The sequence below is a fragment of the Oryzias latipes genome, chromosome 16 (genome assembly GCF_053564925.1).
Source record: "Oryzias latipes strain Hd-rR chromosome 16, Olatipes_Hd-rR_3.1".
In the NCBI taxonomy this organism is placed as follows: Eukaryota; Metazoa; Chordata; class Actinopteri; order Beloniformes; family Adrianichthyidae; genus Oryzias; species Oryzias latipes.
This window is the reverse complement of record NC_136252.1, coordinates 12,326,290-12,381,971: the sequence shown is the minus strand read 5'-3', so window position 1 is coordinate 12,381,971 and position 55,682 is coordinate 12,326,290. Positions and strand designations below refer to the sequence as shown.

Below are 55,682 nucleotides of genomic sequence, written 5' to 3'. Positions count from 1 at the left end.
TTTAAGTTTAACCCTGATGCTTTGGAAAAGTGTTTAACTTTTTCAATAGCTGCTGTAATTTGATGCTCATCTTTTAAAAACAGTGTTGTGTCATCTTCTAGCTGACTAATAATGATCTCTGTGCCCAAGACATTTAACTTTTTTATGTCAGTACAATTCTTAATATAAATGGCCAACATTTCAGTAGCTAATAAGAACAGATATGGGGAGATGAGACAACGTTGAGGGATTCCTACATCAGCTTTGAAACTTGGGGTGGTGCCATTAGAAATGATAATACAACTGTTGATACTCTGATATAGACCACAGACATGGTTATTAAATTTAGTGCCAAAACCCAAATTTTCCAGTGCTGCTATTATAAACGGATGCTCTGCTGAGTCAAATGCCTTGTAAAAATCCAGAAAGAGAACACAACCAATATCATCTATAAGATGTCAGTATTCAATAATGTCCATAACCATTTATTCATTCATTCATCTTCTAATCCGTTTTTCCCTTTCGGGGTCACGGGGCTGCTGGAGCCTATCCCGGCTACTTGTGGGCGAAGGCAGGGGACACCCTGGACAGGTTGCCAGTCTGTCCCAGTGTCCATAACCAGTCTTATATTAATATGAATTGACTGGCTCTTTAAAAAGCCAGATTGTGTTTCTGCAATAAGTCCTGAGAGTCCAGTCTGGAGACGAGAGGCAAAGATATGTTAATAATTTGTAGTCTGAATTTCTTAAGGTGATGGGTCTTCTGTTTTCTATAAGTCTGGGATCTTTGTTAGGTTTTGGGATGGAAAACTATAGCCCTATGTTTCATTGTTGCTGGGAGTGTGCAGGTCTCAGAAATTTCCAGGAAGACTTGATACAGTAAATTTCTGATATCTTCCCAAAAGTGTCTATGAAAGTCCCCTGTGAGCCCATCTGATCCAGGAGATTTATTAAGAGAGAGTCGACTCATCACAGCATCAAGCGCAGATATTAAAAGTTGATTATTGCATGTTTGTTTAAAATCGTTGTCTATTTGGTTGAATGCTGTAAAGCATTCAACCCTTTGTTTTCCTGTTTCTCTTTATTTATTATTGGTTGAATGCTGTAAAGCATTCAACCCTTTGTTTTCCTGTTTCTCTTTATTTTTATTATTATAGTATCTTCCGCCGTTTTTTGGCGTTTAACTACTTCTACAATTTTTAACCTATTTTAACCATTCAACTTTTAAAATGTTCAGCTCTTTTACCTTTTTTCTGCTATGACTTTTGGTTTTTCTAGTCCTTATACTTTTTAAGATATTCCAGGTTTTCCGTGAATTTTTGCCCTATTAAAATACATTGGAAAGTTATGGTGCAAGAGGTACCCGGTTCGACACCCGGTTCGGACGCTTGAAATTTTTTTACCATTCAACTAATAACATTTTTAACTCTTTCAACTTATTACAGTTATTACTTTTAGACCTTCAAATCATTGATTTTTTTAAGATATTCCAGGATTTTCCAGGATTTTTGCTCCATTAAAATACATAGGGAATTCTTGTGCTTAACCTTTTTTACAGGTTTTCACCTTTTTTAACCATTTTACTTTTAAAATGTTGAGCTTTTTCAGCTCAGTTCAGCCATTTCTTTTACAAATTAAGCTTTCTTTCAGCAATACAGCATTCAACCCTGCATTTTCTTCTGGAAATGCAGCTCCTTCTAGTTTAGGGATGTGTTGCGCAATCTCTTTTATAAAATTGTCACAGTCTGTTCTTGAAAATTTAGAGCTGTGGAGTTGGCAATGAAATCTATAAATTTCTGAGGACATAGCTTTTTCATCTGTAATTTCTATATCATTCATAAGAAGAGACTTTCGGCTGTTCCTTTTTTGTCTTCTCTGTTCCAGCCTGCAAAAATATGCTGAATTCCCCCCCTCTTCTATCCATGTTGCTCTGGATCGGATATATTCTCCTTGGGATCTCTGAGTATAAAGCTCATCTAATTTTAATGGTAGATTCAATATCTGTTGCCTTTCACCCTAAGACGGGTTAGTAATCATTCAGGTTTTTTACTAGTAATTGTTTTCATAGGAGCATAGATAGTCCCGCACCATATGGTTTTGTTTTTGGTGTTAAAACGTACGGTTAGGATTTGGTAATAGCCATGATATCGGTCTTTAAGGGCATCCTTTTTTATTTAATTGTTTTGTATTTCCACTGCACTTTTTGGTCAATAAAAAAGTTGAAAATAAAAAGGACGTAGCAGCCCAACTGTGGCTTTTTTAAACTATCTGGGTAATGTAGTCTTACAGCTCTCACTCAAAACCACGATGGCAGTCCATCTAACTACATTGCCCAGAGTCCTTAGCGAAAACATCGTCCATTGACATTCGCCGGCAAACTTCCTACAACACGTCTGCTCGTGATTTTCTAGCTATTCATGCTTTACCTGCACAGGTATGTGAATTGACCTTCTACGTTGCCCACAGCGAATGGAGAAGGCCAATCCTGATTAAGGCCCGGCTCGGAAATTCCGCTGTTTGGCTAGCTAGCAGGTGCTGAGTATTTGGCAGACTGAGGCGTTAGCCTTGAGTCAGTCAGTGTGATTGTAGTTAAGTTTGTAGTTTTCTGTTGTTTTTCTTTTAAAATACAAACTGGCATTAGAGTTTTATGTTTCTAAACTAGTATTTAGAGTTTTACATGTCTAAAGTAGTGTTTAGTGTATGAAATGTCTTACTTAGCGTGGGAAAACTCTACTACAGAGAGTAACAGACAGCTCACAGGCTCAGCGCATCAAGGCTATGGCGGTTTGCAGTGTTTGTTTTTCATCAGGCCATCAGAACTACAGTCATTTCCAGTCTAAATCCCTGCGTTCAGCCCCGTAAAGCTCTGACCCCTTATCTGGTGTCCTCCAGCGTCCTGCATGTTTGTGTTAACCCCCCGCATGCCTGCTGCTCATCATCGTGGATGATTCAGGATGTCAGCGGGTCCTGAAGCTGCTCAGACCAGTGTACGTTAGTCCGCTGTTCTTTTTCCTGACCTCAGACCCCAACCAGTTGTCCCCTTCAGCTGATGCTCAGTTCAGAGATGACTCAGAATTACCATCCATCTATCCATTAGCTGACCCCGCTCAATCCCTTTGGGGGTCATGGGGCTGCTGGAGGGAGGCGGGGTACACCTTGTACAAGTAGCCAGTCCGCCATGCAACTACACACTCACATTCACACCTTGGGACAATTGAGAATCATCAGTTAACCTATGAATTGTGTTTTCGGACTGTGGGCAGAACCATAGTGCCCAGAGAAAACCCCTGCTAAGAGACGAGAGTGCTGACCACTACACCACCGTGCAACTCCATGTCATCTGTCTGCCGCTTACATAGGCCGTTATTACGGAATGAAAATAATTTGAATATTGCAACAATTTAAACTGGACTGATTAGTTACACTTACCAATATTTGTTATTTTTGTGTAGCGCTCTGAGTGTACCTGATCACTTTTATTGAATAAAGTGATCATGTGTGAGTGTCCTTCGATGGAGTGGCAATCTGTCTTGGGTGTAGCTCACCTTCAACCTTCGGTGGGTTGGTAGACACCAGCCTCCCTGTGACCTCAAATAAGGAATACATTTGTTTTGGACTGATGGATGTTTTGTGGCTTTGCTGAAAGCTAAAACAATATCCAAACCTTTGCTCACAGAAGCCTGTTTTTTTTCCTGATGTTGACATGTAGAATTTTGTTCTGAGTCATTAGCTTGTTAAAGACACATGATACATTGAGTTGATTGAATCTTGTTCTCTTTTTTTCCCAGTAAGGACAGCAGTAATCATTGTCAAAAGGAGAGTGACGGAAAACCATGTCGCCTCCTCGACTCACAGGAGCTCTTCGCTCTTTCTCCAACGTCAGCAGGAAGGAGGATCTTTCTGAGCAGCTCTTTGATTTAAAGGTGACACCTCACACCTGACTCACTCAATTGGCAAACATTTTCTTCTTTGATAAAATAATGTTTAATAATTTGATTAATAAATCTCATGCATTTGATTCCAAAATATGGATAAAATCTACATTACGCCAAGATAATTTCTTTTACAACTAAAAGCAATATTCATCTGAGTTGAGTCTTTAAATTCTCTTAGTCAGCAGAGTGAAACTTTTTCTTATGTATTAAGAGAGTTGACCCACACACTGATGCCATTTCATGTCCCTGAAGGAACCAAGCTACACTCTTATCATCATTCTAAAATGCTAAGAAAGGTTTTATTGTTCAGTATGGCTTTCTTTCTAATGTAGTTGCATTTCTGTGTGGCCCATTGTAGGATAAGCGTCTGAAGAAACAGCTACTGTTTGCCAAAGAAGGCCTAAGTTGGCAGAAGATTTCCCGGTTCTGCACAGAGCATCAGGACAAATCCAAAGTGCAAGCTGCCAGGCAAGAACTGAAAAATCTCCTTCATGCTGCCAGCCTGGTCGGTAAGGAACTCTTCAGCCTTAAAGCCGTTCTTTTGACGTTCAATTTTTTTATGAAGCTACCTGAAATATTAAAAATACAGCGGAGTTTGCAGAAGTGTGTTTGTTGTAGTACAAACACACAAATGGACTCAAATGGATCTGTAGAACAGGTATGGATGCAAAACAACCGAAAATGTTCAAAATGTAATAAAATTACAGTCTGTTGAACAAAGACGTCAAATTCTGCTAGAGAAGCTGAGGCTTTTGGGGTGCTACCATAATTTTGCATGTAAAGAGTGGGACTGATGAATGTTTGTGATTTTCTATGCCCTTTGACTGGTTGAGGGTTCAAATCCTAAGCTTATATCAAACTTTATTTTTACATTAATAAGAGGTTTCTCTGGAAAAAAGTGTCTGCTTAGTGACCTAATGTAAAGACGGTTGTTTTATTTCTGTAAATACAGCATTAGATCCAGACATAAATGTGGATGACATGGATCATCGTGGTGTTGCGCTCTTTCTCCACAGAGGGGAAGTCCTCTACACCCCCAACCCCCCTTCTTTCAGTTAACTGTGAGAGCCCGTACTTTAAGAGCTTAATTGTGCTTGGAGACCAGTTTTAGTTTTTTTTTTGTTTTTCTTGTGCAGGAAAACAGAAATGTTTGCTTTTAACTAGGGCTGCACGATATGAGGAAAACGCGCAATATGCGATATTAGTGATCAATATTTCGATGACAATATAACTTGCGATAGATGAACAAATGGCAAAAACAACAAAAATATTTCCATTTCACTGCAAAAGTTTAATTTAAGTAAAAGTCAAAATACCTTAAATTAATCTCAAAATGATCCTCATCTAATTCGGAGAGCAACATCTAACATTAAAGGTCCACCCGATTGGTCAAGAACGGGAAGGGCTCCATCTGATTGGTCAAATAAATAAAGGAATTTATTCAATTCATTAAATAGTTCAAGATGCCATAAGATTGGTTTAGCACATTTAAGGTTTAACAGTTATTGCGATTTTCGCTGACTTTTGCGATATGGATATTGCACAGCTTGAAATCGCAATAATGATAAATTTGCGATTTATTGTGCAGGCCTACTTTTAACAATGTTTCACCATATTCCACCAACATCTTGTTATCTAAGTGGACATGCAGTTACAGGCCTCCTGACAGAAAGCTGTCTTCTCTGTGGTACAGTAGGAGCTGGACACGACCAAGAAGCTGTGGAAAGTGCCGCTGTCTTCCTGTTTGAGACCTTCCATAACAAAGACCATGTGGGCACAGAGGAGACTCGGGCCATCAAGCAGATGTTTGGTCCTTTTCCATCTTCTGCGGCTGAGACCTCCTGTGCTTGTGTAGCTCGCCTGGTGGCTCCTTTCCCTGAATCCAGAGTCCAGGACTTCATCAGGAACCAAAACCGGTGTCTCCGTCACCAGCGCACTACTTTTGGACACAATATTACCTTCTCATACGATTGTTACACCCTTGAACCGTTGGTGGAACTACCCAGCTCTGGTCTACATCATGACGCTTTGAGAGGAGACTTACTAAACTTTTTCAGCAACCAGCACAGTTGGAAGAAGGATTCTGATGGAGAATCCTCAGAGAAATCTTCAATCTCTGAAGATGCATCAGTCCTTCGTAGTGAAGTGGAAAAGTATTTAAAAAGAGGCAACATGATCTCATCCAGTCTGGAGGAGCTTTGCTCCTCCCTTTTTGAAATGCTGACTTCCCCGAGGAGTGATGACGAGCTGCAGAATGAGGTAGGTCAGAGAGGACAACTAAAGTGCTGGTTTGTATTTGTTAAAATTGTGAGTTACCTGGCCTTTTGATGTAAGTTTCCCCCAACATTCCCGTTTGACCCCCCCAGTGCTGAAGTGACTCAACACTCATAAAACTTTACAGCAGCCTTCTCTTTATGTAGAAGAAAACACCAGAGGTGGCGGAAAAGGGAGAGTTGACTGTTTAACCTTTGTGCTATCCTAGGCACTTTACCATTGGGTGTGGGGTCCTCTGGACCCCACTAGACAGTGCACTAAACCTTTTTTCTTCAATGATTTGTGATCTTCATTGGTGTCCATGGATTACATGAAATCGTCTTCACTTTTATCCACCTGTGTCATGGTAGGGATAACATGTCAATGTAAGGATCGGGTCATCTGGACCCCATTGGATAGCACAAGGGTTAAAGGGTCGGCTGCTCTGTTAAAGAACTGCATTTTCTGAGTGGGGCTTTTGCAGTTCATTGCAGCCTCCATCATTTTCCACAAACCGTTAAAAAACAGAGTAAACCAAAAACTTCTGAAGTTTCTTATATATCAGAGAGCCTTGGATCACAGATTCAGTCTTAAATTCTAGCTCTCACATTTAAAAAAGAGGAAACCTGAATCTTCGGTCAATGTCACCCATCAAACTGGGCTGCATGTTTTTGGTTACTTCTTCATGAACGCTCTGAATGGTATCAGGAGTGTACTTACATGTAGAATCTTATTCACAGACTTCATCCATCCTTTGAACATTGTATTAGAGGTATTTTTTTTTTCAAGTGTGAGTGGGGGGCGGGGGTGGGGGGTATGTGTCTACATTCAAAATGATTAACCCATGAGTGAATACTTCATATTTTTTCCATGACCATCTGTAGCTGTTTGAACTGTTGGGGCCTGACGGCCTGGAGACAATATCCGCCCTTCTGAAGTACCGCACTTCTATTGTTAACTCTCTGCGCTCCAGCATGTATGACAGAACTGCCCTACCACCAGGTAAGACGGCCCCAAGGGGGCATTTGCTGTGATCAAACATGGCTTTCTGTGACTTGTTGCATGAGTTTTTTGTTAAAGCGGCTTTGAAATTGGGATGTAAGTTCAGCGAGTTAACTTCAGTGGAAGTCTTCAGAGTGTTGCTCTATAGAGGTTGCCCACTCTGTTTGTGTGTAGTGTTCTCAACAGATCTGCAACATTTGTACGGCGATAAGCCTTTTGATTGTTCTCTTATGTTCACATTTCTCTAGATGTTTGTCGAAACCTAAGTGGGGAAGGGACCAAGCCAGCATATGGCTGCCAGGTAACCATTCTGTCAGAAAAGGAGAAACAGATGTTGAAGATGTACAGACGAGAAGAAAAGAAAGAGAAGAAGAGAAGCAGAGGAACAGATGACGCCGACTCCTCAGATGTGCTTACCTTAGAGCCCAGAGAGATGAGGGCCCAGCGGTACATCATTTCTCTCTTTTCCTTGATCTGATTTTTATTGTTGCTCGTTTTGAGAAGTGTCTTTTAGAGTCCCAGTAATATAAGTTTAAATAAAATAGTCTTATACCATGGTCCGGGTGAATACTCGATTCTGACTTGCTGCTTGGTTTGGATAAAAAAAGTCATATACCACAGTGTTATACCAAACCAAAAATAAGTTGCGGTCACATAGCCCAAATTCTAACAGTTCTATATCACTGCGCTGGCATAAACGTTTTAATGGACGATGAAGAACCCTGAAGGACGGTTGCTTACAAGTATTCACCTAGACAATGGTATCAATATTAATACCCCTTCCCTCAACAGAGGGGAGGCTTCAGACACATTTGGTCCCCTGTTTACCATGCTGCACTTTCACTTTTCCCAAAGAAAATAAAAACTTCAGCATGACCACCCTATGATTGGGCCCGGAAGCATTTAATGAGGAAATGCTTTTTACTCCGGTTTCATTTCTTTGTTCACCTTAATAAGCCATACAATTGTAGGAATGTGGATACCCACCTGGAGAACATATGGGGCATCAGACTGTTGGAACCACTTGGATGAGTGGTGACACATTTTATTAAAGAAGATTTTTTTTGTCCAAATGCCATTCCACAACATCAAGACCACGTCACCTGGATAAATGAGAATATTCAATGACGATACAAATACAGATCAACTCATGCGTACCCATACAGTGGAGTAACAAAATATTTAGTCTGCCACAAATTGCAAAAGTTACCACACTTAAAAAGATGAGAGGCCTTTAATTTTCATCATATGTATACTTCAACTAGGAGAGACAAAATTAGTAAAAATCCATAAAATCGGAATTTATTTGTAAATTATGGTGGAAAACAAGTATCCGGTCACCAACAAACAAGTAAGGTTTTTGTCTCTCACAGACCTGTAACTTCTTCTGTAAGAGGATCCTCTGTCATCCACTGGTTACCTGTATTAATGGCTCCTGTTTGAACTGGTTCTCTATATAAAAGACACCTGTCCACAACCTCAGACAGTCACACTCCAAACTCCACTAATGGTCAAGACCAAAGAGCTGTCTAAGGACACCAGAAACACAATTGTTGACACCCTAATGAATGTGAGGAAGGAGGGGAGTTCGGATCTGGGACCGACGGGACCGACTAGTCTTAGCAACCATGAGTGTCTGTGTCCCAACTGGACAAACATAGATCCCTCCCATCCCAGGGAAAGGACCAACTGACCACCCCAGCCTTCACCCACTAGATCAGGGGTGTCAAACCACCAACCTTCTGTTGGTTTTTCAGAAATCCTGCCTCATCTGCTGTTTATTACCAGGATCAGGTGTGTTTAGCCAATAAGGAGTTTCAATGGCAGGTTGGTTAGAAAACATGCAGGACACCGGCCCTTGAGGCCTGGAGTTTGACACCTGGGCACTAGACCCAACAGGTACAGCAGGTACACAGAGCAACTGTCCCAAGGCCAGAGGAGGAGGGATCTTAACCTTGTGCATAGACGGAGGGGCAACCCACCAGGGGGAAACGGGAACCTTGACCTAAAGGAGCCTGCCACCAACCCCCCCCGCCATCAACCCCCCCACCATCACATGAAGGAAAACTGTTCCCCCAGCCTAGCTGCAGCCCCGCCAGGAAAACCCATAGCTAGAAATAGGGTACCAGAGAGACTGAATTCTGAAATCAGTTATTCATACTGTGGGCACACATTTTCTCTTTTTCTCTCTTTTTTTCTGTTTTTGTTTTACCAAGAGCAGTGATAAGAACCGATACTATTTTTTCCTCTGCAATGGTACTCATGTCAACAAGCACACATAGTGACATTAAGTCAGACTGATACATCTGCATACACCTGTTGCCAGTATATTCAAGTATTTGTTTGATTTGGAAGCCCCTGGGACAACCATAATGCCTTTCTTTGGCCTCATTCTTTAGTCATCCATTAACACACACTGTTTAAAGCAAAAGATAGACATGAGTGTTATTGTTACACTGTTTCCTCTTTTTCTGCCCCTCCAGAGAACAAGCACTTCTGACGGCTCGTACTGAACCTCTTCTGACCAGGGACAGGGTCTATGAGCGAATCAGATATCCCAATGTCTACGACTGCTATGCAGAAGCTACAAAGGCCCCTGCTTTTGTTGGGGGAGCCAGGGTGAGCTGCTGCCATCTATGTAATCTAACTTTGTGTTTGACTGCTACCAAGCACCTGCTCAGCCTCACTAACTGATCTTTGGCACTTGGTCAGTGATGATGCCATCACGGATAAGTCCACGCGCCTCTTAATATTGTTTGATTCCCTGGAAACAGGAACAATATTCTGACTCTGCTGGATGTTTAGTCCCTCTAAGTGACCTTTCATTACAGTGTCTTAAACTTTTAAAACATCAAATTCCTACAGCGTCTCTTCTCTTTCATTCAGTTCTGAAGTTTACCTGTGTGGTTCTTTGAGGCCCGATGCATGAACTTATGGGTTACACACTCCCCAGCAGCACTTACAGAAGTATTGCTATCGTGCTCAGGCTTTATTGCTAAGGAGCTGATCTTCACTCTAGTTCTGGACCTGTCCGCTGTAGTCTCTGATTCATGGAGGCAGATTTGAGCAGAAGCTGTGGATTTTTCAAATAAAACCTTTTTTCCTGAGAGACTGGTGTGGCTGAAGACAAAGCAGGTGGATCCTGACACCCCCACCCTCTCTCTAGCTTTCACTTTTGTATGATGAACTTGTATAGAAGTGCCAGAGTTTGTGCAGTTTAATATTAATGACTTGAAAATTGCGTTTAGTTTCTCTTTTTTTTTGTGTGAAGTCGTATCAGATGAATATGGATGCAGGAGTTGATGTGTATCCTAAAACCAGTCAAGCTAATAAAGTTATTCCTAATGTTTGCTTTTTTCGAGGATGTTTTTTTTCCCATATGCAAGTGTCTGAGCTCATGAGTGAGGCCTGAGGCTGTCGGGGTTTTATGTTTGCTCATCAGTTGCTGCTGCCTGAAGGAATTCGCAGAGAAAACAACAAGATGTGTGAGGAGGTGGAGATCCCTCCCAATGACCCCATGCCTGTTGGCTTTGAGGAGAAACCTGTCTACATATCTGAACTTGATGAGGTGGGTGCCATAATTATTGACACTCCATGAACAGATTCATTAAACCTTTGGTCATGTTCAATAGTGGGGGAAAATATAAAAACACATAAACCCATTTGTAAGCAGAAAACTTTCATGTTCAAAATTTTAATTCAAACATTTGTAATACTTTGTTGGACATTCTTCCTGATTATGTTGACTGAAGCTAAAGACTGCAGGTGCTGTCTCCTATTAGTGTGACAGTGTCTTGAGCCGTGTTTAGCTTTAACAAATCTCCAAATCTGCATTTCTTTCCCAGCTTTAGTCTGGTCTCAGTGGTGTTTAAACTCACTGACAGTCATTAGCTTCTTGGTTTGGAAGTTAAATGGTGACTGGCAGCTGTGTAGTGTGGGAGGCTTTGGAGGTTTCTAGAAGTGTTGATGTTGCTGTTTTCACAGAAGCCCAATGATGCATTACCATGCTTTTATTTTCAAACAATATAAATGTAACAGTGAATTAATCACAGATGTTTTTCTTTTGGTGACAATGATGAGAAGTTCCTTTTCATCGCAATTCAAATCTTTGTTTCCTGCCCAGATTGGACAGTTGGTGTTCAAGGGAATGAAACGTCTGAACAGAATCCAGTCCATTGTGTTTGAAACTGCCTACAACACCAACGAAAACCTTCTAATCTGTGCTCCAACTGGGGCGGGTAAGACCAACATCGCCATGTTGACTGTCCTACATGAGATCCGCCAGCATCTGCAACCTGGTGGGGTCATCAAGAAGGATGAATTTAAGGTACACACCTGCCCCCCCCACACACACACGGAACCAGAGATGCACAGACATGCTCACACATATATGAATGCACTTGCAGGCTCAGACACATTCACAAACACATCCACATTCATACAGAAAAACATATATGTACATAGACACTTGCACGCAGATGTGCAAACACTAATATACACACATATTCAATCCAATACATATCAGCCTTACTTGGGAAAATCCATTGACTTCCAAGGATTTTGTGAGGCTTTGTTGTGAGCAGGATCCTACCTATTAACCTCAGCCCCAAATTACCAGAAGCCTATACATTTTAGTTTGTATCTTATATATCTATCATTTGATATTTATTACATCTTTAACAGCATTTTGAATTAGTGGTGATAGACTGCCCTCATGTGCACTCCTTTTGTGTACTCTCTTGGATTAACATGTTTATTGGTTACCTAATAGGTTTTAATTTGTTGGATTTCAAAACTGTAATTTCAATGTCTCATGTCAAATCCCAAAATCTAATTTCTTATTTCTTGTATTTCATAGATTCTTATGGCTCCAGCCTAATTCAGTATGTTGGCTCCGTTTGGGGTAACTTGCTAGAAGTCTGGTTTGGGGACAAAAATATGGATCTTAGCTAAAATTCTAAGTTCTTAAAATTCCTTTCAGATCCCATTCTGTGCAATAACCGGGTCTCTGTGCAATAACACACAATATTTATAATGCTGCGCTCATGGCAACTCAACTCATTCCATTCTATTTTGTTCATATGTATTTAATATTTAAATGTTTCTGTAGCAGCTTGTAAGGTTTTGTTATGTCCTCTCTTGGTAGATAGTGTATGTGGCTCCAATGAAGGCCCTGGCAGCCGAGATGACAAACTACTTCAGCAAGCGTCTGGAGCCTCTGGGCATCACTGTTAAAGAGCTGACTGGAGACATGCAGCTGACTAAAGGAGAGATCCTGAGAACACAGGTAGAAACCACCAGGCTCACCATAACCTTAGCACATACCCAGGTTACACACTGATAGTGGCAGAGCTGCCAAAAAACCAAGAGTAATGTGAGGTTCACTGTGGTAAGGAAACTTCGCCAGATGGGCAGTCACGGCAGAAACTGAACTTACGACCTTCTGATCAGAGGTCCACTGCTCTTCCCACAGCTGCTAGAACATCACCAGATGCACAGAATACTTAAACGTACCAGCAGTACAGCACTGAGACTGCTCTGATCAAGGTGGCAAATTACATCTGTGTAACGTCTGCTTGAACTCGGCCAACTTTGAACTCTCTTTCTTAGTGCAAGCCAGTGAATACGCAGCAATAATATATCATACCTGAGGTGTGCAGGCAACACTCTGATTTACATTCTATTGATATTTGATACATATATTGAGTAGTAGAATCCCTCTGTCCCTGCGTCCAGCAGATCAGAGTGGATGCACAACAACTTTCTTCAGGTAAATACAAGTTATGACCATAATTTGTGAAACATGGGATCTGAGTGAACTGGGGCCCCTGGGGTTCTTAATCTACTGCCTTAATTCACACTGACACATGCTCAAGCAAACAAACATAAATGCATATGCATCTGCATGCACACATGCACTTATACAAACTTTAAATCCTCCTGGGAGCAACACACTAGTAATGCCAAAACGTTGTCATGTAAAGTCATAAAGTTGATGTTTGTGTCCAGATGTTGGTGACGACTCCAGAGAAGTGGGACGTTGTAACAAGGAAAAGTGTGGGAGATGTGTCTCTCTCCCAGATTGTCCGTCTCCTGATTTTGGATGAAGTTCACCTTCTACATGAAGATCGAGGACCAGTGCTCGAGAGCCTGGTAGCTAGGACAATCCGACAGGTCAGTGCTCTACCCTGATTAAGACGTCTAATACTGAAAACAAAGCATACAGGTTTTACAAAGATCGAAACTTTTTCTGCTTAGTCACATTCTTCTTGTTGTATGGTACCATGAAACAGTTTCACCACAAACACCTTTTTATCCATTAGGATTTGGTCTGTCTGTGTAGACCCAGTCTGAGTCTCTTCTGATCTATTTTCAAATCATTCACAGGGGTCTTCTAATTATGATGATGCTGTTTTTAGCCAACATCATAAAACCTGTGTAATTTTCTAGGACATTGTTTCTGCAGAGCAGCAGGGGTTAATTTTAAATTCACCTCTGAGTTGTTGGCGGGATTGTTGGCACGGAAGTATGCCCCCGCTTATTTCCCATAATCCCTTTATTCACTCGCTCTCTCTCCCGCTAGGGAAACATTTCAGGGGTAGGTTATGTTCTGAAGGATGGATGAGAAGAGGAATAATAATTTTATAAAATTACTAATAAAGTTGGTAATTCTAAAAAGAGAGAAACCATCTCTCTTTAGAATTTAGCTGACTGCCAGTCTTCGGGCATCACACCTTCTACTTCCAGCTTCAGAATCACCACACTATCTGACACTTTCTCCACTTCCAGAACATTTTCAGCAGACTTATTCAGGATAAATCCTCTTTTCCTCTTTCCATCTTTCCATCCACACCATGATAAAATAGACTGAACCAGCCCCCAGTCCATAAATGTCAAAGGCCTATGAATGAGGTCACCGTCTTTCACATTATCTCTACAACCTTCATGTTTTTGATCATTTTCTCCTCCAGTCTTCCACAGGAATACGGAACTGAAGATTCAATGAAGTTCCACCCTTTTTTTTAATTCTAAGATCTTTTTAAGAAAATGCCCACCGGTAGGCTTTTGTGAGCAGAAATGAGCTGCTTCTGTTGCTTCTGTATGATGCTTAGGTGGAGTCCACTCAGAGCATGATCAGGATCCTTGGCCTGTCTGCTACACTGCCTAACTATCTGGATGTGGCCACTTTTCTGCACGTCAACCCCTACATTGGCCTCTTTTTCTTTGACGGCCGGTTCAGACCGGTACCGCTTGGACAAACCTTTGTCGGCATCAAAACTACAAACAAGGTAAATGATGCCTGTGTTGTTGGCATGAGGACATTACTTTTTTTTTGAGAAACTGAAATGACTGATTTAGCATTTTGTTTAGATCCAGCAGATTCACGACATAGAAGAGGTCTGCTACAACAAGGTGCTGGAGCAGGTGAAAGCAGGTCATCAGGTATGCAGTCTGTGTGGAGAAAGAGCATTCCAGGAGCTTTTCCACATCCTAACTGCTATAAAGTCGACTTTACCTCATCCTACTACATGCTGCCCATATTTAAACGGATTCTGCTCCCTTCCTGCCCCCACTAAACATGCCTGAGCTCCATCCTCTCTTTATGGTCAAAATAATAAAGCAGGTCAGACTAAAGTAGCGGTGGACATGACCTGGACTTTAAATTCGGCTGGCCTATCCTCTCAAGAAAAAAAAGATCAAGCGAGTGATTTCTAACCTGAGGGGGAGTGCTCCCTACCCCTCACTGAGCAGTGTCATCACCTGTTAACTGTTCAACTGTGCAGCCTTTGAGTCAGCAAAATAACCTGTCCTGTATTTTGGTGTCTTTTCCCATTTCTAGATATAATGTTTACTTTGATATATGGCGCAGGGAATCTTTGCACTGCATGTCCATCCAAGCTTAGACAAGTTGACAGTCCACCTGGCTATCAGACCTCTGATTACTCCCCATGTGTACCAATTTTCTGTGGAGGACCATGGATGATGGTGTAACAGTGTAAATAAATCCATAATGACATTCATTCATCTTTCAACTTGAACTACCTTGGATTAACTGGACTACTGGAATGACTGGACCAACTTGAACTAACTGGACTAACTTGAACTTGTGGACCAACAGGAATGACTGGATTCACTTGGACTAAATTGATTACTGAAAAGACTGGATTAGTCCAGATTTGGACTAATTGGACTAACTGGATTACTGGAAAGACTAGACTAACTTGGATTTGCATAGATTTACGTGGACTAACCTGGACCAACTTTCCTAACGTGGACCATCTGGAATGACTGAATTCACTTGGACTAACTGGACTAACTTGGACCAATTGGACTAACTTGGACTAACGTGGACTAACTTGGACCAACTTTACCAACGTGGACCAACTAGACTACTGGAATGACTAGATTCACTTGGACTAACTGGATTACTGTAAAGACTGGACTAACTTGGACTAATTGGACTAATTTAGACTAACTTGAACCAACTGGACTAACGTGGTATAATGTGGACCAACTGGAATGACTGGATTCACTTGGACTAACTGGATTACTGAAAAGACTGGATTAAGATGAACCAATTTGGACTAACTTGATTTCATTTTCTGATTTTTTAGAAGTTCAGCAAGTAAATTGCTGCCGTTTTGCTTTTTTTAATACTTTCTTTAACACACACACACACAGCATGTCTGCATTTATTGCTTGGGAATCTGGTTCAAGGATGTTCAGTCTAGAACTGCAGGATTCTTCTCGTGTGGACGTCTTCGCCTTCAGCTGGTTTACCTGACAGCCATGCTTTGGTGTTGCAGGTGATGGTGTTTGTGCATGCGCGAAACGCCACAGTGAGGACTGCCATGGCGCTGATCGAGATGGCCAAGAACCATGGAGAAATATGCTTCTTTCAAACAGACCAGGGCTCAGACTACGGCCAGTGTGAGAAACAGGTGAGAGGGCTCAACGGGATGTTAGGAGCTGAAACATTGCAGCCTTTTGCATCTGTGTGAACATACAGCATTTTACAGAGTTTACAGCTGCAAAATACTGAAATCAGTCAAACCTGTGTCCTGGGGAACCAAAGAAGGTGACATGGGCAGGTTACTAAAGACCCATGTCTGAATAGAGTGAAGAAGTGAATGGGGTATATTTCCCAGAGTTCCCTGTACAGAGCCAGAAGAGAATAGGTCCAGATTGTTCCCAGTAATTTGTACTGGACCAGGCCTGGTGGTAGATGTGGAGGTCCAGGAATGGAGAGATTTCCATTGGAGCCGCCATCAGTGTGTGAATGTGTGTGTGCATGGGTGAATGGGTATGTGACTGTAAAGCGCTTTGGGCCTTCGAAAGAGGGTAGAAAGCGCTATACAAGTATACGCCATTTACCATTGGACAGACAAAACATGACCTCCTGTGATCCATTTTACAGGTCCAGCGCTCCAGGAACAAGCAGATGAAGGAGATGTTCCCAGAAGGCTTTGGGATCCATCATGCTGGGATGTTGCGGTCTGACCGCAGTCTGATGGAGAGCCTGTTTTCCAAAGGTTACCTGAAGGTGCTGGTCTGCACAGCCACCCTGGCCTGGGGCGTGAACCTGCCGGCACATGCCGTCATTATTAAGGTCCTTCATGTTTTTCCTCAACTGTTTGCACACCGACAGACAGACACACCAGTGTGTGTCCCCTTTGTGGTTGAACGACTTTTTATATGTCTGTTTTTGTGTGGTTTTATATCTGTGTGTCTGATGGCGTGTGTCTGTCTGTGTGTGTGATTGTGTTACAGGGAACTCAAATCTACGATGCGAAGCGTGGTGCTTTCGTGGACCTGGGCATCCTGGATGTCATGCAGATTTTCGGCCGTGCGGGTCGGCCGCAGTTCGACAAGTTTGGCGAGGGAACCATCATCACCACACATGACAAACTGAGTCACTACCTGACCCTGCTGACCCAGCAGAATCCCATTGAGAGCCAGTACCTGAGCAGCCTGGCTGACAACCTCAACGCAGAGGTGTGTTTGATGTCCATGCGCTGGTTCAGCACCTCTGCATGGTCTGGAGCAGAACGTGCCGCCCCTCTTAACTTCTTTTGTGTCTGCGTGTGTGTGCGTCTGTGTGTCACCTGAACCTTTCAGTGTTAGACAAAGGTAGCACAAGGAAATAAAAAAGATTGTTTTGTTTCATTGTTTCAGACTTGGTGAGTCTTTATGCGAGGCAGCTCAGGGCTGCCACTACTAGGATGAACTTAAGAGTAAACCTGTGGTTTTTAATCAATATTTGCTGAAAGAGACTACTTTTAGCTATAAATTCAGACGTTCTGAATCTCTGAGCTGCTGGTCCGTGTCTGCTCCGAGACATGATCAAGACTCTTGAATAATCTCAGGAAATCCATATCTGACACATAGGGCCCCCCACCTAAAGAGGGGCTTGTGAACGCTGCATGCACCTTTGAGCTCAGCTTTGGAGTAAACTCAAACCTACACAGAACACAAGCTTCATTAAAATAATCCAAATGTTGGATCTGAAGCTAACAGAAAGAGCGCCGCCCCCCCAACACCCTGCTCACACTAACGGTACCATCTTTAAATGCACAACCCACCAACAAATATCAAAAGATTTGGAATAGCTTCTTTCCAGATTCTTACTTGACCCAGACTAAATAGTCCCACAATGCATCTCACTTTTTGACTATCCACCCTGAGCGGGGTCATGACCTTTTCTGCACTCCCTGTGAACATGTTGTTTTACATGTAACTGTTCCATGGCCGGAAAAACATCTGTGTCCTGCCCATCACGTTATGCTTTATGTTTAATAATGGAGTCAACAGAGCTTTCTTTGTGTGACCTTTATGTTCTAATATAACAAATTCTAGATCTGGAAGGAAATCTTTTGTTGCATTTTCCAGTTTGAGCCATTACGTGGTGCCACAGACCATTAGCTGTGTAAGTCTTACTTTTTCTGGCCTGCAGATTGCTCTGGGAACTGTCACCAACGTGGAAGAGGCTGTGAAGTGGCTCAGTTACACTTACCTGTATGTTCGAATGAGAGCGAACCCGCTGGCTTACGGCATCAACCACAAGGCGATTCAGGTGAGCGGGGCTTTGCCTGCATAGGCTGTTAGAGGCCCAAGTGAAACCCTAAATAGTAAACATAGAAACAGTTGAGAATTTCACAGTGAGGAAATTAACTTTTTGCAGATGGATCCGACTCTGGAGCTGTTCAGGACAGAGCTAGTGGTGGAGTCCGGCAGGAGACTGGATAAGGCCCACATGATCCGCTTCGAAGAGCGAACCGGCTACTTCGCCTCCACTGACCTGGGCCGCACTGCCAGTCATTTCTACATCAGATACAACACTATAGAGGTCAGCAGCACACAGCAGGAGTTGTGATGGGCTTTGCATCACTGGTTCAAGTCATGCTTGCAGCCATGGTGCAGAGGTAGAGCAGTTGACCAGACGATAGCAGGTTTGGTTCCTGCCCTGCCCGCCAATATGCCAAAGTGCCCTTGGGCACTGAAACCCACGTTGCTCCTGGTGCTTACAGTTTGGCACCAGAGTTCGGCAGCAGAGACGCCATCAGTGTGTAAATGGGACTGTAACTGTAAAGGACTTTGGGCCTTAAAGAAAGGTGTTAAAGCGCTATAAGTAGATGCCTTGCTCGTCTCACTGTCATGGCAGAACAGGCTTTTGACTTTCCACCTGCAGGTTGTTTGGTATAAGTTAACCAAATGCAGATGACGAAAAGGCAACAGTCAAATCAGGATTGCTACTAAATAGTGGCACTAACCATGATGTGAATATCGTCTGGATAGGTGGATGCAGAATAAATACCACTTACATGTCCAAGGACATTTACAGAACTGTTAGTAGCCTGTAAGTCTGCTGTAGCATTTGTCCACTGAACGTATATTTGGAAACTAACAGGGCTGAAGAGGTCTGCGCCTTTAAACACTGAGAGACTGCCTTTTTCACAGACTTTTTCACGATAGAACACCGTTTCTACAATGTTTGCCCCTTTTTTGTTGTTTCCTTTGAATAATGTGCATCGTTTCCTTTTTCCTTGTGTGAAGACTTTCAATGAGCTGTTCAGCTCTCAAAACACAGAAGCTGACATTCTCAACATCGTGTCCAAGGCAGAGGAGTTTGAGCAGCTCAAGGTGAGATGCCCTCGAGCCTCCATGTCTGACGAGCTGAGACCTTTCTGCAGTCCGCTAAAGACGTGAGGGAGAAGCTCACATGGAGGTCTGTTTGCAGGTGCGGGAGGAGGAGCTGGAGGAGCTGGATCAGATGCAAGTTAACTTCTGCGAGCTTCTGGCTGCAGGCGGGGTGGAAAACAGCTACGGCAAAGTGAACATTTTACTGCAGACGTACATCAGCCGAGGAGATGTGGACAGCTTCTCTCTCATCTCAGACCTGTCCTATGTGGCTCAGGTGAGATGGATCTGACTCAAATCCCAGTTCTAATGTGGCTCACTTGCTGCTGTTGGGATTTGGGGAGGTTCAGCAGGACCTTTCTTCTCTGTGGAGTTGCTTTATTTCTTTGCAGAAATGCTTGGAAACGTCCTCATGAATATGAGCGTTTTGCTGTTCTCGGAAGAGTTTGAACCAGACTTCCAGACAATGCAACTCTGTTTCTTTAACAAAAGTTTCATCATTTTTGGGCAACAGCTTTGCCCAAAACTGATGACTTTAGTCTGAGGTTTGTCTGCTGTGTTTTTGGTGACCCAGTGAACCTTTTTTCAGAATGCTGCTCGGATCATGAGGGCTCTGTTTGAGATCGCTTTGAGGAAGAGGTGGCCTGCTATGACCTACCGACTGCTCACCCTCTGCAAAGTGATTGACAAGCGGCTCTGGGGATTTGCCCACCCTCTCCGCCAATTCCCCAACCTAAGCCACATAGTGCTAAACCGCTTGGAGGAGAAGAAGCTCACTGTGGACAAGCTGAAGGAGATGAGGAAGGATGAAATTGGTAAAGCAGCCTCCATGTTTAGCGTACTGATGAGACACAGACAGACCCTTTTCCAAAACATTGCAGTATCATGGAAAAGTGTATTTGTTTCCTTAATTCCATAAAAAAAATTAAGCTTTCTTAGAATATAAAGTCTGGGTCCACATTGTTTTTTTTTACATAAATTGCGGTTTCAGCCCAGGAAACCCATGAAAACGGGATTTTATATACTGAGGATAAATCTGCTCAAACTTTTCATGACATGAACGTTTTAAAACTAAGTTTCACAGACTAATCATCTACGAAACTCAAAGCAGCTGCACAAGTTCTCCAGATGTCATGAAATTGTCTCAGTTTGGTTCAATATGAGGAAGACTTCTGACTTGATATTCAGCCAGAAGACCATCATGGATCCCCTCCAGTGTCTGGGTAAACCACTAAAGTTCTTAGCTAAGGAGGCTGGCTGGTCACAGAGCTCTGTGTCCGAGCAGATCAATGGAAAGTCTAATGGAAGGACAAAATGTGGCAGGAGAAGATGTAGCAAAAGAGACGGCCGTGGGCTTCCGCTGATCATCAAAAGCTTTCAAGAACCTCCAGACCTCCAGAAAGAGTGGAATAAGATGGAAAAATCGGCTTTAAAACCCACCACATTCAGACACATTTGGGAGACGGGCTCCAACTGTCGGCTTCCTCGGATCAAACCACTTCTGAGCCCGGACCAGCGGAGGAAAAGTCTCAACTGAGCCTAGAAGGACTGGGCTGTTCGCCAGTGGTCCGAAGTCCTGGTTCTGATGAAAGGAAAGCATGCCTTTCATTTGGGAATCAAGGTCCAAGGATTTGGAGGAAAACTGGTGAGGAGCAGAACCCGAGCTGCTGGAGGTCCAGAGAGAAATCTCCACAGTCTGTCAAAATTTAGGCTGCAATGTCCAGCGCTGGTGTAGGTAAATTCATCACTGCAACGGTCTAGCAGAATGTTTAGAGGACTTCAGGATTCGTTCTGCTGAGATTTCAGCTTCCAGCAGGACCTGGACCTGCCCATACCCCCAGGAGTACCAGAACCTAGTTTGATATCTGTGTCATCACACTGCTGGACTGGCCCGCCAACTCCCCAGAACAAAACCCCCCTGAAAGTGAATGGGGTATGAGGTGGGAAATAAGGAGCAGAAAACTACAAAACAAAGAAGAGCTGACAACAAGCATCAAAACAATCTGGGCCGCCATCACTCCCACGCAATGTCACAAGCTGATTACATCAATGCCACGGCGCATGCAGGCTGTTATTCAGGCAAAGGGAGTCCCAACCAAGTACTGAAGATGGACATTTAGAGAAAAACTTTTTTGATTGATTTGATCATAATCTCTGTCTTCATATTTTTGCAAAAACTGAGATGTCATTTTTTGAAATTCTGTTTTCATGGGTTTTATGAGCTGGACCACCAATTTATGCAAAAATGAACAACTAAATACTTGCAATCAATTAAACAGTGGGCCCTGAATCTATATTCTTTGAAAGTTATTTTTTTTGGAATGGAATTATGGAAATGAATAAACTTTTCCATGATATTGGAAAGGCTCTATTGATCACCATGTAGATTAAAGGGAGCTTTGGGAGATCCCTGTCCTTTCATGAAGAAACTTATCCTGCTAATGCCTGCTGTGTCTTTGTCAGGTCACATGCTCCACCATGTAAACATTGGCTTAACGGTCAAACAGTGCGTGCATCAGATTCCTTCCATCCTGATGGAGGCTAGCATCCAGCCAATCACACGCACCGTTCTACGAGTTCGTCTGATGGTCACGCCCGACTTTCGCTGGAATGACCAGGTGACACAAAATTCTTTTGCCTTCGTGGTTTCTAGGCATTTGATCTTCAAGAATACACCACCTTGACAAATCTGAGTCGTTCAGTATTGGCGGTTTGTGAAGGGTGTGAAGTCACAAAGGCTTTCGGATAAGCTGTAGCTCCTCCCATCGACGTTTGCATCCATCACTAATCCATCACTTTTTATGTATCCTCTGTTTGGCTCAGGTGCACGGGTCAGTGGGAGAGCCGTGGTGGTTGTGGGTGGAAGACCCCATCAATGATCACATCTACCATTCTGAGTACTTTCTTCTCCAGAAGAAGCAGGTTGGTGTTAACATGAAGCAGCAGCAGAGGCTCTCGCATGTGAAGGAGCGCTAAAGCTTCTGCTGGCTTCTTGTCCCTCATGCAGGTGGTCTCCAAAGAGCCTCAGCATGTTGTGTTCACCATTCCCATTTTTGAGCCGCTGCCCTCGCAGTACTACATCAGGGCAGTGTCTGATCGCTGGCTGGGGGCTGAGGCTGTCTGCATCATCAACTTCCAGAACCTCGTTTTACCTGAGAGACACCCCCCCCACACAGGTATGCACCGTTTTCACCTGCAGTCATCTTTACCTCAGGATCCCTCTTTAGGAAGTCGTACCAGCATTTGCTGATCCGTATATCATTCGTGAAGGAATCATTGACATACAGGTTGAACCAAAGAAGGGCTAAATAAATGTAAAATAGTCTGAGGGTCAAAGGCTTCTCAACAGTGAAGGAGACTCTCCTTCTCCTGACTTGTACTAATTTCATCACGTCGGTGTTTGAAAGCCTTTGTTCTTCAGTAACTCATGCTAAGATCTGTCAAAGCTGAATGTGTTTTGTTCAAGTCTATAAGTCAAGGTTTCAATTGCAGCTCTGAGACCACAAAAACTAACAAAGAAAAATGTCTTTTCTCACTAAGATTAAAATAACTGAATATATTTTAAAGGAACGCAGTTTGAAGTAATATCCATAACCAGATATTTTCTGCTGTGCAGCTTGGAGAAAATGTCTTTTTTTTTCTTTTGGGTTTCAGAGCTGCTGGACCTGCAGCCTTTACCGGTTATTGCACTGAGGAACCCAGAGTATGAGAGCCTGTACAAGTTCACTCACTTCAACCCCATCCAGACCCAGATCTTCCACACCCTGTACCACACGGACACGAACGTCCTGCTGGGAGCCCCTACCGGCTCTGGGAAGACCATCGCTGCAGAAATGGCCATGTTCCGGGTCTTCAACAAATATCCGTCCTCCAAGGTTCGGCCTTCTGGCTTCTATATATGCATATCTATCTACCGTATTTATTAATCACTTAAATGGGATTCTATTAGCATTTATGTGGCGCTGGGCTGGAAATCCATTATACTGATTAGTTTGAATGTGCTGTTAGATACATTTTTAGGGAAATCTGAATTTTGTTCTCTTCAGTTGTTTCTTACTGCTGTCTCTTACAAACGAGAGTAAATTATTTGTTGGGATTTTTTACAGGTGGTGTACATTGCACCCCTCAAAGCTCTGGTAAGGGAGAGGATGGAAGACTGGAAGATCAGGATTCAGGAAAAGTTGGGCAAAAAGTAAGAGCAGCACGCAGTCGGTATGTTTAAGGTTCCTGCGTCTGCAGCAGCGCCGTCAGTCTCAGCTCTTCTTACTAATCAGGACACTGCAGTATTTTGCACACAGTTTAGTGCTCAGTGGGTTTCATCACACATTTCCTATCATTTTCTGATTTACTATACAGGCATCTCAAAAGTACTCAGTATCTGGCAAAATACTTAGTGATTAGGGAGGGAATTTGAAAACACCCTTTTAGAGACAGCTGTGTTGTTAGACGCTGATGCTATGATGCTAATGATCTGTGGCGTCTGCCGCCAGCATGTGACCACAAACTGGTTCAATGCAGACGATATTTCCCCGAATGGACTTTAAGACGTGGAGGATGAATAAACCATTCATAGGACATTCATAAAAAGGTGGTATTTTCCACTTTGAATGCAACTTTATTAAGCAGCATTTTTCGTAACATTACAGAGCCCCCCGACCCCCATGAGTCTCTATAGAAGCCTGCATCTTTGGTGTCATTGACATACTGTCTAGTATCCAAAACATGATCATGTTTTCAGGCTGTTTTTGTAAGGATTTCATATTGAAATGAATCAATTGGGGGTGTAATTAGAAAAAAACAATAAATCTGTCCTCCAATGTTAGGCCTTCTGGCTTCTATATATGCATATCTATCTATATATTAATAATTTATATGTGATTCTATTGGGATTTATGTGGGGCTGGGTGGGAAATCAATTTTATTGATTTGTTCGAATTTGCTGTTTAACCCTTGTGCTATCCTAGGCACTTTAACATTGGGAGTTGGGTCATCTAGACCCACTAGACAGTGTGATAAACCTTCTTTCTTCAATGATTTGTGATTTTCACTGGTGTCCATGGATTACATGAAATCTTTCCACCTTTATCCACCTTTGTCATGGTAGGGAGAACACGTGGGGTCATCTAAGATACATTTTTGGGGAATTTCTTTTGTCTTCAGTTTTTATTACTGGTGTTTTTTTTCACAAATGAGAGTAAAATATTTGTTAGGATTTTTTTTACAGCCTTTAACATACTTTTAACCTTAATTTTCTTTATGTCCTCCATCATGAGAAAAAGGCTACAAGAACATGTTCAAAACACCATTTCCATTGGAGCGGCTCTTTAAAGTCTAACATTTTCCATTTGTTGTGCATAAAGAGTGGTAGAGTTGACCGGTGATGTGACTCCAGACGTGAGAGCCATCGCGCAGGCGGACCTGATAGTCACCACGCCTGAGAAATGGGATGGAGTGAGCCGGAGCTGGCAGAACCGCAGTTACGTTCAGAAAGTGGCCATTCTCATCATCGATGAGATCCACCTGCTGGGTAAGAGCGCTGCGGCTACCCTTGGTTGCAGCTGAGCGCACGCAGGCGCCTCATTCTCTCAGCCTTCATTAACTGGACCCTACTGTCTCCAGGGGAGGACAGAGGTCCGGTGTTAGAGGTCATCGTGTCCAGAACCAACTTCATCTCCTCCCACACGTCTAAGAGCGTGCGAGTGGTGGGTCTGTCCACAGCTCTGGCCAATGCTCGAGACCTGGCCGACTGGCTGGGTATCAAACAGGTCAGCCCCCAGCAGCAGCCCCTCCCTCTTCAGTGCTGCTGCTTCATCATATCTCCCTGACTTCCTTACTGCTTTATGTCTTCAAGGTGGGTTTATTTAATTTCCGCCCGTCTGTGCGTCCCGTTCCTCTGGAAGTCCACATCCACGGTTTTCCAGGACAACACTACTGTCCCCGCATGGCCAGCATGAATAAACCCACCTTTCAAGGTACTTGCACACCTTATTTTCCTCTCTTTCTTGGTTCTTATGTTTGATTTAGCTTCAAAAATGTGAAGAAAAGCCCACATTTACGGTTTGCAGCCATTGTGTGACACAAAAACCAGAACTTTGAACCAGAAATGTGAAAATATTTCCAGTTTCTCTTCCAATCCCTTCCTATGAGCATGCTGACAGATTCAGAGTGAGTTTTAGTGCTCAGTGGGTTTCATCACACAGTCTGTTACTGTTTTCTTCAAAGAACAGCAAATGAAGCTGAGCTTGCTGTAATGGAAACCTGATCACCTTTTCTCTGCTAGAAAAAGCAGACTTCCTCAGCAGAAGCTGGTCCCCAGAGCAGTGTTTGGTAGAGACAGAGTGGGAGCATGTTCCTTCAACTTCAGAACAGAGACTTTGGTTGATCCCTGACGGTAAACAGTAGATAATCCTGCCACTTTGCTTCTGTCTCCTTAGCCATACGCAGCCATTCACCAGCCAAGCCTGTGCTCATCTTCGTGTCATCACGGAGGCAAACCCGGCTAACTGCCCTGGATCTCATTGCCTACCTAGCTACTGAGGACAACCCCAAGCAGTGGCTGCACCAGGATGAGAGAGAGGTTTGCTGCCATCATGTTGACAGAGGTCTGCTGGCTCCAACAGTCTCTGTAAAAACAGATGTTTCAGGAGAGAGAACCGATGTTTTCAGCTAAAACAACAAAAGGAATCTATTACTTTTGCAGAAGCAACGTTAAAATATAACATCTTTTTTGTCTTTAAACGTTTTATATTAGTGTTTCTAAATGTAAAAGAATGTTGTAGAACCCTGTACCTCTGATCAGCTGGATTCTGTTTCTGCAGATAGAAGACATCATCGCCACGGTGAGGGACTCCAACCTGAAGCTGACGCTGGCATTTGGGATTGGCCTGCACCATGCAGGTCTTCATGAGCGGGACAGAAAAACAGTGGAGGAGTTATTTGTCAACTGTAAGATCCAGGTAAAATAGAGTTGACCACAGCAAGACAATTTCAGCTGCATGATGGAGCTCTGCTGCTGCTTTCTGTCCTCTCATCCATGACATGATGTCACAATGGGAGCAATCAAACCAGAGCAAGCTTTTCTCTGCATTAACATAGTCTTTGTGAGGCCTGTGTTACGTTCTGATTGTCATTTGTTGAAACAGGTTCTGGTAGCTACCAGTACTCTGGCATGGGGAGTCAACTTTCCTGCTCACCTGGTGGTGGTGAAGGGCACCGAATACTACGACGGCAAATCCAGGCGCTACGTTGATTACCCAATAACTGGTACGGTACACCACTGCCCGTCCTGTGTGATGGACAAATAGTGTGACCTTTTCACCTGCTGCACCATCTCCTCAAGCTCTCAGTCTCCAGTCGAATGTGTCCAGTGGCCTTTGTCGTCATGCTTACCTTTACCTGCTGTGTGTCTGTGCAGATGTTCTGCAAATGATGGGCCGGGCAGGTCGCCCTCAGTTTGACGAGCAGGGCAAAGCGGTCATTCTGGTGCACGACATCAAGAAGGACTTCTATAAGAAGTTCCTGTACGAGCCGTTCCCTGTAGAGTCCAGGTAGTACTGCCCCCCTGTCTGCTTCAGTGTGCTGCAGTTTCTCTTTCTGTTCATCCACCAAAGCTGCCATTCAAGCACATTGAACCCGAGTGCTGAAGCTCCAGAGCTGGCTTTGGTGGGGTCTCTGGGAAACCTTCTTTAGCCAGTTTCAGGTCTGTTCTGCCGCTGAATCCCTCCGAAGAAATTCAGATGAAATGCAGGAAAGAAAAGTCTGACTTTTAGGAAATCTGTATCCCTGGAGACGCAGACATAAGGAATACCGTATATCTTCCAGGAGTGGCCGGTCTTTAATTGACGGCGGGGCTACTATTAGAAGATATACGGTACCTCAGGCTGTTGTCCACGGAACTCTCATGGTTCTCTTGAACACCGATCTAACACCAGAAGGTCTTCAGAGAAAATGAGTGAACTTTAAATCAATTGATCAGCAGCTGTACTGTGCTGGACAATGAAACTTAGAACATTAAACCCCACAGAAGAAAGCAATTGCTGTTCACAAGTCCGGTTTTGCAGGTCAAGGTTCAGGGATCTTGAGAAAGTCTCACATCTCTCTGTTTTGTCTGCACAGCCTCCTCAGTGTTCTGTCAGACCATCTGAATGCAGAGATTGCTGCTGGAACCATTTCATCCAAGCAGGACGCCATGGACTACATCACCTGGACTTACTTCTTCAGACGCCTGGTGATGAACCCCAGGTCAGAAACCTCCATTCCTTATCACAGCAGCAGACCTGAGCCCACAGAGCTGTCCCACATCTAGATACAGGCATGTTGTTGTCAGGAAGGAAGTGACTGCTCTGAGCTAACCCTAACCCTAACCCATGACCTCCAATCCATAGAGCTAGAAAACCAGAGGAACATCTCAGTAGAACCACTATAACATTATTTGTTTCTCCAGAGTTTAGGTTCATTAGTTATATCATTATAAAACCACTTCATTTTCATTTGCTAATGCAAGGAAAAAAGCCACACCCAGCATGCATTGAGAGAATCTGCATGAAATGCATGCTGGTCATGATGCCATGCAGCCCCGCCCCTCAATGGGTGTGGCCTTTTTTTGCAGTTATTACAGTCTTGCAGACACCAGCCATGAATCCATCAACAAATATCTGTCTAACCTGGTGGAACAGAGCCTTCGGGACCTGGAGATTTCTCACTGCATTGAGATAAAGGAGGTATGTGTTATTGGCTGTATTCTTCTGCAGCTGTGTTGCCAGTAAAGTCCTGTGACCGTCACACTAATGCTCTTGATGCTGCAGGATGAGCGGACGGTCGAGCCTCTGACTTACGGCCGCATCGCTTCCTATTACTACCTGAAGCACCAGAGCGTTGGCATGTTCAAAGAGCGTCTGAGGGCCGAGCTGCTCATCCCGGAGTTGCTCTCCATCCTCACAGTGAGTGTCACTCCACACAACGTCGAGAACACTCTTGGTGGCAGGAATTCAAAAATGAGGGTTTAGTTCTTAATGCCCTGCTGGCGGGAAAGCCCTGGTTCCATCTGCTCTATGTTCAAACACGTTTGCTCATTTCCCTGTTTACTTCAGGACTGTTCTGTTCATTGACTTTGCTCGCTGGCATTTTCCATGTCTTTGCATTCTCTGTAGAATCTCTGAGACGTCCACCCAACTGTCTCTTCATGATCGTTCTTTTGGTTTGAACCTCAGTGTTTACCCAAAGCCCAAATACAGAACCATGATGCTGGTTTAAAGGACGGTCTGAAGACGAAGCAAAACACTATCAGAGAATGTTCTCAGAGTTACCTTGGCTCCAGATATCATCAGCTTGCAGTGGCTTATCTTTCATGTGGCTGTCTCAGGATGCAGAGGAGTACGCTGAGCTGCCAGTGAGACACAACGAGGACCAGCTGAACAGCCAGCTGGCACAACAGCTCCCCCTGCAGGTCAACCCCCATTCGTTTGACAGCGCTCATGCAAAGACCCACCTGCTGCTGCAGGCCCACTTCAGCCGGGCCCAGCTGCCCTGCAGCGACTACAGCACAGACACCAAAACGGTGCTGGACAACGCTATCCGGATCTGTCAGGTACACCTCGCCTTTTATGTTTAGGATCCCCGTGGTCAGTTCTTCTCTGTTTTCTGTTGAAGCTATTGGAGCTGGGTGTAGGTGTACTGCTATCATTTCTGTGTCATGGGTCATTTAAGGTAGCTCTAATGTTGTTTCAATGCTTTATCTACGTGAATTCAGTTTGTTAAGCTTTGTGAACATCTGCTCGCCCTGCAGGCCATGCTGGATGTTGCTGCAAATGAAGGATGGCTTGTTACAGCAATAAGCATCTGTAACCTGGTGCAGATGGTTGTCCAGGGCCGCTGGCTGCATGACTCGTCTTTACTGACATTACCACATATTGAACAGCAGCACCTCCACCTGTTCAGGTAATTGCTTTACTGTTCCACAGAAAGTTGGTGTGTTCGTGATGTTTCAGACGATCGTGCTGCATCAGTTAGAAATGGAAAACGACTCATTTCCTTTGGCAAAAATTGGGTTTTCACCCCGGTCTGCAAGTATCACAGACATGATAGAGGGTCCTGAATGGCTAAAAGGGAGCCTGAAGTGGGACGGGTACAGTGACTGAACATGGCTGACTGGATGAGACAGAGGAAAAAATGGGTCCACCAATGCACATGTTCCATTTGCTCGTACAGAACTGGGAAAAAAGGCTTTTGTCTTTTCTGCCCCCTCCACATGGAACACTCTACAAAAAAGATGGAAATTAAAAGAACTCATTCCTCTGAATATTTTTAAATCCAAGCTGAGATTGGAGGAGAAAGTCACTTTTAACTGTACCTGTTTTACATGAGCTCTCATTTTTTATTTATGTTTTTAATGTTGACATTTTTATTGTAAATGTAGTTTATTGTTTCCCCCCTAGCTAGGACTCCCTCGAAAAAGAGATTCTTAATCTCAATGGGACAATTCCTGGGTAAATAAAGGTTTAATTAAAAAAAATATTTTCACACCCCTAATGTTTAGATTTAGATATTAACACATTTAGGCTTTAACAACATCAAAATTAGATCTTTAAAACAAAATTCAACCTCATCTCCTTTTATAATCATTATAATTCTATAATTACACCACATAGGAAGCAAGAAAGATTAGTAAGGGTGAAGTGAGGGGCGGTATTGGAGAGGGGCTGCCAAAAAAAATAATTTTTGTTTAGTGGAAAACATTCTACAAACTCCTTTTCTAAACAATTCTATAGGAAATGGACAAAAAAGAACAGAAGAGGTGAGGAGGAGGGCTTCACTGGAACAATCCAGGGACTTCCTGAATTGATCGCTGCTTGCAATGGAAACGAAAGTGTTTTCACGGCCATGGTCAGCTCAGAGATCCACTCCAGCCAGGCTGCACAGGTGAGACTATTCACTGTTCAATACGTCTGCTTCAGTTTACAGGGCCGGTATGAACACACAGCTCTAAGAACCTCACCTTTCTCCTGACAGACATGGGCCTTCCTGAGTCACCTCCCCATGCTGGAGGTCAGAATGAGTGTGAAGGGCTGGTGGGAGGAGAACCAGGAACAGATGGAGCGCCCGGTCCACATAGTCAGCAAGAATCTGCGTGAGGATAGGAACTGGTTGGACATCCATGCTGACCAGGAATACGTCCTACAGGTGTGCCTGCATCGGATAACCGTGGGCCAGCAGAAGGTTAGTGTGCCTGGTGCCCCAGCACCTTTGACCTCCTCTGCAGTCTCAGCAGAAGCCCTGTGGACACGGTTAGCTTCTGCTCCTTCTCTGAGCGTTTGCATGGGAGCTGTTACAGCTCTCATTCAACTGTAAGATTGCGCACTAACCGGCTAACGCTGAAGCTACCTTCACACCGACCTCAGCAATGCACGTTTAAGAGACTACTTTCCAATGAAGTCAATAGAAACATGCAGATACTCGCTTCGGGCTTCGGCGTTCAAAACTCTCGCGATTGTGTGTTGCTACACAAGTTTCTACAACCGTTTTTGGGCTCCACATACCAAACATACCTGTTTGCGTGTTGGAAGTGAAACCAGTTGAACTTTAACCCATCAGGGGCTTGGATTCGGAAGTGGCGTATGGATGGCGTCTCTTTTAATTCACGGAAGTACCAACTGACTTGATCACGGAGGAGAAATTATTAATTGTGATTTCGGAGCGTGACCTTTTAATGCTGCGATCTCCCCAAACGTGACTTGGCAAGAGAGCTCCAATTTTAAGTCAATAGTACGTACGCAATCTGAGGTTGTGTGGCGTGATTTGAGCAACGGGCATGGCTGGGCGGTCTGGTAGCCGTGCGATTTGGGCAGAAAGGTTGGACTCAACATGACGTTTTCAGTGACTCGATCAGCGGGTAGAATACAAATCATGTATGGTGGATCGATCCAATAGTTCTCCTGAACTTCCAGCCATTTTCTCAACCTGCTGTTTCCCTTTTGGGGCAACAGGGTTGCTGGAGCGCACCCCCAGCTACTGTTGGGTGAAGGCGGGTACACCCTGGACGGTCTGTTGCATGGCCCATGGGACTGGACCGATTGGGTCCGCCACACCAGCCCCCCAGGAAGAAAGAAGGCAGCTGCGGCATGCAGGATGCAGCCTGCTGGGTCCCCTAATTTTATTCTTGTTTTTATTTCTCCCTTCTGGCATTAATGCGGGACAGTTAGCCTTCAAACGGGGTCACAGAGAGACGGAAACACATGGGAAGTGGCTGAGGATCAGATGCAGCTCTTGCAGCGGGAGTGATGTCATGAATCCAGACATGGAGACAGGATTACCGATGATTTTGTAGAAATCTGCAAAATGAATAAACCCGATCTCTAAACATCATCCGGGTTTTTTATTGCATTGGACATGTATGTGTGGGTTTTTAGAGAAGGTTTGGATCATGCTAATGAGATTGGAGTCTCAGAAATATGTGTAGTAGGCTGTAGATAAGAACTGGACTGATTGACCCCTCCCCTCTGGCGTTTTTCATGATTTTTCATATATATATATATATATATATATATATATATATATATATATATATATATATATATATATATATATATATATATTTTGTCTCTAGTCATAAACTGGCAGATGCCTCGATAAGGAGAAACAAACAGACAGAGCCCCCTCTCCCTTCCTACGGTCTGAAATATTATTTTGGTTCCTCAGCAAGTGTCCTTGACCACTATATCCTGCTGTTCTTAAACCTTTCTGAGTAAACGATAGCCATACATATGATCATATATTACCTTTGGCTACCTTCACGGACAAAGTGGATGTGTGTGTTAGCCTGTGGGCGGAGCTGGTATTGCAGACTCATCCTCACTTTGTGACATCACAGTTTGAGGACCCACTCATTTTCGTGGATTGGAAGGCGCTTGTGCTAAGAGAGCAGGTTTTTAGAAGAACACTCAGAAATGCATGAATGGATCAAAAAACCGCTTTGGACTTGTCTTAGTGAGGAATGAACATTATAAGACACTGATTTTGCATATTTAGGCTCTTTAAAGCCAAATATTAACAAAAAATTCAAGGTAATGCATTTTTAAAAACTATATGACTTTTAATTAAATAGGCCTGACACATCCTGGGGAAAAGATACAAGAACATGACACGGATTGTTTCATAATGCCATAAATTTACTCATACCTCTATGTGATTTGTGTCTGTCCTTGCAGAAAAAGCAGGACGGAAAGGCTGTGGCTCCTCGCTTTCCCAAGGTGAAGGATGAGGGCTGGTTTCTAGTCCTGGGGGAGGTGGATCGCAGAGAGCTGCTGGCTGTCAAACGAGTTGGTTATGTGCGCAGTCGAACTGTTGCATCTGTGGCCTTTTACACACCAGAGAAGCCTGGAAGGTAAAGTACTGGGCAGCAACAGCAGACCCACACAAACACTGCAGGCAAATGGGAAGGGTTTTTTGTTTTTGTTTAAGAAATGCTCTTTTATAGTCACCTGTGTGCTGGACACCCCTTAAATGAATCATTAGACTCACCTGTGGTTGAATGCCTGTTAGAATTGAATTTTATAAGTCTTAAATTTGGCTTTTCTCCTAAGACTGACTGGGGTGTACTTATTTTTGCAACACGGGGTTGAATTAATTTGTCAGGAAAACCACTTTTTTGTGTTTGCAAATGGTGCATATCTTTGTGGGTGTATTTTGTAGTATAGTATTTCACAGAAAATGTATATATATATATATCTTGCATGCCGAAAAAGTGTGGTCACCCCTGCTCTAGATGCTTTAAGCGTAGGGGTAGACTTCATCATGTGACAATGCTGCATCTTCTCTCTGTTCTCAGGTACATCTACACGCTTTATGTGATGAGTGACAGCTACCTGGGCCTGGACCAACAGTACGACCTGCACCTGAATGTTACACCTGCCAGCATCGCAGCTCAGGTCAATACAGAGGTGTTGGACTGAGCAACCTCTTCGTTTCAGCACAGGGGACCACCCAAAAGGGGTGTTTTGCTGTCCTTGATTGTGTTTGTGTGATCACCTGAGTGTCCTAATCAAGCCAGTTGATCGTTTTTCTTTGAATCAGCTTGCTGGAAGGGGCTCCAACAATCATGAAAAGTCTGTAAAATAAAGCACAGGGAGTGGAATGAGATGCCTTCAGTGAGTATTATGATTGTAAAGGCAGAGTCTGTCTGTGATCTGAAGACAAGAACATTCAGGTAGGGGGTGCATAAACTGCATGGACTTCTGGGTCCCAGACCAAACCCAACCCAGCACTGAGGTGGTCTTGGTCTGTAGTTGTACTGCAGCTCCTGATAAGAATGTTCGTTCTCAGTGGACCTTCTCTGTAAAATAACTATTAAAAATGATATCTTCTTACATCTGTTGACAAAAATCTGAGACCATCTTGGAGCTCTGTTTCTTTGGCCTTCATTTAATCCAACCGGTGGGGTTTTCTCACAGCAGAAAACCTTTTCCTGGTGATTTGGTTAAACCCTCCTGAAATGTTCTAAAGCTGTTTCTCTGGCTCCATCTTCCTCGCCGAAGGTCGTCCTTCCGTTGCCTCCTCTGCAGTCACTCATCTTTCAGATTGCAGTAGTTGCAGAGATGTAATCAATCATCGTGTGTTGTCCTGCTTCTGCCCACGCCCTCCACCTTCTGGAAGAACGTGCACGCTGTGAAACAGTAATCTGCTTTTGATACCAGAATCTACTGAGAGGATGATGATGAGCTACAAAAACTGGCAGAAGTAAAAAGATATATAAAATAATACAAGATGGTAAAGCAACAAAAATACTCCAAGAGTGAAGATTTGGAACAACTTTACAGAGTTGATCTCCACCAAACTAAAGTTCTGCCCGACCATCAACTGACCAACAGAGTGAGGATGCATCAGCAAGAACAAGACCCGGGCAATAAACAGCAACGCAATGCCAGTTATCAGATATCCTGCAGGGGTAATAAGATGGCCAAAGGAAGAGATACAGACCTCATAGGTTAAGACACTAAAGCTCCTCACCATACATGGAGGGTTCTATCACATATCCAGCTCACTGAGACTGTACGCTAGCTGCAAGGACGGAGGCCAAGGACTAGTGAGCGTGGAAATCCAGGATGAAACATCCAAGATGCATGAGTACATCAAGCTCTGTTGAAATAGGTGAGGTTACATGCAGAGAATGTGGAGTTAATGGATGCTTCAAAACCCACAATCAAGGCTAACTGCCAAGCAACTAGTAGCTCAATCTTCTAATATCCACAATGGACAACTACTATCACAACTTGAGATCGAAGCGGTACAACACAAGTGTAACACCGGGGGAGAGCAGGAACAGCAGGTCAGAGAGGAGGCTGTAGCACACTCCCACCCTGAACTTGGGTACACAGCCCCAATAACTACTGTTACGCTGAGCGAGGCAGCAACTGGCCTGAAAGCAGGATTATATCTAGAATGAACTCCAGGCAACCTGACGCCAACTACAATGGTTGAGTGATGTGTGTCACAATAAAACAGCCCATTTTGGACCAACTGAGAGACGTGTTTGAGACGTCCCAACAAAGACCTTTACTTTGAAAGAGTCAGCTCTCAGACAATAATCCTTCTTAGGAGATTAGTCTTTTGAAGGCCTCCTGTCTGCTGCCATGTGAGAGGTTTACAGCACTGAGATGCAAAAGAACATGTTGATGTCAGGAGGAAACCAAAGTGACTCAGAAGAAGATGATGATGACTGGAACCATGAGGGGGACGGAACCGGGGCCTTTACCTTTCTGAAAACCTTCATTTCAGGTGGGTTTCTGGTTTCTTTTCCCTCACCATTGGAAAAATATTTCTAGAGCCTTTAAAGATGAGCATTATCTTTAAAATCTAGAGAGGGGGAGGGTTTGCTCTGAAAAGGAGACGATTGAAGGTCAACGGCAGCAAGACAGAGGAACTGTGAATGTGAGGAATTCAAGAGGAACAGTGCAGTTACAGGGAGCAGAGGTGGAGAAGGTGGAGGACTAAGTCCAGAACAACAGAGACTGCAGGAAAAGAAGTGAAGAGGCGTCTGCACGTTGGTTGGAATGTGTGGAGGAAGGTTTCAGGTGTGATGTGAGACCAAAGGAAAGGTGTAGAAGGCTGTTGCAGAGATCACTGCAGAGAAGCAGATGAAGACATTTGGACATCTTGAGAGGAGGAGCAGTGATGGTGTTGGTGAAAGGATGCTGAGGTTGGAGCTACCAGGAAAGAGAGGAAGACCAAAGCAGAGGTTCATGGATGGAGAGAAGAAGGAAACAGTGACAGTTCTAACTTTGTCCATGTCAACTGACATGTTTTATTGTCATTGAAAGTAAGAAATTGATAGAAAAGACGTTTATCAGAATTCTGCACCGCATTATAACAGTTATCAGAACATAAAAATAAAAGACTATAAGCGTGGCAAAAATACAGTTAGTTAGGAAAATATTAAATCAAACACAAGATTGAATATATAATATAAAATCAATATTATAAAGTACAAATCTTTTATCACACAAATAACACGCTAAAATAAATATAACTGCAGCACCATTAAACTAAGAACAGAAAACACTAACACCTAATCTTTCTAGTCTTCCTTGATGCAAACTAGTCAATTACATCATCAAATGAAATCTGCTCCCCTACTGAATGATTGATACTAACAACGGCAAGGTTAGTGAGTCGCTCCTGAAACGTTGTTGACCTTATGTTTAGGCTGCCACAAAAAATAATAATGGATTGGATTTATCTGCGCTTTTTAAGTCACTCAAAGCGCTAACAGTGTGTCCATTATTTATTTATTATTATTTATTGGTAAACTACTGTTGTAGCTGTACATACACATTCATACACCAGTGGAGCCACACTGGAGGCAAGGAGGGTGAAGTGTCTTGCCCAAAGACACAACAACAGTTGGTTGGGGGGGGTGGGGATCAAACCGCTGACCCTTCGATTATTGGACGACCCGCTCAACAACAAAACCTTCGTGTTGCAGCAGAGCAGACAGACACAGGAATCATAACTAATGTTACAAGTTAAAGCAGAGCAAAGGTTTAAGAAGAAAATCTTAAAAAATGAACAATGAGGTTATTTGCAACATTTGGGCCTTCAGTTTTCATAGACAACGTTGTTGTTGTTGCAGGGCTAGGTAGCATTAGAAAACGTGCATTTAGCAATGAGAACATTCCCTTTTCTTCATCTCTTTTCTCCTTTTTTTCTTTTCTGTTTTTTCTAATTTAGGCACCAGATGGCTTTGACCTTTTTTTTTCTCCAAATTTCAGATGTTTTTGGCATTTAGCACTAAATGTCCTCACGAAGGCATCAAGTTCGTCGACTAAACCAACTGTCACCTTAGAGACAACATTGTTTTGTGTTCCCATTTTTTATTTGGGCATTTCACACAAAAATTAACCCAAATTAGCACAATGTTTTTGTTTACCTTTATTAAAATGTAAGTTGTAGAATGTCACCGTATGACTGACTTTTAGAAAAGTTTTATAAAGTAGATTCCACCCCCCGCCCTTGTCCCCCACATGGCCACTTAATTTGGAAGCGACACACAGTTGAACTGATTCCCCGCAGCCCTCCCCCTTTTCGTCACACATTTCCAGCAGGAGCGCATGCAGATGCAGCCAGCGGCACCAATTCACACACATTTGCGTTTTCTTCTCAAAGACAGGAGAGCGCGCAGCTGCAGGGCGGGGGCGCCGCCAGGTTTCAGGCTGTTACAAACTCGGTGATATAAGTAAACCAAAAATGGTGCATATATTTCTTTACAAGCGCTGAGCCACCGGCACCGCCCCCCTTCATTTTTCGCCCTGGGCAATTGCCCGTATTGCCTGTACCTACAACCGCTTCTGGGAGGACATGTGGGGGTTGGTGTGAGTGAGGAGGATGCAGAAGATGGAGGCAGATTTTTTGATGCAATAATGTCGGACAGATAAAACTGTCTTCCATATTCCGTTGTTACTGTTGCAAAGTGGAAAGAGATGGTGGAATAGATCGACTGCACACAGGCGGTCAACACCGCCACAGAGGCAGGAAACGGCGTTCCAGAGTTAAAATAGATGAGGGAGGTGGAGGCTCGAAAACTTTAAATCACTCCACTGACATGATGCAGATCAATCACACACACAAGCATGCACACAAACACACACACACACAGGTGAAACGACCCAAAGACACGTGACTTCAAACTAAGGAAGGCCTCCGGCTTAAACATGGGACTGACACCTGGGTCCTCAGCACTAAAAAAGATTGATGGGATTCCTGTACAAAGAAAAGTAATATATAATAATAATAAAAAAGCTAAAGAAAACTGAGTAGAAGGTCTCAGCAACTCCTCAGCTCTGAATAACAACCAAATTTTAAATCCATAAATGCAAATTCTCGTCAATTCCCCCATATTAATTAAACAAATTGAAATGTATTTCCGTACCATCTCTAAAAGCCTTAATCAGAAGCTGTGTGTTATTGTACTCTACCCTGGCATATTTGAATTTTATTTTATAAAAACTTCTATTTTGTACAATAAAGGTGTTTTAAAAAATCAGTTTACTGATTATGTTGTCAAAGAAAAAGAAAAAAAAGCATTCAGCACTCGTGATCCACATTCCAGACCAGGTGGTGGCGGTATATCCACCAAACAGTTGATTGCCAAAAAGAGAAGAAGAAGAAACAGACTGAAACACCACAGAAGAAGACGGAACTAACGCTTGTAATCAACAGCGATGATTGGAACAACTTCCGAGGCGGTTCAGTATCCTGAACAGGTGATGTTTTACCTGAAAATAACGTGACAGTAAAGCCTTTCAGCCATTAGTGATTCATTCGCCGCTGTCCGGATATGCTAGCTACAGACTAGTTTAGCCTCGGAGGACGGAAGTTTGTTTCTTCACTATACCGCCGGCTGGTAACTTCCGCAGGTTTGGTAAACAGCTGGGGCTGCCTCCGAACTGTGGGCACCATGCTGAACGTCCCGGCCCAGTCGTTCCCTGCCTCCGGCTCCCAGCAGAGGGTCGCCTCGTCTGGCGCTGGGAGAAACAAGGTAACGATACCGTCGTTCCGCAGGCAGAAGTTACTAAATTTGCGGTTACTGACGGTCCTCTTCCGGAAGCTGAGTGCAGGCCCCACCTGCTGCGTGTGTGTTACAGGTGGTGTTGAAGCCCGGTCACAGCCTGATGGACTGGATCCGGTTCGCAAAGAGTGGAAAAGACCTGACTGGACTGAGGGGCCGCTTGATCGACGTGACCCCAGAAGAACTCGAGAAACACAACCGCAGAGATGATTGCTGGACCTGTATACGAGGTTTTTGAAGCAAATTTACTCACAACGGCTGGTTTCGTCTTTATGTGAGAGAGTGACATAGTGACAGTAACAAGTGAGTGACATACTGACAGTGAGGGAGTGACATGGTGAGGTAACCAGTCAGAGAGCGACTGGGTGAGGTAACCAGTGAGCGATCGACATAGTGACAATAACCTCCTTCATCATCTTATATAACAGAAAAAAACAATATTTTGCATCACTTTGTGGAAGTCCGATGCCCCAAGTAAAGTTGGTTTTAAAAGATTGCTTAAAAAACTGTTTTAAGTGAGTAGTTTATCCCTAAAGATACATAGGATTATGTTTTACCCTCTACGTATTAGAAATGTTTAGTCTTTTTTGACGTCCTAAAGAGTAGCTTCAAATAATGATCTAAACAAGAATAAACGTGATGACAGAAGAGAGTTGATCTGTGAAACAGACAGGCTGATGGCTGTTCATCACATTTTCTTGACGTCTTGTGATTCATTTTGATCATCCTGTTTTAGTTACCTTACACATTTCTGTAGATACTCATTTCAGCTGCTTGGTCGGTGCTGAAAGTTTGGTTTGCTCATCCTAACATAACTTCAAAGAAAAATACAACTTTGTTAGCTTTGTATGGTGATTTTTTTTTTCTTTTTTCAGGCATGGTGTACAATGTGACTCCATACATCGACTATCACCCTGGTGGAGAAGATGAGCTGATGAAGGCTGCTGGGATAGATGGCACTGACCTCTTTGACCAGGTAGAGATCTGGAGGAAGAATGTGGGGGTGGCTATCTGCCAAATTACCAAATCAGTTTTGTTTCTATTTGTGATTCAATTTGATACTCATTGTTTTTTTTTTTCCCTTTTAAACCAGTCACCTGTCTGAACAAGGGTGGAGCTTTTTGTCATCAAACCCTCTGTCTTCCATTAAAAACTATAGCTGCATTTAATATTTACAAGAGTTATTTTAAAGGCAAATGTATTTATGGATTGAATTATTAAAGTAAAGAGCAGTTAGATGTCATTTAAACATTATCAGGAAGTCAAATGTATGACTGTAAATTAGGAGGATAAGTCCTCTCCGGAAAACCTGTTTGTTTTCATTCAGATCCCAGTTGGGAGCATCTGGCTTTTGAAGCCCCCCCACCCTGAAAACCTCCTGATGTACCATAATGGGATCATTTATATACTGTTCAATTGTTTTTGTAGAATGAGGGGGCTTTGTCTTGGCACAAATCCCCCCCCCCCCCCCCCCCGCCTTGGCTTTCACGAGGACTCATCTAAACCTATATTCTGTCTTTCAAAACCCCATTCTGTTTGTTGAGATTGTGTGTTTGTGTCCAGGTGCATCGTTGGGTCAACTATGAGTCCATGTTAAAGGAGTGTCTGGTTGGCAGGATGGCACTGAAGACCCCAGCAGCTGTTAAAGGTATCTAAACAATAATAATAATGCATTGGATTTATCTGCGCTTTTCCAGACACTTAAAGCGCTTCCAATGGTGATGGTAGCTACTGTTTAGCCACAGTTACCCTGAGGCAGACTGACAGAGGCGTGGCGGCCAGTTCGCGCCTACGGCCCCTCAGACCATCACCCTCTGACTATCTACAGTACAGTTACAGTGAACGGGGGGGTCGCTTTCTCCTGCCTGTGCTTGGTCTTGAGCTCATGAGGAGGTTGTAAACTGCCTTGAATTACCATAGCAGTCAAATTGACTTCATGCTTTGTAAACAGGTGACATATTTCGTCATTTGCTTTGTTTTCCTGCTCTGTCTCCTGCTCTGTTGTCTTTTTGTTTTGTTTTTTACGCTCTCTAAAGCTAAAACCTAGTTATGACTTCATTCTAAACCCAATGGAGACAAAAATAGAAAGTAAAAAAAAAAAGACTGTTCTAGAGACTCTAGCCTTTATGCGGAAGAATTTGGCGGAAAAGCCCGTTCTGATGTCTGTCGGTGTTTAGAAGGAACCTCATCAAGCTCTGAGAGTGACATCCTATCTGCTAACCTTCAAGGTATGAGGACAAGCAGGAGGACTACCAATTATCCTCAGTATTTTTAGGATAATGTTTGCAATGATGCACATGTCCGTAATGCAGTGCTTCTCAAATAGTGCAGTAGTGGCGGTTTTAGGCACAGGTTAAACGGGCAATTTCCCTGGGCGCAAATTTAATGGGGGGCGGTGGTGACAGCGGCTCAGTGCTTGGAAAAAAATCGTTGCCACTATTGGTTTCCTATTATCTGTTATATGACAGAGTTTATAACAGCCTGAAACCTGTGAACAGCCGTCCCTTTTTCTTTCTTGGTTTAGTGTTTTGGCTCAAAACTGAAAGTGATTTCATTTCTCTCTTTCATCATAATAATTACCAGGTGGAGTTCTCTTTAATTGTTTTCCTCGTTACAGGCGTTACTTCTCCACTGACGGGCTTTGCTCCACCCGCTCCAGGAGCTCCTCCGCCAGTCAAAGACTCTCGGCCTCGGTATGACACTTCTGAGAGTAGTTACAGGGAAAAGGTCGTCTCATAAAACGCCATCTGCTGTTCACTTACAGATACGACTGGTTCCAAACGGATGCGGCCGTCCATTTGGTCATATACACCAGAAGAAAGGTAATCACACATAGGAAACCAACACGCGGATGCCTTTACGGATTATATTGGTGTCACCTGTAGCACCTACGTCACTGCAACAACATTTTATAGTCTGCTTCTGATTCACCATGATTTATATAAATACTCAGAATCTTAATTTATAAAGAATCTTAATTTTCTTTATAAATGTCCTCCATCATGCTGCAGAAAAGTTGTTAAAAACACTAAAAAGACTATTTTCATTGGAGTGGGTCTTTAAACTAGAGTTGTGAAGGCTGTTCATCAAACATTTTTCATCGTCTTTTTTGGAGTTTGAGGGGAAAAACTAACGGTTGCTCGGATCTTGTCCCTTCAGATTCCCAGCTCTGGCTGTATGACTGCGGACCTGAAGGCAGGCCTTCTTCGGGTGGAGGTCCTGCTCGGGAAAATGTCCTACATGCTAAATTTGAGTAAGCAGCACAATTACAGTTTAAGGAGGCTGTTAAATTAAACTGCTCTCTATAATGGATTAGCAGTATTTGCAGATTGATCAAAGAAGCGCATTATTCTGTAGCTTACAGTGTGTGGAAGTTGAACTGGATGCTTTCCGCATACACCCTGTGCTTATTTTGGTTTCTGCTGATGTGATGGCTGGAAGCGGCTGCAGGAAGCTGGAGTGTGATGTCAACAGGCCAGCTTCACTCCGACAAACACGGCTCCATGTTTTCTTGGTATTAAGAAACCTTGACTTTGTGTGGTCTTGGTTGGGCTAACACAGCTTCTTGTGTTTCAAAAGTCCTCTTCATTCTGATTGTCTGAAATTGTGCTTCAGTTAAATTTAAAAAACAAAAAAACTGTGAAATACTCTGAGAGCATTAATTGAAATGCAGCTAGTTTCCAGAGTAAAACTCCTTCAGAAAGCTTCATAATGACAAGAAGAGAAAAACCGAAAGTCCAGACTGCAGCGTACGCTGTGCATAACTGACAGAGGATGACCACCAGCCTTAGGCAGTGCTGAGTTGATCAGTTGTGAGCACGCAGTCTGCACAGGCTTCTAATTAAAGGACTTTTTCTTCTTTCAGGTCTGGCTCATGAAGTTGATGCAAACATTTCTGGTAAGACGATTTGCAGCTTTGCTGCATGTGATTTGTTCTGAACTGCACCTTCCAGGAGTCCCCTCCAAAATGAGATGGAAGCCGCCCAAGCTAACATTACATGTTGTACTAAACAAACAAACAGATGTTAATAATGATCACCTTTGGGGAATGTTTGTGGCTGAATAGCTGGTTTTTCTTCAGAAGACTGGGGTGATAAAAATAAACACTTTTCCCCAACAAGCTTGTATTTTCTGCATATTGTAGTTTGGATGTGTCTGAACGGGTTTCACAGACACCAGTATGTTTCCCATGCTGGGTCAGGTGATTCTCTTTCCTTGTTCTCACATCCCACCATGTTTTCCTTCACAGTCAACGCTGCCTCCTCTGTGGGGAAGATCCAGCTCAGCGTGCGTAAACTGACCAAAGGAAAATGGGCGACTTTAGGGCAACCTTTGGAACACCACAACACCTTTCTATGCAAAAAAGACCGAGGTGAGAAACGGCGAGAACGTCTGAAGTCGGACGTGCTGTACATCCCACCCGGTTGGGTGGGATGTACAGCAGAAAACGGAAGAGAAGAAGTCTGGGAAGATTTAAAACTCTCCCCAACTTTTAAGGTTGAATATATCAACTTTCCTCCTGATCTGTCTCTGTTCTGATGCTTCTCTCATCAGAATGGAGACAGATCGGGGGTGGGTGGAGCTACGCGGCAGTGGCTCCTCCCTCCGTGGTTGGCTCTCTTGTTAGACATGTGGGCTCCTTTTATGAAGGGGGGGCATGGGAGATGAAGACATAACAAACAGTTGGAGTCTTCACAATGTGACCACACTTTTTAATACACACACTTGGTGACCTCTGACCCCCCCCCCCGCCCTTCCCTCCCCTTTCTTTCACTTGCATCAAAGCAAAGCAGCAAAAAGTCATTTGTTGAAAGGAAATTTTCCTGCAGATTCTTCATTCCGGATAGCGCTGTATGTGTCTCTGCCCATAAGGAGGAGAATAGAGTCCTGAGTACTGATCTCCTTTTTTGCAGCTGTCTTCTATCGAGATTGTGTGCTGCTGTCAAAGACGGAGGTCAACTATAACACTCAAGTGTTCAGGCTCCAGTGTCCACAGGGGACCATTATGCATGTTCCTGTTGGAAAACACGTCTACCTCAAAGCCTGCATTAAAGGTAAACAACAAACACTAAAAAAATACAGGTAAAACATGTTCAAGTAGCTGCTAAAGCTAACTCCCCCCACCATGAGAAAGTCTGCATTAGGACCTGCTGGAAAGGTCTTGGGAGAACTTCTCGCATCAGAGAAAATTATTCTAGACGAAGAGTCACGGAGGCCAGTCAGGACTGACTGAGCCCAAGAGTCCAGCTTATTCATGACAGATAAATGTCATGTCAGGAAAGCTCATCATTGCCAACAAAGCAGACCTGCTCTTAAAAACACGTCACTGAACCTAACTTTGAATATTGGCAACCAAATGGAGCAAAACCCAGTGATAAACACATTCTGGGATTTGAGATACCTGGGGGGTAAATACTCGCACGACTGAAGACAGGCAAAGAATGTTCGACTGTTCCACAAAGACAGAAAAAAAAGTCTCTCCCATGTTGTGTCTAAAATCATTTATTGTGAAGACAATATGAATGTGAGGCTGAACTCTTCCAACGACAGCTGCAGTGTGGCTGTGCAGGCAGCCATCACACCATAACTACAGCCATAGGAACGAGTCAAACTGGAAGGCAGGAGCTAAAAGGTTGTTCAGATTTCTGAATTCCTTTCAGATTTCTCTGTCTGTGCTCTAACATGTGCTATTATGGGGTTGAGATGTCAACGTTTACGATCCAACAGTAATGCGATGTGTTTGACAGCAAACATATGCTGAGGATTGCTGATCTAGTTAGTGTAGCTCCATATGTGAAAAGGCGAGATCCTTTCCAGAGGAACTCTGAGGATGTTGGTTCCCTCACCACGAGTTTGGTTCCAGAGCTAGCAGAGCAGTGTTCCACATGATGAATCAAAGCCTGCCTTCATCTGCAGACACCGAGGTGGTGAGGCCGTACACTCCTGTAGACCAACGCCTGGCTGCAGGTCCGGACCCCCCCTCACAGGAACCTGACCTCTACCTCATGATCAAGGTGTATCCGGACGGTGTCTTCACGCAGCACCTGAACAGCCTGCAGACTGGTGAGAGACCCCGACATTTTTGTTTACAGGCTGTGGTGTCACCATCAGTTTTCTGTGGTGTTGTGTTTGATGACGACTCGTTTCATGACCTTCAGTGTCACAGAACGTTCTTTCTGGTGTTAGTCTGCTTCTGTTTTTGATTGTATGCATCAATGTTTCCTCTCTAAAGGTGACCATATTTCTGTCAGCGGTCCCGAGGGCTCGTTCAGCGTCCGTCTTCTGCGGGATGTAACGCACCTCTTCCTGTTGGCGGCTGGCACGGGTTTCACGCCCATGGCTCGACTCATCCGCTTATCCCTCCAAGAGATTGACACCATCAGGTGGGGCCAATTGACAAATGCACACAGACTTTAGAAATCAACCCAGGCAATCTGAACCCAACCATGCTAGAGCACTTTGGCCAGCCCTTCTGCAGCTGTCGCTGTTTCACACCTCAAACAGTAGGTGGCAGTATTTTCCTGCTTTACCATCCAGTAGATGCATGAATAACCACAGGTTTCCCATAACCCTGTCCTGCTTGATCGTCTTTTTGACCTGACTTTGCTTTTCTACAAAGCATTCAAATGGAACATTCATAAAGTTCAGACAATACTTTAGCTAAATACAACAGAGAAATAGTACTTCAGCTTTGTGTCTGTAGTTCTGCGTTTGTTAGTGTTGTCATGTGCTTTATTTTTACTTATGGCCTGTAATCTATTTTTGATCAATGATTCCTGTGAAAAGCCTCATTTTGAGGTATTTTCATTTCATTCGCAGTAAAAGATCAAAATACAAGTAAAGTTGTGGCTTTATTTTATTTAAGTTTTTTGTTGTAACACACTTCCAACCTTTACCTTTACATCACCAAGGGGGATTTTTCCATTTCCAACAATTAAGGAAACCAAAAAAACAAACATCAGGTGCAGAGTCTGTTATTTACCACCTAAACAGGAGGAACCCTTTTCTGAATACATGTGTGGTATGTTTATCACAACAGCCAGACAGAAGAAAAGACTTCATTCTTTAAACTGTTTGGTGAATTTGATCATGACGATCAACAGATGCTGCCGTGGAGCCAGGTCGGTGCTGGCTCTGCAACTGTTACCATAACAACACAAGTAATCACACTACCTATCAAATAATCTCTTCTGTGAAAAATAACAAGATTTAATTATGAATTATTGTGGATTTAATATTTATTTCTTTTGTAAGTCACAATAGTAGTGAGAACGTCAGCATCCTGCTGCGTTTACTCTGAACGTGATTCCCGCATCAAATTCGTAAAATATAACATTCAGGAGGAAACAATCAGATGTTGTCCCCCCCCCCCCCCCCCCCCCCCCCCCGTGTTGACCTAGGACTCCCCCTGCTGACCGATCATTGGACATGTCACAGGCCAAAGCTGAGTTCCTGATTGGTTGATGCAACACGTCTTTTTAAATATCATTTAACTCTGAACGGGTCGTCCAAATGGCGCTGCAGGACCTCAGGTCGCGTCTGTACAGTGACTTAACCTTCAAAAGCAGGTCTTGGTAGCTGTTCACTCTGCTTTGAATAAACAGGCTTGACGTTTACTGCTGGTGTTCAGTGATGTCCTGTTACAAAGAAAATAAAGAGCTCCTGCTTCTGGTTTCTGTGTTCTCAGAAAAACAAAACTGCTCTTCTTCAACCGGCGGGAAGAAGACATTTTATGGCACAAAGACCTGGATGAGCTGGCAGCTGAGGATGAACGGTACTGCAAGTATTTCTACACTTTAGTGTTGATGAAGGGGCTGTATCTGTAAGAGGGGAGTTTAGATTATATGCAATAGAAATGCCTTTTTTTTAAGGAATGAGTGTGAGGTTGGACTGTAACCCACCATCACTAAACAGTAGGGCTCCTGCGGTCCACTGGACCTTTAACACAAGATCTTCTTTCCTGCAGACGACCAAAGCTTTGTACTTAAGGAAAAGTACCATTACATTGTTGAAGTAATCCTCACATACAAGTGAATCTGTAAAAAGTACTAGAGTAAAGGTAAAGACTATTCTGCTTAAAATGGACTCAAAGTCCGCTGTCAGGGTCGGCTGCTTTGCCAGATGGAAATGATTTAATGGCGGTGAGGAGTTCCTGTAACGTGAAATCATATGTAGGTTATTGCTGGTGATGTTGTGTTTTCAATGTCGCTGACTGAAGCCTGATAGTTTCCAAGTCCACATCTGAAGCTGCATGTAGTTTACATTCCATAGTCTAAATACAGAATCATTCAAGAATCAAGAATTTTTATTTGTCACATACAAAGTTATATTTAGCAAATACAACCAGTAGTGCAATGTACGCCAGGTCCGCTCCGTGGAATATTATTCTTATTATTATTATATTATCATACTCCGTGGAACAGAATATTATTCCTCAGACAGGATCAGGCTGAGAAAAGCCTCTTAAAGGTTTCAAACAGGACTTTCACAGATGAGGTCTTCACGGTTGGGATTTGTTGGGTGGATCCAGGTTCCAGGTGGAGTACGTCCTCCAGGAGCCCCCAGCCCTCTGCAGCAACAGCAGAACGGGTGGTGTGGACGAGGCGGTGCTGAGGGAGACCCTGGTCCGACCGCACGGATCCAGATGCTTCGTTTGTGTGTGCGGCCCACCAACCTTCACCGAGCTCACAGTCCGGTAAGGAGAAGCTCCTCATGCCGTCAGTGTGTGCTGCTCCGGTCTTAGGAACATCGGGGAACTCGTGCAGCATCCAAGAAAGTTCAAACTTTCAATCGATCCATTGGTGAATTTTCTGTCTGAACTCTTTCTGACAAACAACATGCGTGAGATTTATTCTGACTTTAACGAGGAGGAAAACTGGAAAGTCCTTATTTAATATATATTTTATATAAGTCCTTATTTGGACATGCAAATATTCCTTTAGGGTCCTTTTTATCTACTGAAAAAGTGAAATCCCATCATGCCTTTGTTTGCATTCTCTCCCGCAACCTTCCACCCCCTCACACCCCTAAGCTAACACATGCAGTGCAGCATCAGAATTATCCAACCCTACGGTTAAGATTCCAGTTTAGCTGAAGAAAACAAAGGGGATCATGGATCCTTTTGTCTGCAAGGATGCATCGGAAGGGGGCGGAGCAGGGTGATCTTGGCCCCACCCATTTCAGTTTATGCGTCACAACTGAGAAAATTTTCAAACTGTATTTTTTTATCTACTAATGATCCACGATTTGAGTAAAGAAATCCTCAGAAAGTTTTAATCTTAATTTTCTTTATAAATGTTCTCTATCCAGAGAAAAATGCTACAAAATCACATTAAAAAACCAAAAACAGGATTTTCATTCTTTAACTCTTCCCACATAAAATAGCAGCAACATATCATTTAGGTTATCTGAGCTTAATTTTCAAAGAGGAGGCTTTGATTGTCGATTTACCGGTTGACCTTCAATGCCGTTCTATGAACTGATGCAGTAAAGGCCCTTTTCAGGGTCTTTTACGATCAATACATGTAGGCTGAACAGAGGGAATCGGGGACAATGTGATGATCACTGGAACTCAGTCGATCACATTTCACGTGAAGAACAGCGAACTCCAACATTTAGAGGTTAGAGTAAAGTGGCCTTGACTGTCGATGGGTTACAGGCGCAAAAGCAGAAACTGGTGGATGAAAATGAAATCTTAGCTGAACTGCAATTCAAACCTAGAAAAATGAATGTAAAAACAGAACTATAGGGTTCATGATGACCTCTGATGAAGCATTCATTCATTTCTTCATTGGGATGTCGTTAAAGGAGGCCCTGAGTAGTTCCATCATTTTGACGTGGAATGGCCCTCTGTTTCCTCTCAGGTTGTTGAAGCAGCTGGACTTTAGTGAAGAGGAGCTCCACGCCTTCCAGGGGTGAGCAGGTCTTCAGCCTCATCCCTGCCAGGACTGTTTGAATTCCAGGAGGGGAATCTGATTGATCTGCTGTGGAAGATGCTGAAGAAGGCAGAGAGGAGCAGGCGTGGAATAAAAAAAAAGCAGCATTTACTGTTCTCTGCAGAAGAACCATGTTGAGGACGGTGAGGTTCTGCTGTGAGGCCCAGACGCTCTGCCTCATGTTAAGGTGGACGGTGAAGTGCCTCCTAAAAGACTTTTCAGTACCAGAAATGATTGGTGCTAGACGGTTCTGAAGAAGAGTACAATGTTCTGCCGGTCTATTCTGTGATTGTCACATGTCAACGCAGAACTATGAATAAAACTCTTCCAGTCTTAGCGTTTTGAGCAGCAAACTTTCTTAATGAACCAGACGACACACGAGGATTTCAGCTTGAAGATGGAAATGGCCAAGAGCAGCTCATGGAGATGTGTGAAGGTTTTCCTCTATTTTGATGAGACTATCGTGGGACACAGTCATGCATTTTGGTAAAATGGTAAACATTTTTGTTTACCTTCCACAAAGCATTTTATAGTCTCATTCACACACCGACACTGGCGCCAACCTTCCACCAGAGGCAAGGTGGGGTTCAGTGTCTTGACACGTGCAGGCAAGGTAGGAATCGAACCTGCCGACCAGAAGTCAGCCACTCTACCGCTGCGCCAGGAATGCTGTTTTGAGATGTGAGTGAAATACTCAGAATTCTGCCCTCAAAGGTTAAAGAAGGGGAGACGATATTTCTCCAGCTTTTGTGGATGAAGCTGCCTCGCTGTAGTCGGGTTTCTGGGACTATAGATGGAATCGCAGCAGTGATGGACGCTTTCTAGAGGGTTGTTGGGTAGTGATGCATGTCAGCATGACTGAATTCTGTCTGGGCCAGATTCCTTGTCCAGATGGTTCAGCACACAGAGCTGCTGATGGACACTGATGTCAGAAAACCGAGCACAGGGCAGAGTTTCTGAACTGTTGAATTTAAAGATTCTCTGTTACACATGCTGGAAGAACCTCCTGGGCTTTGAGTCATAGGTGAAAACCAAGCAATTATAAACGCATAGAAAATAAGATGACCAAGCCAGCAGACTCCAAAGATCAGAGACTTTATTTTCCCCCAAAAAATTCAAAGAAAGAATAAAACCGTGTCTGGAAGAGCTTTTGCAACCAAGACTGCCCTCTCCTGACTGGAAAAAGTTTATCCCTTATAAAGGCGTAGCCCCTCCCACACATTGAAATTCCTGCCTTGCATTGACGTGTTCTCCCTACCATGATAAAGGTGGAAAGATTTCATGTCACCAGTGAAGATCACAAATCATTGAAGAAAAAAGGTTCAGTGCACTGTCTAGTGGGTCTAGATGACCCAACTCCCAATGTTAAAGTGCCTAGGATAGCACAAGGGTTAACATTGGGAGTTGGGTCATCTAGACCCACTGGACAGTGCACTGAACTTTTTTTCTCCAATGATTTGTGATCTTCACTGGTGTCCATGGATTCCATGAAATCTTTCCACCTTTATCCACCTTTGTCATGGTAGGGAGAACACGTCAATGTAAGGGTGGGGTCATCTAAGATAGCACAAGGGTTAAGGTGGCCATATGAGACACCTGCGCTGCCTTGAAGATGCAGCAGCACCTGTCGACAACGCTTTACAACCCAAAACCCCTAAGCCCCCATCCAGATCATGTGACTAAGGCTATACCCAGCTCTGCTCAGGTCCTTCCTCTGAAGGTTTCTTTACCTCCATCACAGCTACAACTCTTCACATACCACACAGCCAGACAGATGACTTTGGCCCATTTTATTCATGAAACATCTTCACAGTCATTTCACACTGCACCGACGTTCAAGCACAAACTACAGCGGTGTCACATGGCGGCCACACGCTGTCGGGGTCACTGACTCTGATGGTCATTGGTCTGAAGAGGCCAGCATCGCAGCAGGGCCCCTGAACAGAAGAAAGTGAAAGCTTTGGTCTCCATCCCAGCAGGAGTCACCATGATGATCACAGAGTCTCTGGCTTAACATCAGAGGGACCTTCAACAGAACAAGGAGCACAACCGCCCACTAATGCCAGACTTCTTCAGAACCCAAGGAGCTCCATCCCTGCAGAGGAGTGGTTGTTTAGAAGGCTGCAGAAGTCCACAGAGTTCCTTGGAAAAGTTCCAGTTCGGCTGAAAGATGTCCACACTGAGGTTCTTCAGAACCACGCGGAACCAGTAAGAACTGTTTCAAACAAAGCTGTGCCCAGGTGTTCTCCCAAGTAAAACCCAGATCCCAGTTTGTGGACAACCTGCAGAGGGTTTTGGGAAAAACCCATAGACCCTACAGAGGGGAGAAGGGATTTCACAGGGACCTCTGACAATGGTCACAGCAGAACACAGAAGTCTGGATCTGTTCTAGAGTCAGAATCCTTCAGTCTGGATTTTTAGGATCGATGTGAGTCAGAATCTGTCTGCGTCAGTTTGCCTCTTTATAAAAACATGGACACAACTAAACCAGAACTCTGCTGATGTCTAATAAACAGGTCAGCAGAAACAGGGCCAGCCTGTGGGGCTGAAACTGCTAAGCTCTGAAAATGTTCTCTCCTCAGCTGCTGGCAGGACGCCGTCCTCACAGGAAGACGGCGGTTTGTGCAGGAACTTCAGGACTATGAGCTACGTGATAAGGTAGTGTTGATGTGCAGGAGTGAAGACAGTCTCTGACAGTGTCAGCATGATGATAAACCTGTGCTCGGACGTTTCATACACGGAAGAGGCCGATCAGCTCCATCAGTCATTGATCAGAGCCAGAATCATGCTGAAAAACAGGGACAGGAGCAGGCGTGTTAGAGGCTGCCTATCCAGAGACATACCATCTATGAACACTACAGGTTACCTGTACAAGTAAATGAAGAAGCAGAGCAGGTGGTAACCCAATTTAATCATGGCTTCTTTCATGTGGGACTTGAGCAGGCCTCGGTTGTGGATCTCGGTTGGGTCAAACACTCCCATGTTCCCCATAGGGACCTTGGCGTACCTGCAAGGACACGTCTGAGCAGTTCTTCCTTCATCTGCAGAGCTGACCCTCAGCCATCAGGCTGCATCTACCTGTAGATGTTCCAGGCTGCTACAGGCAGGTTGAGCAGCAGGATGAACCAGTGCATGGACACCATCATGAGCATGGTGGAGAGACACTGCGCAACCATCTCTGGAATGACCCACTGCAAATACAGAAGCAGATCCCAACACAACAGCAGGTTTTACGGACGAAACATCAAGAAGGACCAGACAACCAAAAATGGAGAAAACGAACAAAAGAAGAAAGGAGCAAGTGATGGTAAAGTTTACTTTGTTGAGCTTGGAGCAGCAGGCCCGTGCGTTGATGTAGTCACATTCTAGGTCAGACAAGGTGATGATCTGGGCCTCAGGTCAAGGGGCTGTACTGGCTGTGGAGGTAGATGCACATGTGCGCCGGTGGCTACACCAAAGGGAACTGGTTTTCTCTGCAGTTTTATCACCTGCATCGCTGTGTACTCCCTGATCCCACCCATAGCGGGCAGGTATGTCACTTCACCCATCTGCCAAACTCACCGTATCCCAGTGGGGGTTGCTGGAGCCTATCTAGCTCGGATGGGTTTCACCCGGGACAGTACACCAGTCCACCGCAGGGCCACACAGACCCACAACCACACACACTTTAGGGCCGATACAGAGTCACCTATGAGGGTCCAGAAGAAACCAGGCATGTCTGAGGAAAACATGCAAACTCCACAGAGACAGAGCCCAGCTGGGATTCAAACCAGTGCCTTCTCACTGCGAGGCACCACTGTGCCTAAGCACCGAAGGTCATTTCTCACTGAATAAAAAGACCATAAAAGCCCGGGGACCATCTCGACCTCTTCTGAGAAGTCATTCTGCCTGCAGCAGACAAAAGCTGAGAAAGGTGGATGAAGACCACGCAGAGAATCTTCCTCAGTCCCAGCATGCTGCTTCATATTCATCAATAAGTTTTGCTTTAGCAGAATTATACACACCACCGAGTTAAGCAGCCCTTTGGCTTCTTGGAGCCACTTCCTGTTTGGAACGCGAAGGGGGAGGGGTCACTCAGTCCAGTCCTCAAATCCAGTCATGGGTTTGATCAATCTATCAATTGATTTATTAATCAGGGCTGTAACAATTGATTGATTTCTATTCCTACGATCTAACCGATCTGTCTGAGACAAGTGGTCATTTGAATCGACATTTAAATCGACCTAAACCATTTAAAGATCCTTTCCAAATGAAATAAATTCATTATTTTGATATTGGAAAATGCCTTTTTGAATGATTTAAAGTTGGCTTATTTGGCTGTAAGGTAAAAACAACCAAGTGCACCACAGCAGACAACACACATGTGATGACATCAGCAAAAACTGATCAACCATCATTCCAGTCTAATGTGTGGAAACACTTTGAATTTAGCAAAGTCATGTGACCATACAGAATGTTCTAATAATGTTCCCTTTGGGTTATTTGGATGTGGAAAAACAACAGTTGAACTTTAGGAAACTAAAATGTGAATAGATTACACATCCATTCTTGTTTACTTGTTTGTACACATTTTATTTACACTTGATTATCTAGAAGAAATCCAATAAATCTGGAAAACTTCACCAGCACTGTTCAGTATATCAGGTATTTCTGAGTCACACTGGTTGACGTTTCGGCTAAACATGTCCTGGATCCATTTTAGGTAAGTGGATCAGAACCAATCGGATCATTCAAATGAACTGATGTCAACAGTGGATTGGATCAGGAACCACAGATTTATGATGTGAATCGGATCGTTGTTCAAATGAATGGTTACAGCTTACTATCTATCTATAGAACTTCTGTTTGTCCTCCTGTTGGAGCCTGACCTGTCGTGAACATGTCATCGTTTTTCTTTTTACAGAGCAAAGGTGCAGCTGACGCAGCTGCCTAAGACAAACTGCACCTTAGGCTCGCGGCCAAATCATGGGGCGGGAAACTGAACAGACATGTCAAACTTCGTTCGGGCCTTTAACCTGTGATGATGTCAGGGTTAAAACCCCTGTACGGTTTGGTTAAAGGGCGTTTACCAGCGTAGTTCGATGCAGCCCCCATATATTTGGAACAAACTCAAATCAGAATCAAAATCAGTGTCCTTGTTAAATTTGGACCAAACCGGAACCACCCGTTAGCTTTCAGGAAGTGACATTGCTAGCTCCAGCGCTGAAAGAAAAGCTTCTGTTTTTGCAAACCAAACCAAGCCGCAGATTCAGAACCGAACCTCAGAAAGGATACGAAGTAAACCGCCAGGAAGATGAGTGCGCAGCAGTCCACGAGCGACACGATGAACACCACCGCCTCCATCGCGCCTGCAGTCGGCAGCCCCACTTCCGGCCCAAACAAAGAGGACCGTTAACCTTTTGTGCTGCCGCCTAGCGGCCGGGAGGTCTTCATCGGCGGTACAGCCTTTTTATTCGCATCGCACATCAACAACAAACGTGCTCACACAAAACAGCTGCAGTGAAAGGTATACATAATTTGACAAAAAAAGACGGCAACATGAAGACACGAACAATAAAACACAGATAAATGATTAAAAGATGAGAATTTTTCCTGATTTTTATTTTCAAATTTTCATTCATTTTAATGAATGAAAATTAATGTTTAAAAATGGGTTTATTTTTTGAAAATGTACTTTTATGAATATAGAATTTGCCAAATTCATGATCAAAATATTACAAACCAAATCAAACAGGGTGTTGTGAGAAATTACACCAGAAAGAATGTTCATTTTCTAATTTGGAAGAACACCAGAAAAGAAAATTATCCGAAGAACTATTCACATGCATGCAATCAAAAAATGGATTTTCGATTTTTAATTTTTTTTATTACTGTTATTTTATAGTCCAAAAAACAGAAGGACAGTAAAATAGGGGAACATTGCAAAACAAAAGTATGCCTCGGCTTGCCTTGACTGGCTCTACAGGCTTTTTATAACCGTATCTATACATAAGTCCTTATAACATCTTTATGTATTTATTTCATTTTTCCCATCTTGTTTGACAGAGATCTTCTTGAGTTCTTATCCGATAGTTCAGCAATTCCATCACATGTTTTTCTTCCACAATTCTTTTCCATTTCTGCTGTGTTGACTAATCTGCCTCGTACCATTGTCTGTGATAGTTTTCTTGCCTGCGGCTAGGAAAATTTTGACTAAAATCTGTTATTTTTGAGTGCATTTTCTGATATTTTGCCCAGATACAGAACTAAGCATGTCTTTGGTATATTGTATCCCAGGACCTTGGTTATAATCTTGTGAATATTCTTCCAAAAGAGACTAGCTTTGGGGCAAGACCAAAAAATATGAGAATTATCTATGTATATGTCTCCATATTTTCTCCAACGTGGCACTGAAGTGTGCTTGTTTGTGATTTTTGGTGTAATAAAATATAGTATTGTGTTTTTCCAACAATGCTGTCTCCATATCCCTGATGAAGTGGAGGTATTCTGTTTTTTCGCCAAATGTGAAGCCAGTCGTCATCTGATATTTTTATACCCAGTTCCCTTTTCCAATTCTTATTGATATCTGTGGTATTGTCCCTGTTAGGAATGATTAGAAGCAGAATAGTTAGAAACTCCCTTTTGCATTTTGTTAAACTAACTTTTACCTTTTATTACACTAATGGCTTAACCTCGATTTACTCTGTATTATCATCTCAAAATTATATTACACTCCAGACAGAGCACAACCAAGACTATTGTCTCGCAAACATTCCTTTAACATCCTCCCTTTTCATCTTTGTGTGTTCTGGTGTATGCGTTCTGGCAAATGTCTGCAAGAGATCTGACACTTTAGGTGCTCTGACCTTCGAGCATCTAGCCTGCAACAGTCTGTGGGTGTGTTTTTCACACCATGATCCATCGAATGAGGTTCTGAATATGCAAATGCAAGGTATATATGCCAGGCCTTTTGCTGAACCCCTTTGTTCGGACTTTGAATGCACCATGTTCACCTGTCTGTCCCCTTCGTGTTTGTGCGAAGTAAAACCTCCACAAAAGATAAGTAACTGTCTCTGAGTCGTTATTCATTTATTTCTGTGTGCAAGAAACTGACGGGTACGAACCTAAAATTTAATACAGTCCTTTCTAGAGAATCCAGTTTCTTTACAGTCCCCTTTATCTTCCATGAGATTTTTATAAAGCGTAGATATAATTGTGTTTTTTAGAATTGTAAGTTTCAACAATATTTCAAATTATTCCACCTTCATCTAAGTTTGTCCTATTTTCTTGTCAAAGTAATCTTTTATCTGTAAAAACCTGAAGTGGTCACGATTAGTCCAGTTAAATTTCTGTTTCAAAGTTCCAAAATGTAGGAAACTTCAATTTTTATTCAATGTGCACATCA

At 43.5% G+C, this 55,682-nt stretch overlaps 3 protein-coding genes across 7 annotated transcripts; 2 read left to right on the top strand and 1 right to left on the bottom strand.

Annotated features, from left to right (window-relative positions):
- Positions 1 to 2,273: 2,273 nt before the first annotated feature.
- Positions 2,274 to 33,682, top strand: ascc3 (activating signal cointegrator 1 complex subunit 3). 4 transcript variants are annotated; one of them, XM_023964176.2, is made up of 42 exons: positions 2,274 to 2,412; positions 3,767 to 3,901; positions 4,272 to 4,422; positions 5,610 to 6,172; positions 7,051 to 7,168; positions 7,417 to 7,615; positions 9,652 to 9,787; positions 10,611 to 10,736; positions 11,292 to 11,495; positions 12,315 to 12,455; positions 13,178 to 13,342; positions 14,281 to 14,457; positions 14,540 to 14,611; positions 15,976 to 16,110; positions 16,587 to 16,778; positions 16,940 to 17,164; positions 18,123 to 18,242; positions 18,351 to 18,515; positions 19,223 to 19,309; positions 19,407 to 19,583; positions 19,896 to 20,121; positions 21,770 to 21,924; positions 22,130 to 22,228; positions 22,314 to 22,482; positions 22,961 to 23,181; positions 23,413 to 23,498; positions 24,667 to 24,833; positions 24,926 to 25,071; positions 25,158 to 25,278; positions 25,741 to 25,883; positions 26,125 to 26,262; positions 26,449 to 26,569; positions 26,721 to 26,853; positions 27,422 to 27,547; positions 27,915 to 28,026; positions 28,111 to 28,245; positions 28,668 to 28,892; positions 29,091 to 29,242; positions 30,073 to 30,223; positions 30,314 to 30,520; positions 32,509 to 32,684; positions 33,129 to 33,682. In XM_023964176.2, exons 2-42 carry the CDS (start codon positions 3,812 to 3,814, stop codon positions 33,250 to 33,252), a joined length of 6,576 nt encoding a protein of 2,191 aa, XP_023819944.1. In that variant the 5' UTR covers positions 2,274 to 2,412; positions 3,767 to 3,811; the 3' UTR covers positions 33,253 to 33,682. The 4 variants fall into 4 exon arrangements, with proteins under 4 accessions (XP_023819944.1, XP_023819942.1, XP_078789550.1 ...); XM_023964174.2 differs by having other exon boundaries at positions 5,607 to 6,172; XM_078933424.1 differs by having other exon boundaries at positions 2,396 to 2,510; positions 5,607 to 6,172.
- A 1,223-nt stretch (positions 33,683 to 34,905) lies between these two features.
- Positions 34,906 to 48,634, top strand: cyb5r4 (cytochrome b5 reductase 4). 2 transcript variants are annotated; one of them, XM_020709986.3, is made up of 16 exons: positions 34,906 to 35,074; positions 38,212 to 38,333; positions 38,440 to 38,593; positions 39,239 to 39,339; positions 39,927 to 40,011; positions 40,981 to 41,056; positions 41,128 to 41,185; positions 41,523 to 41,616; positions 42,229 to 42,261; positions 42,613 to 42,735; positions 43,277 to 43,417; positions 44,280 to 44,426; positions 44,596 to 44,746; positions 46,051 to 46,137; positions 46,894 to 47,058; positions 48,227 to 48,634. In XM_020709986.3, exons 1-16 carry the CDS (start codon positions 34,954 to 34,956, stop codon positions 48,279 to 48,281), a joined length of 1,713 nt encoding a protein of 570 aa, XP_020565645.1. In that variant the 5' UTR covers positions 34,906 to 34,953; the 3' UTR covers positions 48,282 to 48,634. The 2 variants fall into 2 exon arrangements, with proteins under 2 accessions (XP_020565645.1, XP_011483250.1); XM_011484948.4 differs by lacking the exon at positions 34,906 to 35,074 and adding an exon at positions 37,930 to 38,058.
- Positions 48,635 to 50,073: 1,439 nt separating this feature from the next.
- On the bottom strand, positions 50,074 to 53,732 carry cnih4 (cornichon family member 4). Its single transcript, XM_004077653.3, has 5 exons — positions 53,573 to 53,732; positions 51,617 to 51,685; positions 51,377 to 51,489; positions 51,165 to 51,305; positions 50,074 to 51,086 (listed from the first exon to the last, which is right to left on the bottom strand). Exons 1-5 carry the CDS (start codon positions 53,639 to 53,641, stop codon positions 51,059 to 51,061), a joined length of 420 nt encoding a protein of 139 aa, XP_004077701.1. The 5' UTR covers positions 53,642 to 53,732; the 3' UTR covers positions 50,074 to 51,058.
- Positions 53,733 to 55,682: the final 1,950 nt, after the last annotated feature.

Coding starts and splice junctions, on each gene's coding strand:
- cyb5r4 (XM_020709986.3), top strand. CDS start 34,954: ATGCAAAAGAACATGTTGATGTCAGGAGGAAACCAAAGTGACTCAGAA. Junction 35,075..38,211: donor TCTGAAAACCTTCATTTCAG/GTGGGTTTCTGG, acceptor TAACTTCCGCAG/GTTTGGTAAACAGCTGGGGC. Junction 47,059..48,226: donor TTCACCGAGCTCACAGTCCG/GTAAGGAGAAGC, acceptor GTTTCCTCTCAG/GTTGTTGAAGCAGCTGGACT.
- cnih4 (XM_004077653.3), bottom strand. CDS start 53,641: ATGGAGGCGGTGGTGTTCATCGTGTCGCTCGTGGACTGCTGCGCACTC. Junction 51,306..51,376: donor GCAGCCTGGAACATCTACAG/GTAGATGCAGCC, acceptor GTGTCCTTGCAG/GTACGCCAAGGTCCCTATGG. Junction 51,087..51,164: donor TTCTTCATTTACTTGTACAG/GTAACCTGTAGT, acceptor CCTGTTTTTCAG/CATGATTCTGGCTCTGATCA.
- ascc3 (XM_023964174.2), top strand. CDS start 3,812: ATGTCGCCTCCTCGACTCACAGGAGCTCTTCGCTCTTTCTCCAACGTC. Junction 16,779..16,939: donor CACATGCCGTCATTATTAAG/GTCCTTCATGTT, acceptor ATTGTGTTACAG/GGAACTCAAATCTACGATGC. Junction 18,516..19,222: donor TCAGATACAACACTATAGAG/GTCAGCAGCACA, acceptor CCTTGTGTGAAG/ACTTTCAATGAGCTGTTCAG.